Raw genomic sequence first — 72,089 nt, forward strand, 5'->3', positions numbered from 1 at the left:
ACCGAGCCATCAGAACTTGTTTGCGACAAAACAGCCCCTGCTCCAATCTCAGAAGCATCAACCTCAACCTGAAACGGGAGCGAAACATCTGGCTGGCACAACACAGGGGCAGAAGAAAAACGACGCTTCAACTCCTGAAAAGCCTCTACAGCTGCAGAAGACCAAATGACCACATCAGCACCCTTCTTGGTCAAAACGAAAAGACACAGGATTAAGAACCTCAGAAATCCTATACGGACCAATGAAACGAGGCTTAAACTTAGGAGAGGAAACTTTCATAGGAATATAACGAGACGACAACCAAACCAAATCCCCAACACGAAGTCGGAGACCCACACAGCGCCTGCGGTTAGCGAAACGTTGAGCCTTCTCCTGGGACAATGTCAAATTGTCCACTACATGAGTCCAAATACAGGAATCAAATCGATAGCACAATCGTAATCCCTATGCGGAGGTAGGGCACTGGACTTGGGCTCATCAAATACATCCCGTTAATCTGACAAGAACTCTGGGACCTCAGAAGGGGTGGATGATGAAATAGACAGAAATGGAACATCACCATGTACCCCCTGACAACCCCAGCTGGACACAGACATAGATTTCCAATTCAATACTGGGTTATGGACTTGTAGCCATGGCAACCCCAACACGACCACATCATGCAGATTCTGCAACACCAAAAAGCGAATATCCTCCTGATGCGCAGGAGCCATGCACATGGTCAGTTGGGTCCAATACTGAGGCTTATTCTTGGCCAAAGGCGTAGCATCAATTCCTCTCAATGGAATAGGATGCTGCAAGGGCTCCAAGAAAAACCCACAGCGCCTAGCATACTCCAAGTCCATCAAATTCAGGGCAGCGCCTGAATCCACAAATGCCATGACAGAATAGGATGACAACGAACAGATCAAAGTAACGGACAAAAGAAATTTCGACTGTACCGTACCAATGGTGGCAGACCTAGCGAAACGCTTAGTGCGCTTAGGACAATCGGAGATAGCATGAGTGGAATCACCACAGTAAAAACACAGCCCTTTCCGACGTCTGTGTTCTTGCCGTTCAACTCTGGGCAAAGTCCTATCACATTGCATAGGCTCAGGTTTATGCTCAGATAATACCGCCAAATGGTGCACAGTTTTACGCTCACGTAAGCGTCGATCGATCTGAATGGCCAAAGACATAGACTCATTCAGACCAGCAGGCATAGGAAATCCCACCATGACATCCTTAAGGGCTTCAGAGAGACCCTTTCTGAAAATTGCTGCCAGAGCACATTCATTCCATTGAGTGAGCACAGACCACTTCCTAAACTTCTGACAATATATCTCTACCTCATCCTGACCCTGACACAGAGCCAGCAAGATTTTCTCTGCCTGATCCACTGAATTAGGTTCATCATAAAGCAACCCGAGCGCCAGAAAAAACGCATCAATATCACATAATGCAGGATCTCCTGGCGCAAGGGAAAATGCCCAGTCTTGAGGGTCGCCACGTAATAAAGAAATAATGATCTTTACTTGTTGAACTGGGTCACCAGAGGAGCGGGGTTTCAAAGCCAGAAATAGTTTACAATTATTTTTAAAATTCAGAAACTTAGCTCTATCTCCAGAAAATAACTCAGGAATAGGAATTTTAGGTTCTAACATAGGATTCTGAACCACTAAATTTTGAATGTTCTGTACACTTATAGCAAGATTATCCATCAAAGAGGACAGACCTTGAATGTCCATGTCTACACCTGTGTTCTGAACCACCCTGATGTAAAGGGGAAAAGAAAGACAGAACATAGTGCAAAGAAAAAAAAAATGGTCTCAGAACTTCTCTTTTCCTTCTATTGAGAAGCATTAGTACTTTGGGCCTCCAGTACTGTTATGAACTGGTGATTCAGAACCACAATGAACCTAGTGGTTAAGAGCACGCAAAGTGACCTGATAGTTACTATTAACATAGGACGAGCTCTGAGACGTGGGAACTCTGCTGACCACAATCCCTAATCCTATCATACATAGTAACATAGTAACATAGTAACATAGTTAGTAAGGCCGAAAAAAGACATTTGTCCATCCAGTTCAGCCTATATTCCATCATAATAAATCCCCAGATCTACGTCCTTCTACAGAACCTAATAATTGTATGATACAATATTGTTCTGCTCCAGGAAGACATCCAGGCCTCTCTTGAACCCCTCGACTGAGTTCGCCATCACCACCTCCTCAGGCAAGCAATTCCAGATTCTCACTGCCCTAACAGTAAAGAATCCTCTTCTATGTTGGTGGAAAAACCTTCTCTCCTCCAGACGCAAAGAATGCCCCCTTGTGCCCGTCACCTTCCTTGGTATAAACAGATCCTCAGCGAGATATTTGTATTGTCCCCTTATATACTTATACATGGTTATTAGATCGCCCCTCAGTCGTCTTTTTTCTAGACTAAATAATCCTAATTTCGCTAATCTATCTGGGTATTGTAGTTCTCCCATCCCCTTTATTAATTTTGTTGCCCTCCTTTGTACTCTCTCTAGTTCCATTATATCCTTCCTGAGCACCGGTGCCCAAAACTGGACACAGTACTCCATGTGCGGTCTAACTAGGGATTTGTACAGAGGCAGTATAATGCTCTCATCATGTGTATCCAGACCTCTTTTAATGCACCCCATGATCCTGTTTGCCTTGGCAGCTGCTGCCTGGCACTGGCTGCTCCAGGTAAGTTTATCATTAACTAGGATCCCCAAGTCCTTCTCCCTGTCAGATTTACCCAGTGGTTTCCCGTTCAGTGTGTAATGGTGATATTGATTCCCTCTTCCCATGTGTATAACCTTACATTTATCATTGTTAAACCTCATCTGCCACCTTTCAGCCCAAGTTTCCAACTTATCCAGATCCATCTGTAGCAGAATACTATCTTCTCTTGTATTAACTGCTTTACATAGTTTTGTATCATCTGCAAATATCGATATTTTACTGTGTAAACCTTCTACCAGATCATTAATGAATATGTTGAAGAGAACAGGTCCCAATACTGACCCCTGCGGTACCCCACTGGTCACAGCGACCCAGTTAGAGACTATACCATTTATAAGCACCCTCTGCTTTCTATCACTAAGCCAGTTACTAACCCATTTACACACATTTTCCCCCAGACCAAGCATTCTCATTTTGTGTACCAACCTCTTGTGCGGCACGGTATCAAACGCTTTGGAAAAATCGAGATATACCACGTCCAATGACTCACCGTGGTCCAGTCTATAGCTTACCTCTTCATAAAAACTGATTAGATTGGTTTGACAGGAGCGATTTCTCATAAACCCATGCTGATATGGAGTTAAACAGTTATTCTCATTAAGATAATCCAGAATAACATCCCTCAGAAACCCTTCAAATATTTTACCAACAATAGAGGTTAGACTTACTGGCCTATAATTTCCAGGTTCACTTTTAGAGCCCTTTTTGAATATTGGCACCACATTTGCTATGCGCCAGTCCTGCGGAACAGACCCTGTCGCTATAGAGTCACTAAAAATAAGAAATAATGGTTTATCTATTACATTACTTAGTTCTCTTAGTACTCGTGGGTGTATGCCATCCGGACCCGGAGATTTATCTATTTTAATCTTATTTAGCCGGTTTCGCACCTCTTCTTGGGTTAGATTGGTGACCCTTAATATAGGGTTTTCATTGTTTCTTGGGATTTCACCTAGCATTTCATTTTCCACCGTGAATACCGTGGAGAAGAAGGTGTTTAATATGTTAGCTTTTTCCTCGTCATCTACAACCATTCTTTCCTCACTATTTTTTAAGGGGCCTACATTTTCAGTTTTTATTCTTTTACTATTGATATAGTTGAAGAACAGTTTGGGATTAGTTTTACTCTCCTTAGCAATGTGCTTCTCTGTTTCCTTTTTGGCAGCTTTAATTAGTTTTTTAGATAAAGTATTTTTCTCCCTATAGTTTTTTAGAGCTTCAATGGTGCCATCCTGCTTTAGTAGTGCAAATGCTTTCTTTTTACTGTTAATTGCCTGTCTTACTTCTTTGTTTAGCCACATTGGGTTTTTCCTATTTCTAGTCCTTTTATTCCCACAAGGTATAAACCGCTTACACTGCCTATTTAGGATGTTCTTAAACATTTCCCATTTATTATCTGTATTCTCATTTCTGAGGATATTGTCCCAGTCTACCAGATTAAGGGCATCTCTAAGCTGTTCAAACTTTGCCTTCCGAAAGTTCAATGTTTTTGTGACTCCCTGACAAGTCCCCCTAGTGAAAGACAGGTGAAACTGCACAATATTGTGGTCGCTATTTCCTAAATGCCCAACCACCTGCAGATTTGTTATTCTGTCAGGTCTATTAGATAGTATTAGGTCTAAAAGTGCTGCTCCTCTGGTTGGATTCTGCACCAATTGTGAAAGATAATTTTTCTTGGTTATTAGCAGAAACCTGTTGCCTTTATGGGTTTCACAGGTTTCTGTTTCCCAGTTAATATCCGGGTAGTTAAAGTCCCCCATAACCAGGACCTCATTATGGGTTGCAGCTTCATCTATCTGCTTTAGAAGTAGACTTTCCATGCTTTCTGTTATATTTGGGGGTTTGTAACAGACCCCAATGAGAATTTTGTTACCATTTTTCCCTCCATGAATTTCAACCCATATGGACTCGACATCCTCATTTCCTTCGCTAATATCCTCCCTTAAAGTGGACTTTAGACAAGACTTTACATAGAGACAAACCCCTCCTCCTCTCCGATTTTTACGATCCTTTCTAAACAGACTGTAACCCTGTAAGTTAACTGCCCAGTCATAGCTTTCATCTAACCATGTCTCGGTTATTCCCACTATGTCAAAGTTACCTGTAGATATTTCTGCTTCTAGTTCTTCCATCTTGTTTGTCAGGCTTCTGGCGTTTGCGAGCATGCAGTTTAGAGGATTTTGTTTTGTTCCAATCTCCTCACTGTGGATTGTTTTAGAAATGTTCTTACCTCCCTTCTGAGTATGTTTTCCTGGGTCGTCTTTGTTCGAGTCTAATGTTTTTCTTCCCGTCCCCTCTTCTTCTAGTTTAACGCCCTCCTGATGAGTGTAGCGAGTCTTCTGGCGAATGTGTGTTTCCCAGGTTTGTTGAGGTGTAGTCCGTCTCTGGCGAGGAGTCCATCATACCAGTAATTCACACCGTGGTCCAGGAATCCAAATCCTTGTTGTCTGCACCATCGTCTTAGCCAGTTGTTTGCATCAAGGATCCTGTTCCATCTCCTGGTGCCATGCCCGTCTACTGGAAGGATAGAAGAAAAAACTACCTGTGCATCCAGTTCCTTTACTTTCTTCCCCAACTCTTCAAAGTCCTTGCAGATTGTCGGTAGGTCCTTCCTTGCCGTGTCATTGGTGCCAACATGTATCAGAAGAAATGGGTGGACGTCCTTGGAGCTGAAGAGCTTTGGTATCCTATCGGTCACATCCTTGATCATTGCACCTGGAAGGCAGCATACTTCTCTTGCAGTTATGTCCGGTCTGCAGATGGCTGCTTCTGTGCCTCTCAGTAGTGAGTCTCCCACCACCACCACTCTTCGTTGCTTCTTGGCTGTACTTTTTGCTGTCACTTGTTGCTGTGTACCCTTTTCTTTTTTGCTTGCTGGTATTGCTTCCTTCTTAGGTGTGCCATCTTCATCCTCTACAAAGATTTGATATCGGTTCTTCAGTTGTGTGGTTGGTGATTTCTCCATGGTCTTCTTGCTTCTTTTGGTCACATGCTTCCACTCATCTGCTTTTGGAGGTTCTCTGACACTTTTTGCACCTTCTGTGACCAGTAGAGATGCTTCTGTTCTGTCTAGAAAGTCTTCATTCTCTTTGATGAGTTTCAAAGTTGCTATTCTTTCTTCCAGACCCCGCACCTTTTCTTCTAAAAGGGCCACTAGTCTACACTTCTGACAGGTGAAATTGGATTCTTCTTCTGGTCGATCTGTGAACATGTAGCACATGCTGCAGCTCACCATGTAGGTTGTCACATCTGCCATGTTGCTCCTAGATCCTGCTGACTTGCTGTGTGTTTTCCTTCTTGTGTAATCTACTCAGCCAAGCTCTCTTGCAATAATGTCCTACAGGCAAAAATTAGCCTCCTGAAGCTTGAATCCCTGGTTTGGTGATGCTTTCGAAGCAGCTGGTCCCGGCTGTACCCAATGATCTTCTAGCTTAGGGAGACTTCGCTTCTCCCAGAAGGCACCTGGAATATGCAAATTAGCCTCCTGAAGCTTGAATCCCTGGTTTGGTGATGCTTTCGAAGCAGCTGGTCCCGGCTGTACCCAACGATCTTCTAGCTTAGGGAGACTTCGCTTCTCCCAGAAGGCACCTGGAATATGCGAATTAGCCTCCTGAAGCTTGAATCCCTGGTTTGGTGATGCTTTCGAAGCAGCTGGTCCCGGCTGTACCCAACGATCTTCTAGCTTAGGGAGACTTCGCTTCTCCCAGAAGGCACCTGGAATATGCAAATTAGCCTCCTGAAGCTTGAATCCCTGGTTTGGTGATGCTTTCGAAGCAGCTGGTCCCGGCTGTACCCAACGATCTTCTAGCTTAGGGAGACTTCGCTTCTCCCAGAAGGCACCTGGAATATGCAAATTAGCCTCCTGAAGCTTGAATCCCTGGTTTCCACACTACCTGGTTTCCATACCACACTAGAGGCGTGGAAAGGTATGGAAACCAGGTTCCCTGGTTTCCATACCACACTAGAGGTAGCCGTGGAGCGCTCCTGACCAGACCTAGGCGCCTCGGTCACAGCCTGAGAAACTAGCTAGCCCTGAAGATAGAAAAATAAGCCTACCTTGCCTCAGAGAAATTCCCCAAAGGAAAAGGCAGCCCCCCATATATAATGACTGTGAGTAAAGATGAAAATACAAACACAGAGATGAAATAGATTTTAGCAAAGTGAGGCCCGACTTACTGAATAGACCGAGGATAGGAAAGATAGCTTTGCGGTCAGCACAAAAACCTACAAACAACCACGCAGAGGGCACAAAAAGACCCTCCGCACCGACTAACGGTACGGAGGTGCTCCCTCTGCGTCTCAGAGCTTCCAGCAAGCAAGAAAAACCAATATAGCAAGCTGGACAGGAAAAATAGCAAACAAAAGTAACACCAGCAAAACTTAGCTTATGCAGGGCAGACAGGCCACAAGAACGATCCAGGAGAGAGCAAGACCAATACTGGAACATTGACTGGAGGCCAGGAACAAAGAACTAGGTGGAGTTAAATAGAGCAGCACCTAACGACTTAACCTCGTCACCTGAGGAAGGAAACTCAGAAGCCGCAGCCCCACTCACATCCACCAAAGGAAGCTCAAGGACAGAACCAGCCGAAGTACCACTCATGACCACAGGAGGGAGCTTGACCACAGAATTCACAACATGTAGCCATGGCAACCTCAAAACGACCACATCATGCAGATTATGCAACACCAGAAAGCGGATATCCTCCTGATGTGCAGGAGCCATGCACATGGTCAATTGGGTCCAGTACTGAGGCTTATTCTTGGCCAAAGGCGTAGCATCAATTCCTCTCAATGGAATAGGATACTGCAAGGGCTCCAAGAAAAAACCACAGCGCCTAGCATACTCCAAGTCCATCAAATTCAGGGCAGCGCCTGAATCCACAAATGCCATAACAGAATAGGATGACAAAGAGCAAATCAGAGTAACAGACAATAGAAATTTAGACTGTACCGTACCAATGGTGGCAGACCTAGCGAACCGCTTAGTGCGCTTAGGACAGACGGAGATAGCATGAGTGGAATCACCACAGTAAAAACATAGCCCATTCCGACGTCTGTGTTCTTGCCGTTCAGCTCTGGTCAAAGTCCTATCACATTGCATAGGCTCAGGCCCATGCTCAGATAGTACCGCCAAATGGTGCACAGCTTTACGCTCACGCAAGCGTCGATCGATCTGAATGGCCAAGGACATAGACTCATTCAGACCAGCAGGCATGGGAAACCCCACCATGACATCCTTAAGGGCTTCAGAGAGACCCTTTCTGAAGATTGCTGCCAGGGCACATTCATTCCCCTGAGTGAGCACAGACCACTTTCTAAACTTCTGACAATATATCTCCGCTTCATCCTGACCCTGACACAGAGCCAGCAAGATTTTCTCTGCCTGATCCACTGAATTAGGTTCGTCATAAAGCAATCCAAGCGCCAGGAAAAACGCATCAACATCACGCAATGCCGGATCTCCTGGCGCAAGGGAAAATGCCCAGTCTTGAGGGTCACCACGTAACATAGAAATAATGATCTTTACTTGTTGAACAGGGTCACCTGAGGAGCGAGGTTTCAAGGCAAGAAACAATTTACAATTATTTTTGAAATTCAAGAACTTAGATCTATCACCAAAAAACAAATCAGGAATTGGAATCCTAGGCTCTGACATCGGATTCTGAACCACAAAATCTTGAATGTTTTGTATCCTTGTAGTGAGATTATCCATCCAAGAGGACAGACCTTGAATGTCCATGTTAACACCAGTGTCCTGAACCACCCAGAGGTAAAGGGGAAAAAAGAGACAAAACACACTGTAAAGAAAAAAAAAAAAGGTCTCAGAACTTCTCTTATCCCTCTATTGAGATGCATTAGTACTTTGGGCCACCTGTACTGTTATGACCTGGTGGTCAGGACAATAATGGACCTGGTGGTTAAGAGCACACGGAATGACCTGATTGTTACTGATAATAAGGACGAGCTCTGGGACGTGGGAACTCTGTTGACCGCAATCCCTAATCCTATCAAACACACTAGAAATAGCCGTGGATTGCGCCTAACGCTCCCTATGCAACTCAGCACAGCCTAAGAAACTAGCTAGCCCTGAAGATAGAAAAATAAAGCCTACCTTGCCTCAGAGAAATTCCCCAAAGGAAAAGGCAGCCCCCCACATATAATGACTGTGAGTAAGATGAAAATACAAACACAGAGATGAAATAGATTTAGCAAAGTGAGGCCCGACTTACTGAACAGACCGAGGATAGGAAAGTGTTGTGAATTCTGTGGCAGAGCTCCCTCCTGTGGTCACAAGTGGTACTTCGGCTGGTTCTCTCTGTGAGCTTCCATTGGTGGAGGAAAGTGGTACTGCGGCTTCTGAGTTTCCTTCCTCAGGTGATGTGGTGAAGTCGTTAGGTGCTGCTCTATTTAACTCCACCTAGTGCTTTGATCCTGGCCTCCAGTCAATGTTCTAGTATTGGACCTGTTTCCTCCTGGATCGTTCCTGTGGCCTGCTGCTCTGCATAGCTAAGTTCCTCTTTGCTATTTGTTTGCTGTTTTTTTCTGTCCAGCTTGTCAATTTGTTTTTTACTGCTTGCTGGAAGCTCTGGGACGCAGAGGGTGTACCTCCGTGCCGTTAGTTCGGTACGGAGGGTCTTTTTGCCCCCTTTGCGTGGTTTTTGTAGGGTTTTGTGTTGACCGCAAAGTTACCTTTCCTATCCTCGCTCTGTTCAGAAAGCTGGGCCTCACTTTGCTAAATCTATTTCATCTCTACGTTTGTCTTTTCATCTTAACTCACAGTCATTATATGTTGGGGCTGCCTTTTCCGTTGGGGTATTTCTCTGCGGCAAGGTAGGCTTATTTTCTATCTTCAGGCTAGCTAGTTTCTCAGGCCGTGCCGAGTTGCATAGGGAGCGTTAGGCGCAATCCACGGCTGCCTTTAGTGTGGTTGGAGAGGATTAGGGATTGCGGTCAACAGAGTTCCCACGTCTCAGAGCTCGTTCTTGTTTTTTGGGTTATCGCCAGGTCAGTGTATGTGCGCTGACCTCTATGTCCATTGTGGTACTGAATTACCTTTCACAACAGGAAAGGTTACTTTGTGGTCAGCACAAAAACCTACAAAAAGACCACGCAGAGGGCGCAAAAAGACCCTCCGCACCGACTCATGGTGCGGAGGCGCTCCCTCTGCGTCCCAGAGCTTCCAGCAAGCAAGACAACAATAAAAATTGCAAGCTGGACAGAAAAATAGCAAACCAAAGAAATACAAGCTGGAACTTAGCTTCTGTTGGGAAGACAGGACACAAGAACGATCCAGGAGTGAATTAAACCAATACTGGAACATTGACAGGTGGCATGGAGCAAAGATCTAAGTGGAGTTAAATAGAGCAGCCAGCTAACGAATTAACCTCGTCACCTGAGGAAGGAAACTCAGAAACACCCACCAGAGGAAGTCCATGGACAGAACCAGCCGAAGTACCATTCATGACCACAGGAGGGAGCCCGACAACAGAATTCACAACAGTTTACTAATGCTCCTGCCATCTTTCAGCACTTTCCTAATTACATTTTAAGTCACCTTTTAGGTAGGTTTGTTGTGATGTATCTTGATGACATATTGATTTATTCGAGTCTCATCAGGTGCATATCAGGCAGGTCCTTCAGATTGACTCAGAGAAAATAAATTATTTGTCAAACCAGAGAAATGTATGCTCTTGATTCAGGAGGTTCCTTTTCTGGGTTATTTCATATTGTCCACCAGTTTTCGCATGGATCCGATGAAAGTCCAGCCAGTGTTGGATTGGGATCGTCCTGATTACCTAAAGGCATTACAATGGTTTTTGGGTTTCTCCAACTACTACCGAAAATTCATCAAAAACCTTTAGGTAATGGCCAAACCCCTGACGGATATGACCAGGAAAGCAACATACTTTTCCAAATAGTCCAGTCTGACTCGGGAGGCATTTGACACCTTGAAAGATGTTTTGCAACTGAACCAATTCATATACAGCCTGACGTCACGCCATTTATAGTAGAAGTTGACGATTTTGAGGTGAGGGCTGTTGCAGGGTGAATCTCCTGGAAAGTGGTGTCCGTGTGCATATTTTTCTAAGAAACTATCGTCCAATGTGAAAAAGTACGACATTTGTAACAGGGAACTCTTGGCAATGAAGTGGGCTTTTGAAGAGAGGCGTCATTTTCTGTTGGGGGCAATTCATTCAGTCATGGTAATCACTGATAACAAAAAACTTTTATATTTAGAATCTATGAAGTGTCTGACAACTCGACAGGCAAGGTAGTTGTTGTTCTTCAACCAACAGATTCAACTTTTTGTGACATATACGCCGGGGAATAAGAACATTGAGGTGGATGCCTTATCTCTTTGTTTTCCCGGGGGTGGAGATTATTGTGAACCGATTCCTATACTACAAAAAGGGTGGTTATGGCGTCTATATGTTTGGACGTTGAGAAGGAGGTTGTTGAGGCTCAGGGGGATGCCCCAGCCACCTGTCAATTAGGTAACCTGTTTCTACATGTAAATCTCCATCTGAGAGTCCTTAGTGAAGATCACGATTCGGTCTTGGCCAGACATCCTAGGAATAAAGTCACCATAGATCTCCTCACCTGGCGTTATTGGTGGTCTGGATGTTCGGGAGTATGTAGCTGTCTACAGTGTCTGTGTGCGTTCTAAGAACCCTCACACTTCTGGGTCTCTCCAACCATTGTCAATTCCCAGTAGACCTTGAACTAATTTGTCTGTAGATTTCATTACTGATTTACACGTATTTGCAGGTAATACAGTAACATGGGGGGTGGTGGACAGATTCAGTAAAATGTCACATTTTATTGTGTTACCCGCTTTACCTAACGCCAAGACCTTGGCGCAATTTTTTATAAAAGAATTACATGGGATCCTGACCAATATTTTTTCTGACCTGGGGGTTCAGTTTATTTCCAATTTTTGGAGGGCATATTGCACCCGTTTGGGGGATCCAGCTATCGTTCTTTTCAGCAATTCACCCACAGTCAAATAGGCAGACTGAATGGGTTAACCAGAATCTTGAGACTTATCTTAGGTGTTTTGTGTCTGAGAATTGGGAGGATTGGGTTACCTACAGTGGGGCAAAAAAGCATTTAGTCAGTCAGCAATAGTGCAAGTTCCACCACTTAAAAAGATGAGAGGTGTTTTTTAATTTACATCATAGGTAGACCTCAACTATGGGAGACAAACTGAGAAAAAAAAAATCCAGAAAATCACAATGTCTGTTTTTTTTATCATTTTTTTTTGCATTTTATGGTGGAAAATAAGTATTTGGTCAGAAACAAACAATCAAGATTTCTGGCTCTCACAGATCTGTAACTTCTTCTTTAAGAGTCTCCTCTTTCCTCCACTCATTACCTGTAGTAATGGCACCTGTTTAAACTTGTTATCAGTATAAAAAGACACCTGTGCACACCCTCAAACAGTCTGACTCCAAACTCCACTATGGTGAAGACCAAAGAGCTGTCAAAGGACACCAGAAACAAAATTGTAGCCCTGCACCAGGGTGGGAAGACTGAATCTGCAATAGCCAACCAGCTTGGAGTGAAGAAATCAACAGTGGGAGCAATAATTAGAAAATGATAGACATACAAGACAACTGATAATCTCCCTCGATCTGGGGCTCCACGCAAAATCCCACCCCGTGGGGTCAGAATGATCACAAGAACGGTGAGCAAAAATCCCAGAACCACGCGGGGGGACCTAGTGAATGAACTGCAGAGAGCTGGGACCAATGTAACAAGGCCTACCATAAGTAACGCACTACGCCACCATGGACTCAGATCCTGCAGTGCCAGACGTGTCCCACTGCTTAAGCCAGTACATGTCCGGGCCCGTCTGAAGTTTGCTAGAGAGCATTTGGATGATCCAGAGGAGTTTTGGGAGAATGTCCTATGGTCTGATGAAACCAAACTGGAACTGTTTGGTAGAAACACAACTTGTCGTGTTTGGAGGAAAAAGAATACTGAGTTGCATCCATCAAACACCATACCTACTGTAAAGCATGGTGGTGGAAACATCATGCTTTGGGGCTGTTTCTCTGCAAAGGGGCCAGGACGACTGATCCGGGTACATGAAAGAATGAATGGGGCCATGTATCGTGAGATTTTGAGTGCAAACCTCCTTCCATCAGCAAGGGCATTGAAGATGAAACATGGCTGGGTCTTTCAACATGACAATGATCCAAAGCACACCGCCAGGGCAACGAAGGAGTGGCTTCGTAAGAAGCATTTCAAGGTCCTGGAGTGGCCTAGCCAGTCTCCAGATCTCAACCCTATAGAAAACCATTGGAGGGAGTTGAAAGTCCGTGTTGCCAAGCGAAAAGCCAAAAACATCACTGCTCTAGAGGAGATCTGCATGGAGGAATGGGCCAACATACCAACAACAGTGTGTGGCAACCTTGTGAAGACTTACAGAAAACGTTTGACCTCTGTCATTGCCAACAAAGGATATATTACAAAGTATTGAGATGAAATTTTGTTTCTGACCAAATACTTTTTTTCCACCCTAATATGCAAATAAAATGTTAAAAAAACAGACAATGTGATTTTCTGGATTTTGTTTTTCTCAGTTTGTCTCCCATAGTTGAGGTCTACCTATGATGTAAATTACAGACGCCTCTCATCTTTTTAAGTGGTGGAACTTGCACTATTGCTGACTGACTAAATACTTTTTTGCCCCACTGTACTTACCTCTAGCTGAATTTGCGGTACTGGTCATGAGTCTACTGGTAAGTCCCCGCTTTTCGGGGCTTATGGGTTTCATCCTCAGTTCAGCCCTTTTAATAAGAGATGGGGTCCAAATATAACAGTGTGGCTGATCGGAGACATTTGGTGGGTCCAGACCTGTGTGTTGGTGATTTGGTTTGGTTTTCATCAAGGCACATGAAGTTAAAGGTTCTCTCTTGGAACTGGGTCCCAGGTTCATTGGTCCTTATAAGATTGTGGCCATCGTCAATCCCGTAGCATTCCGCTTTGCCGTCTACTTTTAGGATTCATAATGTGTTTCACCAGTCTCTGCTCAAAAATACTTTGCGTCCTCTGAACCATCACCACCATCTCCTGTCCTGTTGATGGGAATTTGGAGTTTCAGATAGCCAAGATCGTAGCTTCTCGCTTGGTTTGTCAGTCACTTCAGTATCTGGTACACTCGAAGGATTACAGTCCTGAAGAGAGAATGTAGGTATCAGCATCTGACGTCCATGCTGTCAAGTTGATCCTCTCTTTTCACTCAGCACATCCTGATATGCCCAGCCTTGAGGTTCCAGAAGTCCCTCTTAGGCTGGTTTCACACTTGCGTTTCAAAACGCATGCGTTTTAAAAAAAAACGCATGGTGAAAAAACGCATGTAAACGCATGCAAACGCTGCGTTTTTTTGACGCATGCGTTTTTGCATGTGGTGAAAAAAACGCTGCGTTTTGACGTGTTTACATGCGTTTTTTCATGCGTTTGCGTTTTTTAAACGCATGCAGATAAATGTGTGACAGCTGCCAATCATCAAAATAAAGTAAAAAACCCACTATAAACAGAAAGAGCTAGGGTTAGGGGTAGGGTTAGGGGTAGGGTTAGGGGTAGGGATCCTAACCCTAACCCTAAAGGGATCCTAACCCTAACCCTAAAGGGATCCTAACCCTACCCCTAACCCAAACCCTAACCCTAACCCTACCCTTAAAGGGATTAGGGTTAGGGGTAGGGTTAGGGGTAGGGTTAGGGTTGGGGGTAGGGTTAGGGTTCGGGGCAGGATCCCTTTGTCAATTTTATGGTGTGGGGTGGTTTATCAGTGTATTTGTTTGTTTTTTTTTAAACGCATGTGTTTTTAACGCATGCAAACGCATGTGGTTAAAAACGCATGCGTTTACATAGACAGCAATGCATTTTTTGCTGCAAAAAAACGCATGCGTTTTTTGCGGCAAAAAAAACGCAGCTAAAAATGCTACATGTTGCATTTCTGCAACACAACGCATGCAGAAAAAAACGCATGCGTTGCAAAAACGCATCAAAACGCATACAAAAAATCGCATGCGTTTTTAATGTTAAATATAGGGGGAAAAAACGCATGCGTTTTTTTGCGTTTTTTACCGCAAAAACGCAAAAAACAAATGTGAATCCACCCTTAGAAGGGAGGGTACTGTCACCGGTTTACTGCAGGGGCCAGAAGACTGCAGTGTCTGATTTCACACAGTCTTGCACTGATTAGAAGCACTTCTCCTTCATATTAAATGGTGCAGGTTTTGTTAGCAGTGCAGGGTTAATCTGTTCAGTTTAGAGCCTCTGACACTTTCCTGCTTTGATCTCAGCTGTTCATTACTGGCCCCTCTCCTATAAATACTTGCCTCTGGAAATTTGGATTGCCAGTGTTAGTTTTATACTGCCTGGTGTGGAGTAGAGAAGTCAGTTGTTTGTAGAGGCGTTTGAAGTGTTTATCTCTGATTGTTGCTTGGTGTTTTGGCTGTGTGCAAATTCTAATCCTCTCCTATTTGGTTTTCCTTCCTTTTCTCCCTGGTGCACATCTCTGTTGTCTATCCCCCACCCCCTGAAGATGGCTGGATCATCATTGTAAATACATCATTCTAAATAAGCTCCTGTACTTTGTATCTCCCCCACCTCATTGTAGATTGTAAACTCTCACGAGCAGGGTCATCTTATTTTGCTTTCATTATTGTGTTGTTAATGTTGTTACTTATGACTTGCGTTTGAAACTGTTAAATTGTAAAGCGCTGCGGAATATGTTGGCACTATATAAATACAGATTATTATTTATTATTTACTAGCTGAAGAGCCCGGCGTTGCCTGGGCATAGTAAATATCTGTGATTAGTTATAGCACCTCACTTCTCTTATTTTCCCATCACGCCTCTCATTTTCCCAATCACATCTTTCATTTTCCCCCTCACATCTCTCATTTTCTCCCTCACACCTCTCATTTTCTCCCTCACTCCTCTCATTCCCCCCTAACACTTGTCATTTCAACCTCACATCTGTCATTTTCTGATCACTCCATTATTTTTCCTCACTCCTCTCATTTTGCACTCACACCTTTTCATTTTCACCTCACACCTCTCATTTGCACCTCATCACCTCAGTATATACATGTTTGTCATCTCCCTTATATATAGTATACATCTGTATGTCATCTCCTGTATATAGTATATACCTGCTGTGTGTCATCTCCCCTATATATAGTATATACCTGAATGTCATCTCCTTCTATATATAGTATATACCTGTATGTTATCTCCTCCTGTATATATTATATACCTGTGTGTCATCTCCCCTGTATATAGTATACATCTGTGTGTCATCTCCTCCTGTATATAGTATATACCTGCATGTCATCTTCTATATATAGCATATACCTGTATGTCATCTCCTCCTGTATATATTATATACCTGTGTCATCTCCCCTGTATATAGTATATATCTGTGTGTCATCTCCTCCTGTATATAGTATATACCTGCATGTCATCTTCTATATATAGCATATACCTGTATGTCATCTCCTCCTGTATATAGTATATACCTGTGTGTCATCTCCCCTGTATATAGTATATATCTGAGTGTCATCTCCTCCTGCATATAGTATATACCTGCATGTCATCTTCTATATATAGCATATACCTGTATGTCATCTCCTCCTGTATATTGTATATACCTGTATGTCATCTCCTCCTGTATATATATGTACCTATATGTCATCTCCTCCTCTATATAGTATATACCTGTGTGTCATCTCTCCTGTATATAGTATATATCTGTGTGTCATCTCCCCTGTATATAGTATATACCTGTGTGTCATCTCCTCCTGTATTAGACCTTGTTCACACGTTATTTGCTCAGTATTTTTACCTCAGTATTTGTAAGTTAAATTGGCAGCCTGATAAATCCCCAGCCAACAGGAAGCCCTCCCCCTGGCAGTATATATTAGCTCACACATATACATAATAGACAGGTCATGTGACTGACAGCTGCCGTATTTCCTATATGGTACATTTGTTGTAGTTTGTCTGCTTATTAATCAGATTTTTATTTTTGAAGGATAATACCAGATGTGTGTGTTTTAGGGCGAGTTTCGTTTGTCAAGTTGTGTGTGTTGAGTTGCGTGTGGCGACATGCATGTAGCGACTTTTGTGAGATGAGTTTTGTGTGGCAACATGCGTGTAGCAACTTTTTGTGTGTCGAGTTGCATGTGACAGGTTAGTGTAGCAAGTTGTGTGCAGCAAGTTTTGCGCATGGCGAGTTTTGCGCGTTGCGAGTATTATGTGTGGTGCCTTTTGAGTATGTGCAAGTTTTGTGTGAGGCAACTTTTGCATGTGTTGCAACTTTTGTGCATGTGGCAATTTTTCCGCGTGTGCAAGTTTTGCGTGTGGCGAGTTTTTCATGAGGAGAATTTTGCACTTGTGGCGAGTTTTGCAAGACCCTAGTTTTTGCATGTGGCGAGTTCTGCGCGTGGTGAGTTTTGAGTGGCGACTTTTGTGTTTCGACTTTTATGTGGCGAGGTTGGTGTATTTGTGGTGAAATGTGTGCTGAGGGTAATATGTGTTCAAGCACGTGGTAGTGTGTGGCGCATTTTGTGTGTGTTCATATCCCCGTGTGTGGTGAGTATCCCATGTCGGGGCCCCACCTTAGCAACTGTACGGTATATACTCTTTGGCGCCATCGCTCTCATTCTTTAAGTCCCCCTTGTTCACATCTGGCAGCTGTCAATTTGCCTCCTACACTTTTCCTTTCATTTTTTCCCATTATGTAGATAGGGGCAAAATTGTTTGGTGAATTGGAAAGCGCGGGGTTAAAATTTCACCTCACAACATAGCCTATGACGCTCTCGGGGTCCAGACGTGTGACTGTGCAAAATTTTGTTGCTGTAGCTGCGACGCCTCCAACACTTTTCCTTTCACTTTTTTCCCCATTATGTAGATAGGGGCAAAATTTTTTGGTGAATTGGAATGCGCGGGGTTAAAATTTCACCTCACAATGTAGCCTATGACGCTCTCAGGGTCCAGACGTGTGATTGTGCAAAATTTTGTGGCTGTAGCTGCGACGCTTCCAACACTTTTCCTTTCACTTTTTTCCCCATTATGTAGATAGGGGCAAAATTTTTTGGTGAATTGGAACGCGCGGGTTTAAATTTCACCTCACAATATAGCCTATGACGCTCTCAGGGTCCAGACGTGTGACTGTGCAAAATTTTGTGGCTGTAGCTGCGACGGTGCAGATGCCAATCCCGGACATACATACACACATACACACATTCAGCTTTATATAGTAGATTGTCTGTGAGTACATACAGTGGGGCAAAAAAGTATTTAGTCAGTCAGCAATAGTGCAAGTTCCACCACTTAAAAAGATGAGAGGCATCTGTAATTTACATCATAGGTAGACCTCAACTATGGGAGACAAACTGAGAAAAAAAAATCCAGAAAATCACATTGTCTGTTTTTTTTATCATTTTTTTTGCATTTTATGGTGGAAAATAAGTATTTGGTCAGAAACAAACAATCAAGATTTCTGGCTCTCACAGACCTGTAACTTCTTCTTTAAGAGTCTCCTCTTTCCTCCACTCATTACCTGTAGTAATGGCACCTGTTTAAACTTGTTATCAGTATAAAAAGACACCTGTGCACACCCTCAAACAGTCTGACTCCAAACTCCACTATGGTGAAGACCAAAGACCTGTCAAAGGACACCAGAAACAAAATTGCAGCCCTGCACCAGGCTGGGAAGACTGAATCTGCAATACCCAACCAGCTTGGAGTGAAGAAATCAACAGTGGGAGCAATAATTAGAAAATGGAAGACATACAAGACCACTGATAATCTCCCTCGATCTGGAGCTCCATGCAAAATCCCACCCTGTGGGGTCAGAATGATCACAAGAACGGTGAGCAAAAATCCCAGAACCGTGCGGGGGGACCTAGTGAATGAACTGCAGAGAGCTGGGACCAATGTAACAAGGCCTACCATAAGTAACACACTACGCCACCATGGACTCAGATCCTGCAGTGCCAGACGTGTCCCACTGCTTAAGCCAGTACATGTCCGGGCCCGTCTGAAGTTTGCTAGAGAGCATTTGGATGATCCAGAGGAGTTTTGGGAGAATGTCCTATGGTCTGATGAAACCAAACTGGAACTGTTTGGTAGAAACACAACTTGTCGTGTTTGGAGGAAAAAGAATACTGAGTTGCATCCATCAAACACCATACCTACTGTAAAGCATGGTGGTGGAAACATCATGCTTTGGGGCTGTTTCTCTGCAAAGGGGCCAGGACGACTGATCCGGGTACATGAAAGAATGAATGGGGCCATGTATCGTGAGATTTTGAGTGCAAACCTCCTTCCATCAGCAAGGGCATTGAAGATGAAATGTGGCTGGGTCTTTCAACATGACAATGATCCAAAGCACACCGCCAGGGCAACGAAGGAGTGGCTTCGTAAGAAGCATTTCAAGGTCCTGGAGTGGCCTAGCCAGTCTCCAGATCTCAACCCTATAGAAAACCTTTGGAGGGAGTTGAAAGTCCGTGTTGCCAAGCGAAAAGCCAAAAACATCACTGCTCTAGAGGAGATCTGCAGGGAGGAATGGGCCAACATACCAACAACAGTGTGTGGCAACCTTGTGAAGACATACAGAAAACGTTTGACCTCTGTCATTGCCAACAAAGGATATATTACAAAGTATTGAGATGAAATTTTGTTTCTGACCAAATACTTATTTTCCACCATAATATGCAAATAAAATGTTAAAAAAACAGACAATGTGATTTTCTGGATTTTTTTTTCTCAGTTTGTCTCCCATAGTTGAGGTCTACCTATGATGTAAATTACAGACGCCTCTCATCTTTTTAAGTGGTGGAACTTGCACTATTGCTGACTGACTAAATACTTTTTTGCCCCACTGTATTTGTATGTTTGGCATTTCATATATCCCTGTACATCCTCCCTTGTTAGTCTGATTTGTGTATTTACATACACTATTATTCCCCACTTCCCTGGGTGGGAGAGGGGGACAGATATAGGGCTTATTCAGGAATTCAGCAAGGTAGGGGGCCCCAGAAATGTCACCGTCAGAAGTAATCCGGGAAGCAGAGACAGCTAGGGCGCCCCTAGCATTAGTGACAAAAAAGGCCCGGGTATTTCGACTACAGAGTTGTGACAATATAATTCTAAGTGACAGATTTAAACCAGATGTGACAAGGGGTAAGTAAATATTCAGACAGTAATTTGTTTGAAATTTACACATCAGCTTTTTATTACAGGAAGTTGGGGTTATTGAGTTGCTTAAAGGGATCCTCTGGGAATAGAAAAAAGCAATAAATGTTATTCTGAATAACTTCTTAAGCAAATTTAATTAGAAAATAACACTTTGTCTAAAAAGTTAACTATTTGAATATTTAATTGGTTACTGTCTTGTAATTCTGAAAGAAATCTTTTCTGCAATATTGGTAAGACAAGATCCTGTGGACATGTGCAGAAAAAGCTCCACCAACTCCATGAATGATCAGGAATTTATGATCATAATGGATATTATGACTTAGTAATGTAGATGCTAGGGGTGTCTGTTATTTCCAGTAATAGGTCAGATAGGGTGAACTGCAGTGTGGAGCAGCCTCTTCTTAGCTCAGCACTTCTGGTATCTCCAGTATTAGAAAACACAAAAGAGCACAGTGAGGCCAAAAATACTCTGTTGTAAAAAAAAATCACAATAAAAAGCAAGTGCTAGTCAAAAGATGGAAAAAAAAGGGTATTTAGTTGATACTTTTTTTTGCAAAAAAAGTGTACTAAGCTGCTCCACCAATCATCAAGGTATTCCCATATAGAGCAGTCCTAACTAATGTATATACCGGTAATCCCTAACTGATGTATTTAAAAACCTGATCATCTGTATAGTACCTGTATAAGCAGAGTTCACAGCGGGAATATCCATGTGGACATGCTGGATGGAACAGCTTTAGTGCAATTGACACACAAGGAGTGGTGGACCCCCAGTCTTGTAGAAACAAGAGAACAATTATAGAACCGGAAACACATGGGCTACTTGCACATTGAACAAGTTTGAAGGAACATGTTCACACAACACCAAGAAACTTGAAGACACAAAAGAGCACAGTGAGGCCAAAAATACTCTGTTGTAAAAAAATCACAATAAAAAGCAAGTGCTAGTCAAAAGATGGAAAAAAACAGGGTATTTAGTTGATACTTTTTTTGCCAAAAAATTTATACTAAGCTGCTCCATCAATCGTCAAGGTATACCCATATAGAGCAGTCCTAACTAATGTATATAATCCCTATCTGATGTATTTAAAAACTTGATCATCTGTTTAGTACCTGTATAAGCGCTTTTGACTAGCACTTGCTTTTTATTGTGATTTTTTTTACAACAGAGTATTTTTGGCCTCACTGTGCTCTTTTGTGTCTTCAAGTTTCTTGGTGGTGTGTGAACAGGTTCCTACAAACTTGTTCAATGTGCAAGTAGCCCATGTGTTTCTGGTTCTATCTCCAGTATTAAATCAGATAGACAGGATGAGCAGCAGAGTGAACAGCCTCTTCTTATCTTAGCACCCCAGTTTCTCCAGTATTAGACCAGATAGACAGGACTCTACAGCAGTGTGAGCAGCTTCTTCTTATGTCAGCACTCCTGGTCTCTCCATTATCAGACCAGATAGACAGGATTGACAGCAGTGGGAGCAGCCTTTTATCTCAGCACCACTGGTCTCTCCAAAATTAGACCAGATAGACAGGATGAAGAGCATCCTCTTCTTATGTCAGCACTCCTGGTCTTTCCAGTATTAGACCAGATAGACAGGATTGACAGCAGTGTGTGCAGCCTCTTCTTATCTCAGCACCCTTGGTCTCTCCAGTATTAGACAGAATTGACAGCAGTGTGAGCATCCTCTTCTTATCTCAGCACCTCCAATCTCCGTTATTAGACCAGATAGACAGGATTGACAGCAGAGTGAGCAGCCTCTTGATATCTCAGCACCCCTGGTCTCTCCATTATGAGACCAGATAGAAAGGATTGACAGCAGTGGGAGCAGCCTCTTCTTATCTCAGCATCCCTGGTATCTCCATTATTAGACCAGGTAGACAGGATTGGCTGGACTGTGAGCAGTCTCTTCTTATGTCAGCTCTCCTGGTCTCTCTATTATTAGACAGGATTGACAGCAGAGTGAGCAGCCTCTTCTTATCTCAGTGCTCCTTATTTCTCCATTATTAGACCAGATAGAAAGGATTGACCGCAGTGGGAGCAGTCTTCTCTTATGTCAGCACTCCTGGTCTCTCCATTATTAGGCCAGATAAAAAGGATTGACAGCAGTAGGAACAGCCTCTTCATATCTCAGCACCCCTGGTCAGCACGGTGGTGCAGTAGTTAGCACAGCAGCCTTGCAGCGCTGGAGTCCTGGGTTCAAACCCCACCAATGCCAATATCTGCAAAGAGTTTGTATGTTCTCTCCATGTTTGTGTGGGTTTCCTCCGGGTACTCCGGTTTCCTCCCACATTCCAAAGACATACAGATAGGGAATTTAGATTGTGAGCTCCAACTGGGACACCGATGATAATGTGTGCAATCTGTAAAGCGCTGTGGAATATGTTAGCGCTATATAAAAATAAAGATTATTATTAATTATTATAACAGCCCATATATTATATAACATAGCCACATAGTATATAACACAGCCCATGTAGTATATAGAACAGCCATGTAGTATATAGTAAAGCCCACGTAGTATATAACACAGCCATGTAGTATATAGCACAGCCCACGTAGTATATAACACAGCCATGTAGTATATAGCACAGACATGTAGCATACAGCAGAGCCCCCCTTCCCCCAAGAATGGCCCCATAGTCCAGTACTCTCTGTTATAGTTACAAAAAAAAAACACTCCTCACCTTTCAACGTGCCCGCCCTGCTTCCTGCTCTGGTCTCGGCGGCTGCCGCTGCACTGCCTGACACACAGCGAGTGCGCGATGATGTCATCGCGCACCCGCAGTGGCAGTGTCAGAGGCAGAGTGGGGAATGATGGGAAAGGGAGCATCAGGTGATGCTCTCTCCTCCATCATTTGCTTTGAACTTTACCGGCAGACACAGCCGGTATAGTTCAATGAGGCGGCGGGGGAGTTGGTGCTAGCGACAGGCGGGCCCCCCTGCCTCACAGAGGCCCCATAGCGGCTGCTGATGTGCCGCTAGCTGAGGGCCCCTGGGGGAGCAGGGGCCCTAAGCAGCTGCCTGCCCCTAACGCCGGCCCTGAATGGGCCCCCCTGTCTCGCCAGGGCCCCAGCACTTGCCTGGGTACGCCGGGTGCTGACGCCGGCCCTGACAGTGGGATCACATCTTCCTACACATGAAAGGAAGGTGCAGAGCTTCCTGTTGCACATGTTCTCAGGCACCTGTCCTGTTAACTTTCTAGGACTGGTTTCTGTATTCATAAGAAGATGTCAGAAATAATAATGTATTGCAGTGTTAATCTCCCTAGAAAAAATAAGTGTGATTTACTGTATTAAGTTTATTATGAATTTAATTTCCTTTTTTTTTTTACATTTTCTTCTGTGAGTGATAAATGTGTTTTTTTTTTTTTTTTTTAAATGAGATATGTCTTATAAATGCTGAAATTCTAACTGCAACCTCTATAGGAAGCTCACTGTAATCTGAGTACTACAGGCCCTGCATAACTTCTTATGCAGTTAGCTCCCTCTAGTGGAAGCTGCAGGCAGTGAGATTTTTATTATTGGTTAAAAGAAGCAAAGGATGTCTAGCATAGCAGCAAAACCACTTCATCTTTACAGTCCACCAGAGATGCTACTTATTAACCTACTCTTGGCCAACAGGAATATTATGAAGCTATGTTGCCCCTAATTCTCCCTCTGTAAATTGTCGTAAAGTACACTTGGAAAGATCTTCAAAAGCTGTAATTAACGCCGCTATTGGGTAAGATGGAAACATTCACACGCTCCTGTTTGGGAATGTTTCCAATTTTGCACTGGCATTCATTCTTGCTTTCTGGGAATAATAACAAGGAAATAACCTTGAGTAAAAATCCCCTGCCGTATTTTGTACTCCGCTCCTGAAAATTCTTAGAGAATAGAGAATGAATCCTCTGTAGTCTGGCCGACCGTGATCCCTCTGAATCCTTTTCTGTATTAAGGAAGGAGAAAAGCCTGAAAAAAGTGGCATGTTAATGTAGGATCAGACTACATATTGGGTTCGTTCGTAGTCTGTAACCGTGGAAACACAGAAGTCTACATCAGAGTTATAGCCAAAAAATGCAAAGAGATTTGCAATTAAAACTATGTGCAAATTTGCTGTTTTATTCTGGAAGCAATTAAGCATTAAGAAAATATTGCAAAAGTATACACAAAAGTTATAAAATTAGTTTTCCATTCAAATGTGTGTTTTTTTTTGTTTTTTGTTTTAGAATTTGGCTCCTTTCTTGCTCTCATTGTTGTCTGTGTGCTTGTGCTGGATGTTCACTGCTTGCCTTGGTGGTGATATATAATGCTCCTTCCACTGATACCTGTTGACGCAAAACAGGGACACAGAAACTACTTTACGGACCAGGTTTAGGAAGAGTAATGCTTACTTTTCAATGTACTATGTGGGGTCTCAGGCAGCTACTGAAAAGAAACCAGTAATGGATTGGAAACATGTGGACCACCCGTACATCACAGGACACAAACCATTGTGGCTTACAAATATTCAGTTTTCAGAAGCCTTAATAGGATGATGCAGATTTTCCAAATTGATTTGTATCGCTTTAAGTTTCTCCTTTTTACATTACTCCTTGAAGCTTCCATATGGTTACATCATGGACAAACTACTTGGAATCTCCAGCTTTCTTTGTGGACTTCATTGGCTGCGGGTGGTAATGTGTTTTCAGGACAGGTGTTGCGTGCCCTCAGGGTCGTGGCATATATTGCATAAATGCCAACTGTCCCAAAGTTGTCATGATTACCATGATTTTTCAGATACACGTAAATGGTGTTCAAAGTCTGTCAGCTAACAGCCTATCCTTTCACAGCACTTTTAGTTTTTGAGAGGCTACAATTTACCACAGACACCTCTGCCCAAGCTGTGTGCCTACATGAGTCATGGCGGTCACTATATCACTACCTCTCGGCTCCTGGCTTCATTGACTGCAAATATACAGACACATGTCACAATTGACTTTTCCAGTATAATGGGCAAAGTTTCTTCCTGGGAAAAATGCAAATGGCAGGTGGCGTAGGGAAACTTATAGGCTTTGCATTGCTCCATGGGGAAAAATATATGAAATGGTCTATTCACGGGGAAGGAAGTTGGGTCTCTAGTGCCAAATACTGGAGGTAATATCCTTGAAATCAATATTAACGCTCTAATGAGTCCTTCCTCATGTTTGCACACCTTTTTCATAGGGAGCAGGGCATAAGCCAGAAGTCTATCTATGCCAAGGTCTACATATGTCCTGGGACAGATGGTTGCAGGCACCTTTGACAGCTACATTGCTCAGTACTGTAATCCATGCTGCCGCCACTTCACTACATGTTTTACATAGAGACAGAAGACCAAGAATTCCTCATGTCTGTGTGCTACTTAGAAAGGAGAAGATAAATCCTTCATGTCTGTGTGTTACATAGAAAGGAGACAAGGAATCCCTCATGTCTGTGTGCTACATAGAAAGGCGACAATGAATCCTTCATGTCTGTGTGCTACATAGAGAAGACAAGGGATCCATCATGTCTGTGTGCAGCGTCGGACTGGAGCACCTTGGGCCCACCAGAGAAAATCATTCTTGGGGCCCACTATGTAGCTACATAGAAATAGATACAAGACCACCAATTGTGCGGTAAAAAGCGCTAATATCAGGGTATAATATAAGGTAGTTCACGTCTTAATAATGTAGCAAGGGTTGGGGTAGCCCCCTCACAGAATATAATGTAGCCCCCTCATAAAATATAATGCAGTCCCCTCTCATAGAATATAATGCAGCACCCCACAAAATATAATGCAACCCTCTCAGGTATGACGCAGTCCCCACCATAGAATATAATGTAGCACCCCATAGGGTATAATGCAGCCCCCCCCCCCATATAGTGTAATGCCACCCACCACAGAATATAATGTAGTCCCCTGAGAATGCAGTTCCACCACAGAATATAATGCAGCCCCCCATAGAGTATACTGTAGCACCCTCATATAGTATGATGTAGCCCCCATAATATTATGTAGTCCCCTGAGAGAATAATGCAGCCCCACCACAGAATATAATGCAGCCCCCCATAGAGTATACTGTAACCCCTCATATAGTATGAAGTAGCCCCCCATAATATAATGTAGTACCTTGAGTATAATGCAGTCCCCCCACAGAATATAATGTAGCCCCCCAGGGCCGTATTTAGAGTTTCTGCTGCCCTAGGCACTTTTAGCGCTGCCTCCCCTTTTGGTGAGTATGACACTATCGGCATAGACTTCGGCAAGAATCGCTGATGTGAAAGTCGCCTTTTGCAGCAGATCCGGCAGTTTTTCCACATCTGCCGCGTAACGGATCACTTACGGCAACACTGCGTTCGGCCTCAATTATTCCCTATGGGATTTGCGGCACTTGCCATGATCTGGCAAATGTGGTACTATACCTCCCAACTTTTGAAGAAGGGAAGGAGGTATAAAGTTTGCGGCGCGCGTAGTGCGCCGCGGCAAATTTTAGGCCACGCCTCTGACCAGACCCATTTCACAACTAGTCACACCCATATCCACGTCCCAACCGCAGCCATTTAGTACTGCTGATCACACTGTTTTATATACAATAATTATAAGCAAACAAAAATATGGCCACACATGATGCTCAATACTGTATAATGGCCACACATGATGCTCAATACTGTATAATGGCCACACATGATGCACAATACTGTATAATGGCCACACATGATGCTCCATACTGTATAACGGCCACACATGATGCTCCATACTGTATAATGGCCACACATGATGCTCCATACTGTATAATGGCCACACATGATGCTCCATACTGTATAATGTCACACATGATGCTGCATACTGTATAATGGCCAAACACAGTTCTTCATACTGTATAATGGCCACACATGATGCCCCATAGTGTATAATGGCCACACATGATGCTCCATAGTGTATAATGGCCACACATGATGCTCCATAGTGTATAATGGCCACACAGTGCTCCATACTGTATAATGACCACCCACACATAGTGCTCCATAGTGTATAACGGCCACACAGTTCTCCATACTGTAATGACCACAAATGATGCTCCATACTGTATAACGGCCACACATGATGCTCCATACTGTATAATGTCCATTGGCCACACATGATGCTCCATACTGTATAACGGCCACACATGATGCTTAATACTGTATAATGACCCCCCCTCATGTATGCATGGCTTATATTCCCCCCTGTATGCATGGCTTATATTCCACCCCTGTATGCATGGCTCATATTCCCCCCGGTATGCATGGCTCATATTCCCCCCGGTATGCATGGCTCATATTCCCCCCGGTATGCATGGCTCATATTCCCCCCGGTATGCATGGCTCATATTCCCCCCCTGTATGCATGGCTCATATTCCCCCCTGCATGACTCATATTCCCCCCTGTATGCATGGCTTATATTCCCCCCTGCATGGCTCATATTCCCCCCTGTATGCATGGCTTATATTCCCCCCTGTATGCACCCGCTCCTGCTCCTCCTTCATCCCCCCCCGTCCCCCCGTCCCTCATACTCACCTGTCCCACTGCACGGCCGTGCCGACATCCCTCGCGCTCATGGCTCATATTCCCCCCTGCATAGCTCATATTCCCCCCTGCATGGCTCATATTCCCCCCTGCATGGCTCATATTCCCCCCTGCATGGCTCATATTCCCCCCTGCATGGCTTATATTCCCCCCTGTATGCATGGCTCATATTCCCCCCTGCATAGCTCCTATTCCCCCCTGCATGGCTCATATTCCCCCCTGCATGGCTCATATTCCCCCCTGCATGGCTCATATTCCCCCCGGTATGCATGGCTTATATTCCCCCCTGTATGCACCCGCTCCTGCTCCTCCTTCATCCCCCCGTCCCCCCGTCCCTCATACTCACCTGTCCCACTGCACGGCCGTGCCGACATCCCTCGCGCTCTGTCCCGACTCCAGGCGGCGGCGCCGGCGCAGCACCTTCTTCCTGCTTGAGCGGTCATGTGACACCGTTCATTAAGATCATGAATATGCGCATATTCATGATCTTAATGAGCGGTGTCACGTGACAGCTCGTTCAGGACGAGCTGCAGTGCAGACACCGAGACCATCGCTGGAGCAGGCAGGGTGAGTATTCAGGGCGGGCGAGGGGGGGGAGGGGGCCCTGGAGCGGGGGGAGGCCCTGCCAGCAGGTGTCAGTGCCAGGGCCCACCGGAGGATCCTCTGGTTCCCCGGTGGGCTAGTCCGAGCCTGTCTGTGTGTTACATTGAGAGGAGAAAAGTGATCCCAGGGTCGTCTCTCCTCCTGTACCAGTTGTGACTTGTATTATTCAAGATTATTGTACCTGTTTTTATTATGTATACTCCTCCTCACATGTAAAGCACCATAGAATAAATGGCGCTATAATAATAAATAATAATAATGTCTATGTGCTACATAGAGGAGACAAGGAGTCCTTCATGTCTGTGTGTTATATACATAGGAGACCAGGAAACCCCCATGTCTGTGTGTGCTACATAGAAAGGAGACAAGGAATCTCTCATGTCAGTGTGTTCCATAGACAGGAGACAAAGGATCCGCCATGTCTGTGTGCTACTTAGAGAGAGGAGACAAGGAATCCCTCATGTCTGTGTTCGACATAGAGAGAGGATACAGGGAATCCCTCATGTTTATGTGTGACATTGATAGAGGAGACAAGGGATCCTCATGTCTGTGAGTTATATAGAGAGAGGAGACAAGGATTCCTCATGTGTGTTACATAAAGAGGAGACAAGGAATCCCTCATGTCTATGTTCTACATAGAGAGAGAAGACAAGGAATCTCTCATGCCTGTGTTCTACATAGAGAGGGGATAAGGGAACCCTTATGCTGCTGTGTTACATAGAGAGGAGACAAGGAATCTCTCATATTTTTGGCTACATGGAGAGAGAAGACAAGGAATCCCTCATGTCTGTGTGTTACATAGAGAGAGGAGACAAGGGATCCCTCATGTCTGTGTGCTACATAGAGAGATGAGACAAGGAATCCCTCATGTCTGTGTTACATAGAGAGAGGAGACAAGGAATCCCTCATGTCTGTGTGTTACACAGAGAGAGAAGACAAGGAATCTCTCATGTCTGTGTGTTACATAGAGAGGAGACAAGGGATACCTCATGTATAAGTGCTATATAGAGAGACAAGGGATCCCTCATGTCTGTGTGCTACATAATGACAGAAGACCAAGAATTCCTCATGTCTATGTGCTACTTAGAAAGGAGAAGATAAATCCTTCATGTCTGTGTGTTACATAGAAAGGAGACAAGGAATCCCTCATGTCTGTGTGCTACATAAAGACAGAAGACCAAGAATTCCTCATGTCTGTGTGCTACATAGAAAGGAGACAATGAATCCTTCATGTCTGTGTGCTACATAAAGGAGACAAGGGATCCAACATGTCTGTGTGCTACATAGAGAGGATACAAGGGATCCATCATGTCTGTGTGTTACATTGAGAGGAGAAAAGTGATCCCTCATGACTGTGTGATACATAGAGAGAGAGGAATCCCTCATGTCTGTGTGCTACATAGAGAGAGAGAGAGGAGACAAGGGATCCCTCATGTTTGTGTGCTACATAGAGAGAGGAGACAAGGAATCCCTCGTGTCTGTGAGTTACATAGAGGAGACAAGGAATCTTTCATGTCTGTGTGTCACATACAGAGGAGACAAGTTATCCCTCATGTCTGTGTGCTACATAGAGAGGGGACAAGGACAAGGAATCCCTCATGTCTGTGAGTAACAGAGGAGACAAAAGATCCCTCATGTCTGTGTTACATTTAGAGAGGTGACAAAGGATCCTGTTATGATGCGGTGGTCTAGGAGCAACATGGAACGAGCTCTGAGGGAAGTGGTAACTGTACTGACCGCAGACCCTAAGCTCAACACAACACTAGAAGCAGCCGTGGAATGCTCCTAACTCTCCCTAGGCATCTCGTCACAGCCTAAGAGCTAACTACCCCTGAAGACAGAAGCAGGAAAACTATCTTGCCTCAGGGAAAATCCCCAAAGGATAGATTAGCCCCCCACAAATAGTGACTGTGAGTGGAGAGGAAAAAGACATACACAGAATGAAACCAGGATGAGCACAGGAGGCCAGTCTAGCTTGATAGATAGGACAGGATGGAACACTGTGCGGTCAGTATAAAACACTGCAAAAATCCACGCAGAGTAAACAAAAAATCTCCACACCTGACTAAAGATGTGGAGGGTCACTCTGCTTCCCAGAGCTTCCAGCAAGACAGAAAATAATTCAAACTGATAATGCTGGACAAACAAAGAAAGCACAGAATGGATTAGTCCACAAACTATGGACAGAAAAAGTAAGCAAAAACTTAGCTTTGCTGAACTGGTCAGGATAACAGGGAACTCCAAAGAGATGTGAATCCAACCAGGAACCATTTACAAGTGGCACTAGCTGAAGGAACAGCCAGGCTTAAATAGGCGAGAGAGGAGATGATAAGTGGAGGCAGCTGACAACAGCTAACTCCAAGGAGCAGCCATACCACTTGAAACCACAAGAGGGAGCCCAAGAGCAGAACTCACAAAAGTGCCACTTATAACCTCCGGAGAGAGCCCAAGAGCAGAATTCACAACAGTACCTCCCCCTTGAGGAGGGGTCACCGAACCCTCACCAGAGCCCCCAGGCCGATCAGGACGAGCCAAATGAAAAGCACGAACCAAATCGGCGGCATGGACATCGGAGGCAACAACCCAAGAATTATCCTACTGGCCATACCCCTTCCACTTGACAAGATACTGAAGCCTCCGCCTCGAAAAACGAGAATCCAAAATCTTCTCAACCTCATATTCCAACTCCCCCTCAACCAACACCGGGGCAGGAGGGTCAACCGTGGGAACAACGGGCACCACATATCTCCGTAACAAAGATCTATGGAAAACATTATGAATGGCAAAAGAGGCTGGAAGAGCCAAACAAAAAGACACCGGATTAATAATTTCAGAAATTTTATAAGGACGAATAAACCGAGGCTTAAACTTAGGGGAGGAAACCTTCATAGGAACATGACGAGAAGACAACCAAACCAAATCCCCCATACGAAGCTGGGGACCAACACACCGACGGCGGTTAGCAAAACGTTGAGCCCTTTCCTGAGACAACGTCAAATTGTCCACCACATGAGTCCAAATCTGCTGCAGCCTGTCCACCACAGAATCAACACCAGGACAATCAGAAGGCTCAACCTGCCCAGAAGAAAAACGAGGATGAAAACCAAAATTACAAAAGAAAGGTGAAACCAAAGTAGCGAACTAGCCCGATTATTAAGGGCAACCTCGGCCAACGGCAAGAAAGCCACCCAATCATCCTGATCAGCAGACACAAAGCATCTCAAATAGGTCTACAAGGTCTGATTAGTTCGCTCAGTTTGGCCATTAGTCTGAGGATGAAACGCCGAAGAAAAAGACAAATCAATGCCCATCCTAGCACAAAAGGCCCGCCAAAATCTAGAGACAAACTGAGAACCTCTGTCAGAGACAATATTCTCCGGAATGCCATGCAAACGAACCACATGCTGAAAAAATAATGGAACCAGATCCGAGGAGGAAGGCAACTTAGGCAAAGGTACCAGATGGACCATTTTAGAGAACCGGTCACAAACAACCCAGATAACAGACATCTTCTGGGAAACAGGAAGATCCGAAATAAAATCCATGGAAATATGCGTCCAGGGCCTCTCAGGGACCGGCAAAGGCAAAAGCAACCCACTAGCGCGGGAACAGCAAGGCTTGGCCCGGGCGCAAGTCCCACAGGACTGCACAAAAGCACGCACATCGCGCGACAAGGAAGGCCACCAAAAGGACCTAGCAACCAAATCTCTGGTACCAAAAATCCCAGGATGACCAGCCAACACTGAACAATGAACCTCAGAAATAACCTTACTTGTCCATCTATCAGGAACGAACAGCTTCCCCACTGGACAGCGGTCAGCCTATCAGCCTGAAATTCCTGAAGCACCCGCCGCAAATCAGGGGAGATGGCACAAAGAATCACCCCCTCCTTAAGAATGCCAACCGGCTCAAGGACTCCAGGAGAATCAGGCGAAAAACTCCTAGAGAGGGCATCAGCCTTAACATTCTTAGATCCCGGAGGATACGAGACCACAAAATCAAAACGGGAGAAAAACAGGGACCATCGAGCCTGTCTAGGATTCAGCCGCTTTGCCAACTCGAGGTAAATCAGATTCTTATGATCGGTCAGGACCACAACGCGGTGTTTAGCACCCTCAAGCCAATGTCGCCACTCCTCAAACGCCCACTTCATAGCCAACAACTCCCGATTGCCGACATCATAATTGCGTTCTGCAGGCGAAAACTTTCTGGAAAAAAAAGCACACGGTTTCATCAAAGAACCATCAGATTCCCTCTGAGACAAAACAGCCCCTGCCCCAATCTCAGAAGCGTCGACCTCAACCTGAAAAGGAAGAGAAACATCCGGCTGATGCAACACAGGGGCAGAAGTAAATCGGCGTTTAAGCTCCTGAAAGGCCTCAACAGCCTCTGAGGACCAATTCGTTACATCAGCGCCTTTCTTCGTCAAATCAGTAAGGGGCTTAACCACACTGGAAAAGTTGGCAATGAAACGGCGATAGAAATTAGCAAAGCCCAAAATTTTTTGAAGGCCCTTCACAGATGTGGGTTTGATCCAGTCATGAATAGCTTGGACCTTAACAGGATCCATTTCTATAGACGAGAGAGAAAAAATAAAACCCAAAAAAGAGACCTTCTGAACTCCGAATAGGCACTTAGACCCCTTCACAAATAAAGCATTATCACGAAGGATCTGGAACACCATCCTGACCTGCTTCACATGAGACTCCCAATCATCGGAAAAAATCAAAATATCATCCAAATATACGACCATGAATTTATCAAGATAATTGCGGAAAATATCATGCATGAAAGACTGGAACACAGATGGAGCATTAGAGAGCCCGAATGGCATCACAAGGTATTCAAAATGGCCTTGCAGTTTTCCATTCGTCACCCTGTTTAATACGAACAAGATTATATGCCCCTCGGAGGTCAATCTTAGTAAACCAACTAGCCCCCTTAATCTGAGCAAACAAATCCGTAAGCAAGGGCAAGGGGTATTGGAATTTGACCGTGATTTTATTAAGAAGACGATAATCAATACAGGGTCTCAAGGAGCCATCCTTCTTAGCAACAAAAAAGAAACCCGCTCCCAAAGGTGACGAAGAGGGCCGAATATGCCCCTTCTCCAAAGACTCCTTAACATAACTCCGCATGGCGGCATGCTCCGGCACAGACAGATTGAAAAGTCGGCCCTTAGGGAACTTGGAACCAGGAATCAAGTTAATAGCACAATCACAGTCCCTGTGCGGAGGAAGGGAACTGGACTTGGGCTCATCAAATACATCCAGGAAATCTGACAAAAATTCAGGAACCTCAGGAGAGGGGGAAGAGGAAATTGACATCAAAGGAACGTCACTATGTACCCCTTGACAACCCCAACTAGTCACCGACATAGTTTTCCAATCCAGCACCGGATTATGTTCCTGTAACCATGGGAAACCTAGTACAACAACATCATGCAGGTATTTTTAAAGTTCAAAAACTTGGATCTGTCCCCAAAAAACAAATCAGGAGTAGGAATTCTAGGCTCTAAAGCCGGAGTCTGGACAACATAGTCCTGGATGCTCTGTACTCTTGCAGCAAGTTGATCCACACGAGAAAACAAACCTTGAACATCCATGCCAAAGCATATATCCTGAACCACCCAGATATCAAGAGGAAAAAAAAAAGACAAACTAGAGCACAGAAAAAAAAATGGTTCAGAACTTTCTTTTCCTTCTTTTGAGATGCAATTAATTCATTTTTGGTCACTTGTACTGTTATGATGCGGTGGTCTAGGAGCAACATGGAACGAGCTCTGAGGGAAGTGGTAACTGTACTGACCGCAGACCCTAAGCTCAACACAACACTAGAAGCAGCCGTGGAATGCTCCTAACTCTCCCTAGGCATCTCGTCACAGCCTAAGAGCTAACTACCCCTGAAGACAGAAGCAGGAAAACTATCTTGCCTCAGAGAAAATCCCCAAAGGATAGATTAGCCCCCCAGAAATAATGACTGTGAGTGAAGAGGAAAAAGACATACACAGAATGAAACCAGGATGAGCACAGGAGGCCAGTCTAGCTTGATAGATAGGACAGGATGGAACACTGTGTGGTCAGTATAAAACACTGCAAAAATCCACGCAGAGTAAACAAAAAATCTCCACACCTGACTAAAGGTGTGGAGGGTCACTCTGCTTCCCAGAACTTCCAGCAAGACAGAAAATAATTCAAACTGATAATGCTGGACAAACAAAGAAAGCACAGAATGGATTAGTCCACAAACTATGGACAGAAAAAGTAAGCAAAAACTTAGCTTTGCTGAACTGGTCAGGATAACAGGGAACTCCAAAGAGATGTGAATCCAACCAGGAACCATTTACAGGTGGCACTAGCTGAAGGAACAGCCAGGCTTAAATAGGCGAGAGAGGAGATGATAAGTGGAGGCAGCTGACAACAGCTAACTCCAAGGAGCAGCCATACCACTTGAAAACACAAGAGGGAGCCCAAGAGCAGAACTCACAAAAGTGCCACTTACAACCACCGGAGGGAGCCCAAGAGCAGAATTCACAACAGGATCCCTGATGTCTGTGTGCTACACAGAGAGGAGACAAGGAATCCCTCATGTCTGTTTGCGACATAGAGGAGACAAGGAATCCCTCATGTCTGTGTTACATAGAGAGGAGACAAAGAATCCCTCATGTCTATGTGCTGCATAGAAAGAGGAGACAAAGGATCCCTCATGTCTGTATGCTACATAGAGAGTAGACGAGGAATCCCTCCTGTATGTGTGCAATATAGAGAGAAGACAAGGAATCCCTCATGTCTGTGTGTGACAGAGAGAGAGGAGACAAGGGATCCTTCATGTCTGTGTATTATATAGAGAGAGGAGACAAGGAATCCTTCATGTCTGTGTGCTATATAGAGAGGTAACAAGGAATTCCTCATGTCTGTGTGCTATATAGAGAGGTTACAAGGAATTCCTCATGTCTGTGTGCTTCATAGAGAGAGGAGACAAAGAATCCCTCATGTCTGTGTGCTACATAGAGAGGAGACAAGGAAACCTTCATGTCTGTGTGCTACATAGAGGAGAAAAGGAATCCCTCATGTCTGTGTGCTACCTAGAGAAAGGAGACAAGGAATCCCTCTCATCTGTGTGCTACATAGAGAGGAGACAAGGAAACCTTCATGTCTGTGTGCTACATAGAGAGGAGACAAGGGATCCCTCATGTCTGTGTGCTACATAGAGAGGAGACAAGGAAACCCTCATGTTTGTGTGCTACACAGTGAGGAGACCCTCATGTCTGTGTTGTCATGAGCCTATGGTAGGATTTGAGCAGGAACCTCGGGGGTTAATGCTGCTGGTCTCCCTTTGGATTGGGAAGGGCTTTTTATAGCCGGGGAGGCTTGCTTCCTTGTCAGTTATACTTCTGCCCTTGGCTGAGTTAAGTGACCCCTGTACGCTTGTGTGTTTGTGCCTGCCTTGTGATTCTTCTTCCCGTTTTGTCCCGGCCTGTCACCCACATTGCACTTGCCTGTCTATTAGGTTCTGTCTGTGGATTATCTGGTTCTCTGACCCCGGCTTGGTTTCTGACTTTCGGTTGTACCTTTGGAGCTCCACTGATTGCTCTGGGAGATCTGGCGGCTGGCCCTGCCCTTCCTCCTGCGATCACGTGCCGCAGGTCCTGCATGCCGGCAACCGTGTCATTCTGTGTCTGTGGGTGCTTTCTACCCATCCCCGTTCTACTGTCTGGGACTTGTGTCCGGACCTGGACAGCTAGGTCACGGGGTCTCTGATATGTGTGCTACATAGAGAGAAGACAAGGGATCCCTCATGTCTGTGTGCTACATAGTGAGGAGACAAGGGATCCCTCATGTCTGTGTGCTACATAGATAGGAGAGAAGGATACCCTCATGTCTGTGTGCTACATAGAGAGGAGACAAGGAATCCCTCATGTCTGCGTGCTACATAGAGGGGACAAGGAATCCCTCATGTTGTGAGGGTCGTCTCTCCTCCTGTACCAGTTGTGACTTGTATTGTTCAAGATTATTGTACCTGTTTTTATTATGTATACCCCTCCTCACATGTAAAGCACCATAGAATAAATGGCGCTATAATAATAAATAATAATAATAATGTCTATGTGCTACATAGAGGAGACAAGGAATCCGTCATGTCTGTGTGTTATATACATAGGAGACCAGGAAACCCCCATGTCTGTGTGTGCTACATAGAAAGGAGACAAGGAATCTCTCATGTCAGAGTGTTCCATAGAGAGGAGACAAAGGATCCGCTGTGTCTGTGTGCTACTTAGAGAGAGGAGACAAGGAATCCCTCATGTCTGTGTTCGACATAGAGAGAGGATACAAGGAATCCCTCATGTTTATGTGTGACATTGATAGAGGAGACAAGGGATCCTCATGTCTGTGAGTTATATAGAGAGAGGAGACAAGGATTCCTCATGTGTGTTACATAAAGAGGAGACAAGGAATCCCTCATGTCTATGTTCTACATAGAGAGAGAAGACAAGGAATCTCCCATGCCTGTGTTCTACATAGAGAGGGGATAAGGGATCCCTTATGCTGCTGTGTTACATAGAGAGGAGACAAGGAATCTCTCATATCTTTGGCTACATGGAGAGAGAAGACAAGGAATCCCTCATGTCTGTGTGTTACATAGAGAGAGGAGACAAAGGATCCCTCATGTCTGTGTGCTACATAGAGAGAGAAGACAAGGAATCCCTCATGTCTGTGTGTTACATAGAGAGAGGAGACAAGGGATCCCTCATGTCTGTGTGCTACATAGAGAGATGAGACAAGGAATCCCTCATGTCTGTGTGTTACATAGAGAGAGGAGACAAGGGATCCCTCATGTCTGTGTGCTACATAGAGAGAGAAGACAAGGAATCCCTCATGTCTGTGTGTTACATAGAGAGAGGAGACAAGGGATCCCTCATGTCTGTGTGCTACAGAGAGAGAAGACAAGGAATCCCTCATGTCTGTGTGTTACATAGAGAGAGGAGACAAGGGATCCCTCATGTCTGTGTGCTACATAGAGAGATGAGACAAGGAATCCCTCATGTCTGTGTGTTACACAGAGAGAGAAGACAATGAATCTCTCATGTCTGTGTGTTACATAGAGAGGAGACAAGGGATCCAATTCAATTCAAATGAGCTTTATTGGCAGGACTAAGTACACGTTAGCATTGCCAAAGCATATGGTAAAAATACGGGGGTGGGGAGGGAGGCATATAGAGGTCCAGGGTATATCAGACTCCTTTTAGAGGGTAGGGGATGTTTCCAGGGTGGGGTATAGGAGTCCATGACATATCAGGCTCTTTAGTCGGGGGATAGGGATATGTCCAGTGTTGGGGTACGGGAGTCCATGACATATCAGGCTCCTCTTAGTCTGTGGCAGGCACTGACATATTCCGCTGCTACGGCCACTGCACTTTCCTCTTCCCCCATTATTATCGGCAGTTTCTCTTCCTCCTCCTTAGAGGTGAAGTCTGGGAGGAGATCAGACAGTCTCTTGAAGTGAGTGTCCCTCACTGCGGTGTATTTGGGGCACCTCAGCAGGAAGTGGGCCTCATCCTCCACGGCCTCCTGGGAGCACTGCTGGCAGAGTCTGCTCTCTCGGGACTTGTAGTTCTGTCGGTGCCGCCCGGATTCGATGAGTAGGCTGTGGGCGCTCAGGCTGTACCGGCTCAGGATCTGTCGATCTTTGGGGTTTTCTAGTTTCTCTAGATATGGGGCCAGTTTGTACTCCCTCTGTAGATTCCGGTATATTGTCAGTTTCCTGGATTTGTTTATGTCGTTCCTCCAGATGCTCAGATATTCCTCTTTGACTGGCTTTTGGTACTTTTTCTTGGGAGGCTTCCTGAGGCTTCCTGGTGTAGGAGGGCTTTGTGATGGTAGGAGCTGGGACTGCTACTTTGTAGATGAGCCTTGAATGACAGTGCCTTCTTCTTTATTGCGATGTGTAGTGGGAATCTGCCCAGCTCTGCTCGGCAGGCGCTATTTGATGTGCTCCGATGGACTTGGAGAAGATGCTTGCAGAACTCTAGGTGGAATATTTCTGTCGGCCCAGCGTCCCAATTTGACCAGTTTGGGTATGAGACTGGGCCCCAGACCTCACTGCCGTATAGAAGGATTGGGGCAATGATGGAGTCAAAATTTTTTAACCATACGGTTACTGGTGCCTTGAGGTGGTACAGACGCCTTCTGATGGCATAGAAGGCTTTGCATGCCTTGTCTTTTAGTAACTCTATGGCTTGCTTGAAGCTCCCTGACTGGCTGAGTTCTAGGCCCAGGTAGGTGTACCTGTTGGTTTCTGTAAGTGGACGGTTGTCTATCATAAAGGTAGGATGGCCGGTGGGTTTCTGCTTTCTTTTCTGGAACACCATGATATTAGTTTTTTTTCTCATTGATTGGCAGTGCCCATGTGCTACTGAAGGTCTCTAGGATTTTCAGATGGTCTTGGAGGCCTTTCTCAGTTGGTGATAACAGCACAAGGTCATCTGCATACAGCATAAATTTCACCTGGGTGTCATGGAGGGTGAGTCCTGGTGCTGAGGAGGACTCTAGGGCCACTGCCAGCTCATTGATGTAGATGTTAAAGAGCGTTGGACTGAGGCTGCAGCCCTGTCTCACTCCTCAACTCTGTTGGAAATAGGCCGTCCTCCTTCCATTGACCTTCACACTGCAACTGTTCTCAGTGTAGGAGCTTCGGATGACATCATATGTTTTGCCTCCTTTTCCGCTCCCCAGCAATTTTAGGAATAGTCCTGGGTGCCACACTGAGTCGAAAGCCTTCATGAAGTCCACAAAACAAGCGTATATCTTCCCGTTCTTTGTATTGTGGATGTGGCTCTTGAGTGTGTGGAGTGTAGATGTGGTCAGTGGTGCGGTGGTTTGGCATGAACCCTGCTTGGCTCTTGCTGAGGACGTTGTGCTCGGTGAGGAAGGTGAGGATCCTCTTGTTCAGGATGCAGTTGAAGAGTTTACCCAGGTTGCTGCTGACACATATCCCTCGGTAGTTTGCTGGGTCGTACTTGTCCAAATTTTTGTGTATAGGGGTTATGGGGCCTTGGTTCCAGTTTTTGGGGAAGCAGCCGGCCTACAATATTAAATAGTTTTGTTATCACAGCCTGGATGTCTGGAGGGCTGTATTTCAGCATTTCTGGGAGGATCCCATCTGGACCACTGGCTTTTTTACCTTTTATCTGTGTGATCCTTTCTGTTATTTCTGTCAGTGTGATTGGTGTATCCAGAGGATTTTGGAAATCTTTGAACTTTTCCTCCATATCTTTCAGTTTTTTCACAAGCTCTTTTTGTGCCAGGTCCAGGTCTTTACTTGGCATGTCATTGTAGAGGTCCTTGAAGTACTGGAGCCAGATGTTGCCACTCTGGATGTGGAGGCTGTTGCTTTTCTGGTTGGATCCAAGGTGATTCCACAGTTCCCAAAATTTGTTGTCTTCAAGGGCATCTTGGAGTTGGAGGAGCTTGGTAGAGATGTCGTTTTGCTTTTTCTTTCTGAGGATGGCTTTGTAATTTCGTTGTACGGTGTGGTAGGCTTCTCTCAGAGTGGGGTTGTTGGGGTCTGTTTTTTATTTGAGGCCATTCTTAGGGCCTTCCGTATGGTCTTGCATTCTTTGTCAAACCAGTTGTTGGGATTTTGTTTACTCGGTCTCTTGTTGATACTTCTTTTCAGGTCAGACATTTCTGCCATGGCATATAGAATGTTGTTAAGGTCTCTTACCGCTAGGTGTACTCCTTCTGGATTGAGTTCATACATGTTATTATGGAAACATTGGAGCTTCCCCTTGATCCCTCATGTCTGTGTTCTACATAGAGAGAGGATACAAGGAATCCCTTATGTTTACATGTGACATTGATAGAGGAGACAAGGGATCCTCATGCCTGTGAGTTATATAGAGAGAGGAGACAAGGATTCCTCATGTGTGTTACATAAAGAGGAGACAAGGAATCCCTCATGTCTATGTGCTACATAGAGAGAGAAGACAAGGAATCTCTCATGCCTGTGTTCTACATAGAGAGGGGATAAGGGAACCCTTATGCTGCTGTGTTACATAGAGAGGAGACAAGGAATCTCTCATATCTTTGGCTACATGGAGAGAGAAGACAAGTAAGCCCTCATGTCTGTGTGTTACATAGAGAGAGGAGACAAGGGATCCCTCATGTCTGTGTGCTACATAGAGAGAGAAGACAAGGAATCCCTCATTTATGTGTGTTACATAGAGAGGAGAAAAGGGATCCCTCATGTCTGTGTGCTACATAGAGAGATGAGACAAGGAATCCCTCATGTCTGTGTGTTACATAGAGAGAGGAGACAAGGAATCCCTCATGTCTGTGTGTTACACAGAGAGAGAAGACAAGGAATCTCTCATGTCTGTGTGTTACATAGAAAGGAGACAAGGGATACCTCATGTCTATGTGCTATATAGAGAGGAGACAAGGGATCCCTCATGTCTGTGTTCTACATAGAGAGAAGACAAGGAATCTCTCATTTTGTGTGCTATATAGAGAGAAGTCAAGGGATCCCTCATCTCTGTGTGTTACATTGAGAGAGAAGACAAAGAATCTCATGTCTGTGCTCTATATAGAGAGGATACATGGGATTCCTCATGTCTGTGTGCTACATAGAGAGGAGACAAGGGATCCCTTATGTAGCTGTGTTACATAGAGAGGAGACAAGGAATCTCTCATATCTTTGGCTACATAGAGAGGAAACGGGGAATCCCTCATGTCTGTGTGCTACATAGAGAGGAGTAAAGGGATCCCTCATATCTGTGTTCTACATAGAGAGGAGACAAGGGATCCCTCATGTTTGTGTGTTACATAGAGAGGAGACAAGGAATCCCTCATGTCTGTGTGCTACATAGAGAAAGAAGACAAGGAATCCTTCATGTCTGTGTGCTGCATAGAGAGCAAACAAGGAATCACTCATCTTCTGTGTGCTACATAGACAGAGGAGCAATAATCTTGCATGTCTGTGTTGTGCTGTGTCTGGGAGACATCATAGCATTTCATCTCCTTTCACTAGCTTAGAGACAACTGACCATTTTGGATACATTTTACATATTATAAAACTGATGAAAAATGTAGGATACAAGTGTCATGCCATTCTGTCTGTTTCTGGTTTTTGGCATGACAATGCATATGTTTTCTTTAACCCTTTACTCTTTTCCCCTTAATTTGAGCTAGGATACTGTTGGCTTTTACCTGAATGGAGCCTTCTCAGTTCCCTGCTCTGCTGCGCAGTCGTACATGGGCATTTAGGTATTTGCCCTGCTGCATACCTTCTTCATGTGCGGTCCCTGGTTGCTGCTGTGAAGCTGTCCGCGGGTTGTGAGGTCATTTGCGGCTAGTGCATGACTTTCCACGTGACTCAGTGCATGCAGTTTCAGTCAGGTGCCCTGAGCCTCAGAACCTGCACTGTTGGTGCTGTAATGGTTTCTGTGTGTGCTTAGGGCATGCACGGTCACACCTCCCCTGCTTTTATCAGGGTTAGGGTTTGTACTTTAAATGCTGTCCCCAGCCAATTGCTGAGGGGCAGCTCATATATAAAGCTCCCCTGCCCTATGGGCGGGACCCGAGCTACACTCACAAAGCTCTTGAACTTTGCTATGTGTGTTTGTGTTCCTGCACCTCTCCTGTTTATGTTTTGGTACCAAACTCCTTGCCTTGATTCCTGTTTTGTCCTGTTTTGGCGCCTGTCCTGGAGGTGGTATATCCAGGCCCGAATCCTTGATCCTGTACCTGTCCTGTACCTTAACCTGTCTGAACTGTGTCTGCTGTGATTATGTTCCTGGAATCCCTCTGCATCTGGAGCCTCACTCTCAGTGACTTTGAGTCTCTTGAAACTGGTGTTTCTGCTGAGCATCTACTACTCTGTGCTCTGACTACCATGGTGTGTTAACCCCATCTGGCTCATGCCCAGTACGGCAGTGTTTGCACCATCACGCTTCAGTTCCTTCTTAGGTCCGATGCCCGGAGCCTGACGACTGCAGTCTAGAACCTGATGACCGCTGTCTGGAGCTTGGAGCCTGATGACTCTGGTGGTGCCTGTAGGTCGTGTCGGATGTCCGGAACCTAACGACTCCTGTCTGATGTCTGCCGGTGATCCTGGGTCCAGATGTCCTGATTTCCTGTCTGTGCCCTGATGTCTTGCCTATGTCTTGATGACCTCTTGGACCCTGATGTCCTGATATCCTGTCTGTTCCCTGATGTCCTGTTGCCCTGCCTGTGTCCTAATGTCCTGAGGTCTTTCCTGAGTCCAGATGTCCTGATGTCCTGTTTGTATCCTGATGTCTTGCCTGTACCCTGCTGTCCTCAAGTACCCTGATGTCCTGCCTGGGTCCTGATGTCCCGCCTATCTGTGCCTCGGTGATCCGTTGGTGCCTTGGGGTCCACTGGGTGGTACCCTTCTGAGGTGTGGAATCGGGAGCCAGACATCGTCATGTTTTGTTTATGTACTGTGACTTTGCTTTAGTAAACTTTACTTTCTCTATACCTGAAGTTGTGCGGTGTAATCAAGTCTTACGTGTCTCTTTCCTTGTCCGCATTCTGAGCTGCCACGGAACCCTGGTCGCTGCCCTCCCCTAGTTCGGGTAGGCCGGGTCCCCCTCTGCGGTTTAAAGGGTGCGTATTTCATCCCCGGGGGATACATGCCCCACGCCTTCTGAGGTTGGTCGGCTTGGGGGTGTCTATGGGCTGGGCCGCATCTGCGGCCGCAGTTAATCGTGACAACAAGTCATATAAATACTTCCCTGTAGGTCAAATATCTAGAGAGTTCAAATTACAGAATAGTTTTCTTTCGCTTTCTATGATATATCATAGAATCTGTATTTTCCAAAAGGGAGACACAGAGTTCACACTTTGTGAAGCGATCTGTCACTGGTGGTCTAATACTCTAGGCAAATATAAAGATATCCTAATTAAAATGTTAGCAATTCACAAAAACCCTATTTGATGTTATCAGCAGCTTATGAGGAGTTCTGCTGAGTTAATACTGTGTAGGGAGGCTTTATCGATGCTTTCATCAGTCATTGCTTGGTTTGGCCTGGTACCAGCCGCCTCTGAAATGTCACATTGGTGTACTATCATTTCCTCCGTGATGATGACATTGCCACTGGTGCCAGGGTTTATTTGCAAAAGTCATTTTTCACCTACTGCAGATATTACAGCTTGGCTCATCTAAAGCCATGGATGAGATGCAGATCTGGCTTCATAAGACATACAACGTCTCCTACAAAAGTATACAACCCAAGGAAATGGATTACTTAGTTTTTCCTATAACTGAAGAAGGGAGTCGTGCTGCGTTCCACGCGAGGCTGCATCCAAACATGGTGAATCATTGCACAACTAATTTCAGATCCTGACTGCAACGGGCAACTGTCAGGAGGTGCAAAAATACAGCTAATAAAAACCAGTCCTACAATACTAAAGCTGCAGAAGTACTTTTCACTCTATGCACAGCTAACCAGAAAAGCTGAAGATGACACTTAGGCTTTGTTCACAATGAGTTTTCAATGATTACTTTTTCTGAGAAGATCCTCTCTCAAAAACTGTTTTGAAAACGTTTGGAAAACTCTTCCTCTGCATTTCTAAGGGGAATCCACTTTGCTGTTCGTATGAGGAATTTTTCAAACCGTTTTTTTTCTTGAAGTGGTTTTGAAAAACACCTGGGGAAAAAATAAAAGTTCAAGACACTTCTAGGAAAATGATGGAGGAGGAAGCAGATGGCTCTCTCCTCCATCATTGCTTTCAACTGTAACTACATCCAGGATGCTGATACACTTGGAAGTGCTGTGCAGGGAAGGACGGATCCGGTGTCAGTGCTGGCACTGGGCCTCCCAGACATGCATACCCCATAGCGGCCATGTGGTCTCCTGCCATTGGCTGTACACCACTGTAATTAATGCTCTTTTTGGAAGAAAATAGCCAGGCTTTTGATATTCTGCACATCCCCATGAAGAGCAGGCTGGTAATGGATTAGACAATGGGAGTTTTTTTTTTCTTATAATAATCAGTGCTCATTTTTCAGGGCTGATATCAGCACCCAGCGAGCCCGGACAAGTGCTGGTAACATCAGCTGCCCAAGTAGTGCAGATGTCTGCTCTGTATGAAGAGCGTGGGCTCAGGAGTTGAGCTCTCTCCATACAGCGTAAGTGCTGGCTGTGTTATACAGCCAGGATCCGAGCCCAACTTCAGCGACTGTGATAGCGGTATTATGGAGTTTGGAAATGGGGCTGTACCATCCGACTGCCATGGCTCGTCCTTACCCCATGATTGTGGTCTGCTAATTGTCTTGACAACTGGTGGCGTACTGAAGGGCTTTATAAGAGATTGGTAATTTTCTAAGACACCACATTACTACAGTAGTGCTGAGTATTATACAAGTGATCAAGTGAACACTAAGGCTAGGTTCACACTTGCGTTGTGCAATCCGTTAAACGGACTGCATAACGCAAGTGCCGACTTTGGCACTGCGCTAGCGCAGATGGAGCATCTGCCAGCTCCATCTGCGCTAGCAGTGCGCTCGCAGTGACGGACCCGGAAATGCTGCAGCCCGCGTCTCAGGTCCATCACTCAATGATGGTACATCGCTAGCACACACCCATTGTGGGCGTGCACTAGCGATGCATTCACCATTGCTAGTAATGGCGTTAACGGACTACGCTACACCGCATTATGCCGCGGTGTAACGTAGTCCGTTAAACGGGTTCACACAACGCAGTGTGAACCCAGCCTAAGGAGACTAATACAATTTCTCTATCGCTTCATTGGGGGACACAGGAACCATGGGTGTATGCTGCTGCCACTAGGAGGCTAACACTATGCAAATAAAAAAGTTAGCTCCTCCTCTGCAGTATACACCATACTGACAGGAAGTAGGATATTCAGTTTAGCTTAGCATCAGTAGGAGGTGGACACGGGTCTTTCATTAGACCCTTATCTACCTTAATGTGCATCGTTTTCTTTCAGGTTTTCCGGAGGGATACAGGGTGAACAGTCACATTTGTAATCCCACAATACGGACTATGAGTACAGCGTGTACTGCCATCCCGTATCATCATAGATCCGACAGCAGGACCAAGATCCTAGCACAAAAGCGTGCTTAGAAGTCCGGTCCTAGCTCCGTCCCCCACCCACTCGCCCACCAGAGCCTGTCGGCTGGAGGAGACGAGGATGTCCATCACCAGCTCCCTGGACATCTGATACCTTCCCCATTAGGTTTGAGGTTAGGAACAGACGACGTTTTCTTTTTTTTTCGGTGAGTATTCCTACTTCTAGAATCCCTCCTCAAATCCGGAGTAGTCATGGGGGGTCCCTTGGGATTCCCTTTTTTGTCCACAGAGTTCCAGGCTTCCTTAAGCCTGGTCGGCGTTTCCCCTCATTTCTTGCCCACAGGCAGCAAGGGAGACCCAGCCTTTGTAGGCGGCCGCGCAACTTCTTGGCTGTCTGCACTGTTCTCTGCGCCCTGCACGGTAGCCTTATAGGCAGCTGCGCTGTTTTTCCCTGCGGCCGCACCTTTCCCTCAGCCTGGCGGCTTTACAGGCAGCTGCGCTGGTTTTCCTGTGGCCGCACTCTTTTTCTGACCAGCGCGGCGGCCTTGCAGGCTGCCGCACTGCTTTTCCGGTGCCCGTTCTCCGGCGTGTCCCAGGTCCCCTTGACTGGATCGCTGCAGGAGTCGCCTACCTACCCTTCCTACCTGAAAGGCTATCTTCCCTGGGGGACCATCTACAAGCTGGGCAGCTTCTTCCATCTGGAACCACTTCGTCTGCCGTGAGTAGCTCTGCACTGCAGACTGACACTCTCCTCTGTCATCCTGTCCCCTAACCTTCTGGCATTCGTCAGGGACTAGTTCATCATGTCTAATTCTAAGGGAGGTCGCTCTCGCCCTATTACTTTTTCCTCTACTTCCTCTGCCTTAGTCAAACACTTTGTGTGTTCGTCTTGTAACTGCAATCTTCCCTCATGTCAGTCCTCTCCCCTCTGTCAGACCTGCAGCAATCCCATTATGCCCAGGATTACCCTTCTGCTTTGCTTGAGAATGAGGCCTCCAACCCAGGTTGGGCTTCTGCTCTGTCACAATCGGTAGCGGATCTAACACGGGTGTCCCAGACCCTTGTGTCCGTGCTTGATAGGTTGCCCCTGCAGACTCCCACAGTAGCCAGTGGGTCGCAGGAACCTCCGTCCGAGCCTCCCATTATAGGCCACAAAAGATCGAGACAGGAACGCCAGTCTGAGTCCCGATCCTCCTCACCTGAGTCAGGCGAAGCTTTCTCTGATGTGCCTTCAGAGGATAATTTGGAGTTGGATTCGAACCAAATCGCTAGCATGAGGGTTATGGTTCAGAGTCTCATTGGAGCAATCAACCAGACCTGTGGCATCAAAGATTCCTCTATGGAACCCACAGATCAGGCGGTTTTGTTTAGACGGTCTAAAACACCTTCCAGGTTTTTCGCTCCTCATCCTGAGTTCGATCAGCTTCTGACCAGTGAAAGGGACAATCGACTAGACGTTTTCAAAGAGGAAAGCGTCTTGGCATCTTATATCCTTTTTACTCGGATCTCATCGCCAACTGGACTTCTTCTCCCTCTGTGGATCCGCCAGTTTCTAGACTTTCCACCAACACAGTCCTCCCGCTGTCTGACGGAGCGCCTCTGAAAGATTCCAAAGATAGAATCAGAGTCCTTTGCTAAGTCGGCCTTCGAAGCGGCCGCGTCTGCTCTGTGCCTCGCCTTTGCTTCCACCTGGGTTTTGAAGTTTATATCCGAATGGGCCAAACAACTCCGTCGGGGCATTCTGGCCGGAGCTCCACCAGAACAGCTGGCGGAACTTGCCAAACAGATTTCTCACGCTGGGGAATACTTGGTCTCTGCTTCCCTGAACGCCGCGTCTTGTGCAGCTCAGGCCTCTAGTAATAGTAACATACATAGTAACATAGTTAGTAAGGCCGAAAAAAGACATTTGTCCATCCAGTTCAGCCTATATTCCATCATAATAAATCCCCAGATCTACGTCCTTCTACAGAACCTAATAATTGTATGATACAATATTGTTCTGCTCCAGGAAGACATCCAGGCCTCTCTTGAACCCCTCGACTGAGTTCGCCATCACCACCTCCTCAGGCAAGCAATTCCAGATTCTCACTGCCCTAACAGTAAAGAATCCTCTTCTATGTTGGTGGAAAAACCTTCTCTCCTCCAGACGCAAAGAATGCCCCCTTGTGCCCGTCACCTTCCTTGGTATAAACAGATCCTCAGCGAGATATTTGTATTGTCCCCTTATATACTTATACATGGTTATTAGATCGCCCCTCAGTCGTCTTTTTTCTAGACTAAATAATCCTAATTTCGCTAATCTATCTGGGTATTGTAGTTCTCCCATCCCATTTATTAATTTTGTTGCCCTCCTTTGTACTCTCTCTAGTTCCATTATATCCTTCCTGAGCACCGGTGCCCAAAACTGGACACAGTACTCCATGTGCGGTCTAACTAGGGATTTGTACAGAGGCAGTATAATGCTCTCATCATGTGTATCCAGACCTCTTTTAATGCACCCCATGATCCTGTTTGCCTTGGCAGCTGCTGCCTGGCACTGGCTGCTCCAGGTAAGTTTATCATTAACTAGGATCCCCAAGTCCTTCTCCCTGTCAGATTTACCCAGTGGTTTCCCATTCAGTGTGTAATGGTGATATTGATTCCTTCTTCCCATGTGTATAACCTTACATTTATCATTGTTAAACCTCATCTGCCACCTTTCAGCCCAAGTTTCCAACTTATCCAGATCCATCTGTAGCAGAATACTATCTTCTCTTGTATTAACTGCTTTACATAGTTTTGTATCATCTGCAAATATCGATATTTTACTGTGTAAACCTTCTACCAGATCATTAATGAATATGTTGAAGAGAACAGGTCCCAATACTGACCCCTGCGGTACCCCACTGGTCACAGCGACCCAGTTAGAGACTATACCATTTATAACCACCCTCTGCTTTCTATCACTAAGCCAGTTACTAACCCATTTACACACATTTTCCCCCAGACCAAGCATTCTCATTTTGTGTACCAACCTCTTGTTTGTTGTTGCCATCCATCGTACCGTTTGGCTCCAGGCCTGGCAGGTGGATTTGTCATAAAAAAAGTCCCTTACCAGTCTGCCTTTTCAGGGATCTCGTCTCTTCGGTTCCAAGCTGGACCAAATTATTAAGGATGCTACTGGGGGCACAAGCTCCATTCTTCCCCAGTCCAAACCTCCCCGGCCTTCTCATAGGCAGCAATTTCTGCCCTTTCGGCCTTTTCGTCGCTTTGCGGCTTCAAACTCCTTTTCCCAACAGCAGCAGAGGCCACAGACTCGTCAAGAGAAGAAGACGGTATCCTTTATACCCACTCCTTCCTGGTGTTCCAGCTACTCTCAAGGTAGATCTTCCAGGTCTAGGAATGGAAGATCAACCTCGGCATGACTCACGGCAAGACCCCAGCGCACGTCCCAAGCTGGACGGCCGTCTCCTCTTCTTCAGGGACGTCTGGATCACCTCAGCGGAGGACTCATTGGTCAGGAAAGTGGTATTCTCAGGGTACGTGTCCACGTTCAGGATGGCCGGCACTTTGGATGGAGCGGAAAACTCACTCTGCCCAAAGCTCCGCCCCCTTCGTAGACGCAATGATGCCGGATGTGTTCATTGCACACATCCAGAATCATCGCACTCCACATATAGGGCCCTGTGTTGTACCTTGCGGGGGCGCAGCGGCACCGCAAGGTAAACGGACATGCTGCGATCTAAAAAGATGCGCCGCATGTCCGGAATCGCAGGGCCGCCGGATGCGTGTTTCATAAAATCCCCTCCACTATGCTGTAACATCTGGACGCTGCATGTTTGACGCTGCGACTCAACGCAGCGTCAAACACGCAGCGTTTTCTGAACATAGAAACATACCCTCAGGATACAAATGGTTAATTTCTTGGCCCCAGAATCGTTTCTTCAAATCCCGCCCTCCAAGAGACCCCGCTCTAGTTTCGGGTTTCTTTGCAGCCATCGCTTCCCTCCTCAAATCCGGGGTAATCGTTCCTGTTCCAGAAAAAGAGCGGTTCACAGGGTTATATTCGAATCTTTTTGTGGTACCGAAAAAAAAACGGCACGGTTCGTCCCATTTTGGATCTCAAATTGCTGAACAAGAGGGTTCGTCTGAGACACTTCAGGATGGAATCCCTTCGCTCAGCAATTGCTTCCATGGAGGCTCAGGAATTCTTGTGCTCCGTAGACATCCAGGACGCCTACCTCCATGTCCTGATCTTCCCGGGACATTACAGATTCCTGCGTTTTGCAGTACATCAGGAGCATTTTCAGTTTGTTACCCTGCCGTTCGTTCTCACAACCGCCCCCAGGGTTTTCACGAAGATCATGGCAGCGCTGATAGCAATCTTGAGAGTCAGAGGCCTAGTTCTGTTTCCGTACCTCGACGACATCCTCATCAAGGCTCCGTCCTTTTCTCAGGCTCATAAAAGTTTGTCCATCGTCCTCGACACCCTAGCCCGTTTCGGGTGGCTTGTCAACCGGAAGAAGTCCTGCCTTATTCCTGCTCAGCACCTCGTTTTTCTGGGCATGCTCTTCGACACTCGTCAGACCAGAGTCTTCCTTCCCGAAGACAAGAGATTCATCCTTTGTCGGGAAGTTTGCTTGCTCCAGGGCCCTCGACTTCCCTCCTTCCGATCGGCCATGAAGGTTCTGGGAAGGATGGTTGCCACATTGGAAGCGATTCCCTTCGCCCAATTTCACTCAAGACCCCTTCAGCAGGCTATTCTCTCTCAGTGGGACAGGTCTGTCCTTTCTCTGGATCGCCCGATTCTGCTTTCGCCCAGAGTCAAACGGTCCCTCAACTGGTGACTGACGTTACCTCTCATCTCCCAGGGCAGGTCCTTCCTTCCAGTTCACTGGCAGGTGGTGACCACGGACGCCAGCTTGCTCGGCTGGGGTGCTGTGTTTCACCACCTGACTGTTCAGGGTCATTGGTCGGCGCAAGAGTCAACTCTGCCGGTCAATGCCCTCGAGATTTGGGCCATCTTTCTGTCCCTTCATCACTGGGAAAGGATTCTCAGGGGTCTGCCAATTCGAATCCAGACAGACAATGCCACAGCAGTGGCATATGTCAACCACCAGGGGGGGACTCGGAGTACTCTGGCCTTGGCCGAAGTATCCAAGATCCTCCTTTGGGCAGAGGCAATGGCTCTGGTGATATCCGCGGTGCATATCCCCGGCGTAGACAATTGGGCCGCCGTGAGGGCCTTGCGGCAGGAGAATGGTCCTTGCATCAGGAGGTCTTCCATCAGATTTGTCTTCGATGGGGGACTCCGGATGTGGACCTCATGGTGTCCCGAATGAACAGGAAGGTCCCTTGAGTCATCTCCAGATCCTGCAATCCACTCGCAGTGGGTGTGGACGCTCTGGCCATTCCTTGGTCGCAGTTCGTGCTCCCCTATCTGTTTCCACCCCTGTTCTTGCTTCCCAAGCTGTTGAAAAAGATCAAGGCGGAAGGAGTGCCGGTCATTCTGATTGGCCCAGGAGATCTTGGTTTGCGGAGATAGTCAACCTTCTCGCGGACGTCCCCTGGCGGCTTCCAGACAGACCCGATCTGCTGTCCCAGGGTTCGATCTGCCACCCGAATTCTCAGTCGTTCAGTTTGACAGCGTGGCTGTTGAGACCGCAGTTCTAAGAGCATCCGGCATTTCGGATCGAGTGATTCATACTATGATCCAGGCTAGGAAGCCTTAGTCTTCCAGGATCTACTATCGTACCTGGAAGGATTACTTCAAACCTCGTTTCACCTATGGTCTTTTCCCTTCCTTCCATTTTGGCCTTCCTTCTGGCAGGACTGGATTCGGGCCTCGCTCTTAGTTCCCTAAAGGGCCTGGTTTCTGCACTCTCCATCCTTTTTCAGAAGAAGCTATCTTCTCGGCCACAGGTCAAGACCTTCCTTCAGGGAGTAGCCAATGCTGTCCCTCCGTACAGGGCTCCTGTGGATTCATGGGATTTGAATCTTGTGCTGGAGGTTCTGAAGGGTTCTCCCTTTGAACCTCTCAGGGAGGTTTCCCTGTCATTTCTATCCTGGAAGGTGGTCTTTCTTGTGGCCATCACTTCTATCCGAGTTGGTGGCCCTTTCTTGCCGACTTCCTTTCCTGGTTATCCACCAGGACAAGGTGGTCTTGAGGACTCCGCCTTCTTTCCTTCCTAAGGTGGTTTCCACCTTCCACCTCAATGAGGACATCGTCCTACCCTCCTTTAGTCCAGCTCCAACTCATCCTCTGGAGCCTGCCGGCTTCCAAGGCGACTATTGCTTGCTGGATCAGAACGGCAATTTTGGAGGCTTACCGGGTCAGGAACAGAGAGCCCCTCCTGGGATTAAGGCTCACTCTACCTGGGCAGTCGGCATTTCCTGGGCGGTGCGCCATAGGGCTTCCACCCTACAGCTTTGCAAGGCGCAACCTGGTCTTCCATCCACACGTTCTCCAAATTTTACAAGGTCCATACCTACGCTTCGGCGGACGCCAGCCTAGGCAGAAGGATCTTGCAGGCGGCAGTGGTGAGTAGGGTTGAGCGAAACGGATCGGACAAATTCAAAAATTGACGACTTTCGGCAAAGTCGGGTTTCATGAAACCCGACCCGATCCTAGTGTGGGATCGGCCATGAGGTCGGCAATCTTTGCGCCAAAGTCGAGTTTCGTATGATGTTTTCAGTGCCATTTTTCAGCCAATGAAGGAGGACGCAGAGTGTGGGCAGCGTGATGACATAGGTCTCGGTCCCCACCATCTGAGAGAAGGGCATGACAGTGATTGGCTTGCATTCTGCGGCGTCACAGGGGCCATAAAAGGGCATGCACGCCGACCGCCATCTTACTTCTGTCGATCGTAGCATAGGGAGAGGTTGCCACAGCTTAATCAGAAGAAGGGATATAGTTAGGGAGGGAAGATTAAGCCCCGAAACTACTTGTGCTGTAGCGATTTCCACTGTCCAACACCACCATTTGTTTGCAGGGACAGTTTAGGCCAGGGGTGTCAAACTGCATTCCTCGAGGGCCGCAAACCATGCGTGTTTTCAAGATTTCCTTAGCATTGCACAAGGTGCTGTAATCATGATGTGTGTAGGTGAATAAATTATCACCTGTGCAGTACAAGGAAATCCTGAAAACATGACCTGTTTGCAGCCCTTGAGGAATGCAGTTTGACACCCCTGGTTTAGGCTATATTTTTGTGCATCAGCACTGTAGCTTATTAGGCTGCCTTATAAGGCTCCCTGATAGCTGCATTGCTGTTTGCACGCCGCTGTGCGAACCAACTGCTTTTTTAAAAGCAAAAATCCTGTTGCTCCTTTCTGCACAGTTATCTTGTTTATTTGTCTACACTTTTGTGTGCAGCAGTCCTTTACTTGTCCTGATATCATTGTAGGGAGATTGAAATTGTACTACAGTCCTTGTATTTTTTCATATATCTTCCAGCCACTTTCTGCCACTTACATTGTGTTGCTTTATACACTGGGCCTGAGTTTTGGTTCAGTCTCCCCCCAAAAAAGTTAGATTCAAATTCTCACAAAGTGGATATACTTCTGTCCTGTTAGTTTGTCGTACATCAGCCAGCCACTTTCTGCCACTTAGATTGCGTTGTTATATACACTGGGCCTAAGTTGTGGTTCAGTCTCCCAAAAAAAAGAGGGAGATTCAAATTCTCAAAAAGTGGATATACTTCTGTCCTGTTAGTTTGTCGTATATCAGCCAGCCACTTTCAGCCACTTACATTGTGTTGCTTTTTGCACAGGGCAGGGCCGTATTTGCCACTAGGCACTTGAGGGCACGTGCCTAGGGCGGCAGGATGCGAGGGGGCGCACTTGAGCAAGGTTTTTGTTTTTTTTTATAAAAGTCTGGGGTCAAGTGCCCGCCCCCCTCCTGACTCCCTCCCGCTCTCCCTCCTTCCCCCGCCCTCCCTGAAGACGTCATACTCACCTTCCTCCAGCGGTGGCTGCAACTCCATCTCAGCGCCGGCAGCTCGTCCTGTCTTCAGCGTTCACGTGGTACCGCTCATTAAGGTGATGAATATGCGCATATTCATCACCTTTAATGAGCGGTACCACGTGACCGCTCATACAGGAAGGAAGACGCTGCAGACTAGAGATGCCGGGAAGTTCTGCGCCGTGCAGTGAGCGAAAGGTGAGTATGACAGCCAGGGTTATATAGTGGGGGGTAGGGTATATAGTAGAGGGTTATATTATGGGGGTGGGGTATATATTGGTTACACCTTGGGGTGAGCTGAGCCTGTGATCTCGGGCACCTGTAGGCTCTGTACGCAGTGTGCGGGGGGCTGTCGCGATCTCCGGTCACTCACATACACCCGCAGCTGCAGGTATCGGGTGTGCAGGGCGCTCAGCAGCTTCTCCTCATCCAGATCCGGCAGTGACGCTGCGTCCTCCCCCGGGAGCCCGACCGGCAGCTCTATGTGTCTCCGCTCCTCAGTGGCCCACATCATTACCGGCAGGAGGCGCCACCCTGCGGGTGTGAGAGGAGGAGGCGGCGGGTCACCGGGTCACAGAGATAAGGAACGTGGGATCCAGGCACCTGCCTGTATATATATGTGTGTCCTGTATATATGTCACTGAGTATATAGATATATGTGTCATGTATGTATGTGTGTCCTGTGTATATATGTCCTGAGTATATAGATATGTCCTGTATATATGTGTGTGTCCTGTGTATATATGTCCTGAGTATATAGATATGTCCTGTATATATGTGTGTGTCCTGTGTATATATGTCCTGAGTATATAGATATGTGTCCTGTATAAATGTGTGTCCTGTGTGTATATATGTCCTGAGTATGTAGATATATGTGTCCTGTATATATGTGTGTCCTGTGTGTGTATATATGTCCTGAGTATATAGATAGATATGTGTCATGTATATATATATATATATATATATATGTGTCCTGTGTGTGTGTATATATGTCTTGAGTATATAGATATGTGTCCTGTATATATGTGTGTCCTGTGTGTGTATATGTCCTGAGTATATAGATATGTGTCCTGTGTGTATATATGTCCTGAGTATGTAGATATATGTGTCCTGTATATATGTGTGTCCTCTGTGTGTATATATGTCCTGAGTATATAGATAGATATGTGTCATGTATATATATATATATGTGTCCTGTGTGTGTGTATATATGTCTTGAGTATATAGATATGTGCCATGTATGTATGTGTGTCCTGTGTATATATGTCCTGAGTATATAGATGTCTTGTATGTATGTGTGTGTGTGTCCTGTGTATATATGTCCTGAGTATATACATATATGTGTCCTGTGTGTATATATGTCCTGAGTATATAGATGTGTGTCCTGTGTGTGTATATATGTCCTGAGTATATAGATATGTGTCCTGTATATATGTGTGTCCTGTGTATATATGTCCTGAGTATATAGATATGTGTCCTGTATATATGCGTGTCCTGTGTATATATGTCCTGAGTATATAGATATGTGTGTCCTGTATATATGTGTGTGTCCTGTGTATATATGTCCTGAGTATATAGATATATGTGTCTTGAATATATGTCAGGGAGGAGGATGGGGGAGCCATGGACGCAGGGTGAGAGGATGGGGGAGCCATGGACGCAGGGTGAGAGGATGGGGGAGCCATGGACGCAGGGTGAGAGGATGGGGGAGCCATGGACGCAGGGTGAGAGGATGGGGGAGCCATGGACGCAGGATGGGGGAGCCATGCACGCAGGGTGAGAGGATGGGGGAGCCATGCACGCAGGGTGAGAGGATGGGGGAGCCATGGACGCAGGATGGGGGAGCCATGCACGCAGGGTGAGAGGATGGGGGAGCCATGCACGCAGGGTGAGAGGATGGGGGAGCCATGGACGGAGGATGGGGGAGCCATGCACGCAGGGTGAGAGGATGGGGGAGCCATGGACGGAGGATGGGGGAGCCATGCACGCAGGGTGGGAGGATGGAGTATAAATATGGAGTATAAATACTGGGCCCTAAAGGGGGGACACATTGCAAGAGGACAGTGTAAAGAGGGGTCTGGTATGGAAAGGAGAGGTCAATGTGAAGAGCATGAATCATAAGAGGTACAATGTGGGGGGCATATTTTATGCAGACAATATAGTGAGTGGCAATTTTTTATTCAGGAGCATTATAATGACACTTGTATCTTTAAGGGCGTCATGTGGAGATTTTCTGCAAAAGAGCGGAGAAGATGGAAGTCTGCAGAGACGGCTGTGGATGAGAAAATGCATCATAGGATCTGGACAAGATGAAGAAAAGGAGAAAGGCTCCAGAGACGACATCATCTATAAGGTACCTGGATGTAAATGTTATTTGTGATACTAACTAACTCATATTTTTATTTGTTAGGAGCATTAAAGGGGATGTCCAGGTTTGTGATGAGTCTGCAGTCATTCTATGTGACTGCAGACTTCTGAGTTCTCACAGTGCGCACTGCACGCTGTCAGGATTCTCTCGTGCCAGCGATTTACATACATGCGGTCACATGCTGACTAGACATGTGTGGCCTCACTCAATGAAAATGAACTGAGCGAGGTCAGGCACGTCTAGTCGGAATGTAGTCAGAAGTATACAAATCACATGCTTGTGCTGACATGACTATCCACTGGCAAGAGAGAATCCTAAAAGTGTGCAGTGCATTAGTTGTGAGAATTCAGAAGCTGCGATGTCAAGATTCAGCTCTGCAGGTTCCAGTAGTCGTCCCATGGACACTTCACTCATATGTGATTTTCATACTTATGGTCCTGTGACAACAAGCTTCTCTTCTGCTTCTCTGTCACTGAACACTGAGAGCATTAGGGAGAGGAGCTCGTTGGTACATGATTGAGTGTGCAAATCGCATATGTCCTTGGCGGAGGGGGGGGGGGTGCGCAAAAATGGATTCTTGCCCCTGGTGCCAGAAAACCTAAATACACCTCTGCTGGTATGCCACTGCGAGCGGCGATTACCGGGTCCAGTGGAGGGAGGTCTGTGCACAGGGAGTGAGGCAGGGACTAAGGGTGTGCACAGCGAGAATGGAGATCCGGAGTCTGCCCGTCCTAGTCTACGCCGTAGCCTGGATTTCTCATTATCATAGGAATATGTCAGTTATTTGTTTTTCTAAAGCTTTATAGTGTAGTTTTAGGTCAGAGAGGGATGAGCTAGCAAGGTGCAGGGACAGGTAGTGATGGCTACTTGCAGACATGTGTGGAAATTGCGGTTTTGCACTTGCGGTGAGACAAAAAACACTGCTAGCAGCATTTTTTTTTCTATTGCTGCAAGTACCGCATTTGCCGGATCGTGGCAAAACCGCAAGTGCCGCACATGTCCGCAAGTCCCATAGGGAATGTATGAGGCCGAACGCAGTGTTACCGTAAGTGATCCGTTACATGGCAGATGCGGAAAAACGTCCAGATCTGCTGCAAAAGGCGACTTTCACATCAGCGATTATTGCCAAAGTCACTGCCGATAGTGTCATACTCACCAAAGGGGGAGGCACTAAAAGTGCCTAGGGCAGCAGAAACTCTACATACGGCCCTGGCACAGGGCCTGATTTTTTGTTCAGTCTCCCCCAAAAAAAAGTGAGATTTAAAATCTCAACACGTTTATATACACCTTCTACCTTGTTTTACAGTACCATATAATGGTTGTTATTTTGGTTAGATTTTCCAAAACATGAGGAAGTCAGGTGGAAGAGGCGGTGGTTGTAAGCTGGTACTGATGGTGGTGGTGGTGGTGCATCTGGTGGTAGTGGCAAAAGCACAATAGCACCTAAGGCTAGGAGGTGTTGAGCCAGCGTCATCGTCTGGCTACACAACGCCTCGAAGGCTCCCTTATCTGGGAGTAGGAAAACGGCTTTTAAAGCCGGAGCAGCAGGAAAAAGTTTTGGCTTTCCTTGCTGACTCAGCCTCTAGCTCTTTCGCCTCCTCTTCAGAAAGTTCCAAATATAAAAGCAGCGAGTCGTCAGTGGATGCTCCCGGTCGGGATCAAGACGTTTCCTTGTGTCCTTCACCCAAACCAAAAGTGAAGAATGGTCAGGCGACACTACAGGTTACTCCATGGAGCTCTTTACACATACCGTGCCTGGGTTAGAATGGGAAATTGTTAACTGCCCATTACAAGATGAATCGGACATGGAGTGCACTGATGCACAGCCACAGCTAGATTATAATGCTGTTCCATTGACTCAGATCACTACATTGCCCTCGCAGTGTACTGAGCCAGAATCTGACCCTGATGAGACTATGGTGCCCCGTCCCAAACGCTATAGCACTTTACACGGAGACACAGAGGAAGGTGCACATGACATTGAAGAGGAGGTGATAGATGACCCAGTTGTTGAACCAGATTGGCAGCCATTGGGGGAAGAGGGTGCCGCTGCCAGTAGCTCTGAAGCGGAGGAGGATGATCCGCAGCAGCCATCTACATTGCAACAGCTGTCATCTGGCAGGCCTGTGTCAGGCCAAAAATGTTTGTCAAAAACAGTTTTAGGACAGCGTGGCCATCCGGTGAAAGTAGCACAGCGTGCAATGCCTGAAAAGGTATTCCATAGTAGGAAGAGTGCAGTGTGGAAATTTTTTAACCAAGATCCGAATGATCAGTCAAAAGTGATCTGTAAGAAATGCTCAAAGACCTTTAGCAGAGGGAAGAATCTGCAAAATTTAAAAACAACGTGCATGCTTACACATTTAACCAGCATGCACTTGCAAGCCTGGACTAACTATCAAACATCCCGTACCGTTGGTGCACCTGCTCAGAATGAAGGTAGTCAGCAACGCTACATTGCTTCCCTCACTGTAAGCCCACCGGTTAGCACACCACCAGCAGCAAATGTGGAGGTATCGTCGCAAGGCCAAAGCAGTCAGGGAATCACAAGGTTATTGGTAGGAAACACTGTATGTAGGCCAACATCGAGAATACCATCATCAACCCTCTCTCAATCCGCCATGTCCACCACCACCACCACCACCACCGCTAGTTCCACCATATGCACCTCTCCAGTCCAGCTCACCCTAAAAGAGACTCTCGTTAGGAAAAGAAAGTACTCATCCTCTCATCCGTGTACACAGGGTTTGAACGCCCACATTGCTAGACTAATCTCGTTAGAGATGATGCCCTACCGGTTGGTTGAAAGCGAAGCTTTCAAAGCCCTGATGGCCTAAGCAGTACCACGCTATTACCTACCCAGTCGACACTTCTTTGCGAGAAAAGCCATCCCACCCCTCCACCAGCATGTCAAAGGCCGCATTGTCCATGCACTGAGGCAATCAGTCAGTAGAAAGGTGCACTTCACAACAGATGCATGGACCAGTAGGCATGGCCAGGGACGTTACGTGTCCATCACGGCACACTGCGTTAATGTGGTGGATGCAGGGTCCACAGGGGACAGCCATAGTGGTACAGTTCTGCTTAGCCCACGTTCTAGGAAACAGTTGGCTGTAGGCGTTCGCCACCCCTCCTCCTCCTCCAGAAGCGAAAGCTCGTCCACAGAGCGCCGTCGCACGACCACTCCATCCGCAGCTGCCAGTGTTGCACACGAGGTGTCCCATTATCGAACAGCTAGTGGTAAGCGTCAGCAGGCTGTGTTAGAAATGAAGTGTTTGGGCGACAACAGACACACCGTGGAAGTACTGGCCGAGTACTTGCAGCAACAAACTGTCATGGCTGGGCAGTGTACATCTTGAGGCTGTTGTGAATTCTGCTTTGGGTTCCCTCCAGTGGTTGTAGGTGGTAATGCAGTTGTCCCTGAGTTGCAGTCATGGTCAGGTGTATCTGCTGATTGCAGTTCTGACTGGGGTATTTAGGTGTGCAGGATTCATTAGTCCTTGCCAGTTGTCCATGGTTCAGGGAGGTTTTGGATCTTTGTCTGGTTCCTCCTGCCTTGCTGCCAATTCAGCAAAGATAAGTGTTTGGTTTTTTTTCTGTGGCACACATGCTGTGTGCTTAATAATTTTGTGCTATTCATTTGTTTTCTCTTGTCCAGCTTAGATTGTGTCAGTGTTTTCTCAGTCTTGTTGGATTCTCAGGAGTTGCAGATATACGCTCCAAATCTTTAGTTAGATGGTGGAATTTTTTGTATCCTCTGCTGTGGATATTTTTTGGAAGGGTTTTAATGCTGACCGCTTAGTATTCTGTCCTATCCTTTCCTATTTAGCTAGAAGTGGCCTCTTTTGCTAAATCCTGTTTCCTGCCTGCGTGTGTCTTTCCTCTACTACTCACAGTCAATATTTGTGGGGGGCTGCCTATCCTTTGGGGTTCTGCTCTGAGGCAAGGTAGAATTCCTACTTCCATCTATAGGGGTATTTAGTCCTCCGGCTGTGTCGAGGTGTCTAGGATTTGTTAGGCACACCCCACGGCTACTTCTATGTTGTGAATTCCGTTCTTGGGCTCTCTCCTGTGGTTTTGAGTGGTATGGCTGCTTCTTGGATTTAGCTTCAGCAGCTGTTTTCACTGATCGTCTTTCTGGCTCGGCTATATTAGTCTGGCCTTTTCCCTCATTCAATGCCAGTTGTCATTGTTCCTGCCTGGAGTCTTTGCTCTTATGATTTTCCTGACACTCTGACCAATTCAGCAAAAGCTATGTCCTTGCTTGTTATTTTGCAGTTCTCTTGTTGTTGACTTGTGGTTCTCCACTTTCTATGTTTTGTTCATTTGTCCAGCTTTTCAGTATGGATCTATTCAGCTAGGCTGGAAGCTCTGGGCAGCAGAGTTTGCCCTCCACACCTTTAGTCAGGTGTGGAGATTTTTGCATTTCTCTGCGGTGGACTTTTTCTAGTTTTTATTACTGACCGCACAGCTCTCTGTCCTGTACTTTTTCCTATCTAGCTAGAAGTGGCCTCCTGTGCTAAATCTTGTTTCATACTACGTATGTCATTTCCTTCTCCTCTCACAGTAATTATTTGTGGGGGGCTAATCTATCCTTTGGGAATTTTCTCTGAGGCAAGATAGTTTTCCTGCTTCTATCTTTAGGGTTAGTGTTATGAAAGGTAATTCAGTACCACAATGGACATAGAGGTCAGCGCACATACAGTGACCTGGCAATAACCCAAAAAACAAGAACGAGCTCTGAGACGTGGGAACTCTGTTGACCGCAATCCCTAGTCCTCTCCAACAACACTAAAGGCAGCCGTGGATTGCGCCTAACGCTCCCTATGCAACTCGGCACGGCCTGAGAAACTAGCTAGCCTGAAGATGGAAAATAAGCCTACATTGCCTCAGAGAAATATCCCCAAAGGAAAAGGCAGCCCCCCACATATAATGACTGTGAGTTAAGATGAAAAGACAAACGTAGAGATGAAATAGATTTAGCAAAGCGAGGCCCAACTTTCTGAACAGAGCGAGGATAGGAAAGGTAACTTTGCAGTCAACACAAAACCCTACAAAAACCACGCAAAGGGGGCAAAAAGACCCTCCGTACCGAACTAACGGCACGGAGGTACACCCTCTGCATCCCAGAGCTTCCAGCAAGCAGGAAAAAACAAATAGACAAGCTGGACAGAAAAAAACAGCAAACAAATAGCAAAGAATAACTTAGCTATGCAGAGCAGCAGGCCACAGGAACGATCCAGGAGGAGACAGGTCCAATACTAGAACATAGACTGGAGGCCAGGATCAAAGCACTAGGTGGAGTTAAATAGAGCAGCACCTAACGACTTCACCATATCACCTGAGGAAGGAAACTCAGAAGCCGCAGTACCACTTTCCTCCACCAATGGAAGCTCACAGAGAGAATCAGCAGAAGTACCACTTGTGACCACAAGAGGGAGCTCTGCCACAGAATTCACAACAGTACCCCCCCCCCTTGAGGAGGGGTCACCGAACCCTCACCAGAGCTCCCAGGACGACCAGGATGAGCCATATGAAAGGCACGAACAAGATCGGGAGCATGGACATCAGAGGCAAAGACCCAGGAATTATCTTCCTGAGCATAACCCTTCCACTTAACCAGATACTGGAGTTTCCGTCTAGAAACACGAGAATCCAAAATCTTCTCCACAATATACTCCAACTCCCCCTCCACCAAAACCGGGGCAGGAGGATCAACAGATGGAACCACGGGTGCCACGTATCTCCGCAACAATGACCTATGGAATACGTTATGTATGGAAAAAGAATCTGGAAGGGTCAGACGAAAAGACACAGGATTAAGAACCTCAGAAATCCTATACGGACCAATAAAACAAGGTTTAAACTTAGGAGAGGAAACCTTCATAGGAATATGACGAGAAGATAACCAAACCAAGTCCCCAACCCGAAGTCGGGGACCCACACAGCGTCTGCGATTAGCGAAACGTTGAGCCTTCTCCTGGGACAAGGTCAAATTGTCCACTACATGAGTCCAAATCTGCTGCAACCTGTCCACCACAGTATCCACACCAGGACAGTCCGAAGACTCAACCTGCCCTGAAGAGAAACGAGGACGGAACCCAGAGTTGCAGAAAAACGGTGAAACCAAGGTAGCCGAGCTGGCCCGATTATTAAGGGCGAACTCAGCCAAAGGCAAAAAGGACACCCAGTCATCCTGATCAGCAGAAACAAAGCATCTCAGATATGTTTCCAAGGTCTGATTGGTTCGTTCGGTCTGGCCATTAGTCTGAGGATGGAAAGCCGAGGAAAAAGACAAGTCAATGCCCATCCTACCACAAAAGGCTCGCCAAAACCTCGAAACAAACTGGGAACCTCTGTCAGAAACGATATTCTCTGGAATGCCATGTAAACGAACCACATGCTGGAAAAACAATGGCACCATATCAGAGGAGGAAGGCAATTTAGACAAGGGTACCAAATGGACCATCTTAGAGAAGCGATCACAGACCACCCAAATGACTGACATCTTTTGAGAGACGGGAAGATCTGAAATAAAATCCGTAGAGATATGTGTCCAAGGTCTCATCGGGACCGGCAAGGGCAAAAGCAACCCACTGGCACGAGAACAGCAGGGCTTAACCCGAGCACAAATCCCACAGGACTGCACAAAAGTACGCACATCCCGCGACAGAGATGGCCACCAAAAGGATCTAGCCACTAACTCTCTGGTACCAAAGATTCCAGGATGACCAGCCAACACCGAACAATGAACCTCAGAGATAACTTTATTCGTCCACCTATCAGGGACAAACAGTTTCTCAGCTGGGCAACGATCAGGTTTATCAGCCTGAAATTTTTGCAGCACCCGCCGCAAATCAGGGGAGATGGCAGACACAATTACTCCCTCTTTGAGGATACCCGCCGGCTCAGATACACCCGGAGAGTCTGGCACAAAACTCCTAGACAGAGCATCCACCTTCACATTTTTAGAGCCCGGAAGATATGAAATCACAAAGTCAAAACGGGCAAAAAACAACGACCAACGAGCTTGTCTAGGATTCAACCGCTTGGCGGACTCGAGATAAGTCAAGTTCTTATGATCAGTCAAGACCACCACGCGATGCTTAGCTCCTTCAAGCCAATGACGCCACTCCTCGAATGCCCACTTCATGGCCAGCAACTCTCGATTGCCCACATCATAATTTCGCTCAGCAGGCGAAAACTTCCTGGAAAAGAAGGCGCATGGTTTCATCACCGAGCAATCAGAACTTCTCTGCGACAAAACAGCCCCTGCTCCAATCTCAGAAGCATCAACCTCGACCTGGAACGGAAGCGAAACATCTGGTTGACACAACACAGGGGCAGAAGAAAAACGACGCTTCAACTCTTGAAAAGCTTCCACAGCAGCAGAAGACCAATTGACCACATCAGCACCTTTCTTGGTCAAATCGGTCAATGGTTTAGCAATACTAGAAAAATTGCGGATGAAGCGACGATAAAAATTAGCAAAGCCCAGGAACTTTTGCAGACTTTTCAGAGATGTCGGCTGAGTCCAATTATGGATGGCTTGGACCTTAACAGGGTCCATCTCAATAGTAGAAGGGGAAAAGATGAACCCCAAAAATGAAACCTTCTGGACACCAAAGAGACACTTTGATCCCTTCACAAACAAAGAATTAGCACGCAGGACCTGAAACACCGTTCTGACCTGCTTCACATGAGACTCCCAATCATCCGAGAAGATCAAAATGTCATCTAAGTACACAATCAGGAATTTATCCAGGTACTCTCGGAAGATGTCATGCATAAAGGACTGAAATACTGATGGAGCATTGGCAAGTCCGAATGGCAGTACTAGATACTCAAAATGGCCCTCGGGCGTATTAAATGCAGTTTTCCACTCATCGCCTCGCTTAATACGCACAAGATTATCCGCACCGCGAAGATCTATCTTGGTGAACCAACTAGCCCCCTTAATGCGAGCAAACAAATCAGATAATAATGGCAAAGGGTACTGAAATTTAACCGTGATCTTATTTAGAAGGCGGTAATCTATACAAGGTCTCAGTGAACCATCCTTCTTGGCTACAAAAAAGAACCCTGCTCCTAATGGCGACGATGACGGGCGAATATGCCCCTTCTCCAAAGACTCCTTCACATAACTCCACATAGCGGCGTGCTCAGGCACAGATAAATTAAACAGTCGACCTTTTGGGAATTTACTACCAGGAATCAAATCGATAGCACAATCACAATCCCTATGCGGAGGTAGGGTATCGGACTTGGGCTCATCAAATAAATCCCGGTAATCAGACAAGAACTCAGGAACCTCAGAAGGGGTGGATGACGAAATAGTCAGAAATGGGACATCACCATGTACCCCCTGACAACCCCAGCTGGACACAGACATGGATTTCCAATCTAATACTGGATTATGGACTTGTAGCCATGGCAACCCCAACATGACCACATCATGCAGATTATGCAACACCAGAAAGCGAATAACCTCCTGATGTGCAGGAGCCATGCACATGGTCAGCTGGGTCCAGTACTGAGGCTTATTCTTGGCCAAAGGCGTAGCATCAATTCCTCTCAATGGAATAGGACACTGCAAGGGCTCCAAGAAAAACCCACAACGCCTAGCATACTCCAAGTCCATCAAATTCAGAGCAGCGCCTGAGTCCACAAATGCCATGACAGAATACGATGACAAAGAGCAGATCAAGGTAACGGACAGAAGAAATTTTGACAGTACCGTACCAATGGTGGCAGACCTAGCGAACCGCTTAGTGCGCTTAGGACAAACAGAGATAGCATGAGTGGAATCACCACAGTACAAACACAGCCCATTCAGACGTCTGTGTTCTTGCCGTTCAACTCTGGTCAAAGTCCTATCGCACTGCATAGGCTCAGGTTTAAGCTCAGGTAATACCGCCAAATGGTGCACAGGAAAACCAACAAAAGATGGACACAGGAGCTAAAATAAGCAATTTTATTGAAGACAAAATTCTAAAAAAGTATATAAATACATAAATACAAATGACAATAAGAACGATGCAAAGATAAAAGAAAGGCAACACTAGTGCCACGCACAAGTAAACTAAGCAGGTGAGCCGTACAACAGATATCTGTATATATATATATATATATAAATATATTGATAAATGCTTTATAGGGAATCCAAGTAAGTGACCTGGTTACTCCATATACAATCATATTATACTAGATAATAATATCAATAGTTACTAGAGCATAGAGACAGCCACACCACCAATGTGAGGCTCCAAAGCATCATATATCCATAAGGAGGTTCAAAGCCTGAGCGTACATACAAAAAGTATACCATACTGTAAATACCATGAGGAACCCTATACAACTTATACACAACCGTATATATACCGCTATTTTCGGGAAGTCCCATATATAGTGTATAAAAAGTAAGGCCAGAATGATTTCTTACATGGTAGTAGAGAATAAGGATGAGAAGAAGGAGTAACACTAAAGGCGGTGAACCAACCTGCTGCTCGTGCGTGGAGAAGGAAGGCCCCGACGCGCGTTTCGCACACGTTGACATCCTTAAGGGCTTCAGAGAGACCTCTTCTGAAAATAGCCGTGAGCGCACCTTCATTCCACTGAGTACAGACCACTTTCTACATTTCTGACAATATACCTCTATCTCATCCTGACCCTGACACAGAGCCAGCAAATTCTTCTCTGCCTGATCTACTGAATTAGGCTCATCGTACAGCAATCCGAGCGCCAGGAAAAATGCATCAATATTACTTAATGCAGGATCCCCTGGCGCAAGGGAAAATGCCCAGTCCTGAGGATTGCCACGCAAAAAAGAAATAACAATTCTCACTTGTTGAACTGGATCACCAGAGGAGCGAGGTTTCAAGGCCAGAAACAGTTTGCAATTATTTTTGAAATTCACAAACTTGGCTCTATCACCATAAAACAAATCAGGAATAGGAATTCTTGGTTCTAACATAGGCTTCTGAACCACCAAATCTTGAATCTTTTGTACATTTATAACGAGATTATCCAATGAAGAGCACAGACCCTGAATATCCATGTCCACACCTGTGTCCTGAACTACCCAAATGTCTAGGGGAAAAAAAAAAGGCAAAACACAGTGCAAAGAAAAAAAAATGGTCTCAGAACTTCTTTTTTCCCTCTATTGAGAATCATTAGTACTTAGGGCCTCAAGTACTGTTATGAAAGGTAATTCAGTACCACAATGGACATAGAGGTCAGCGCACATACAGTGACCTGGCAATAACCCAAAAAACAAGAACGAGCTCTGAGACGTGGGAACTCTGTTGACCGCAATCCCTAATCCTCTCCAACCACACTAAAGGCAGCCGTGGATTGCGCCTAACGCTCCCTATGCAACTCGGCACGGCCTGAGAAACTAGCTAGCCTGAAGATAGAAAATAAGCCTACCTTGCCTCAGAGAAATATCCCCAAAGGAAAAGGCAGCCCCCCACATATAATGACTGTGAGTTAAGATGAAAAGACAAACGTAGAGATGAAATAGATTTAGCAAAGCGAGGCCCAACTTTCTGAACAGAGCGAGGATAGGAAAGGTAACTTTGCGGTCAACACAAAACCCTACAAAAACCACGCAAAGGGGGCAAAAAGACCCTCCGTACCGAACTAACGGCACGGAGGTACACCCTCTGCTTCCCAGAGCTTCCAGCAAGCAGGAAAAAACAAATAGACAAGCTGGACAGAAAAAAACAGCAAACAAATAGCAAAGAATAACTTAGCTATGCAGAGCAGCAGGCCACAGGAACGATCCAGGAGGAGACAGGTCCAATACTAGAACATAGACTGGAGGCCAGGATCAAAGCACTAGGTGGAGTTAAATAGAGCAGCACCTAACGACTTCACCATATCACCTGAGGAAGGAAACTCAGAAGCCGCAGTACCACTTTCCTCCACCAACGGAAGCTCACAGAGAGAATCAGCCGAAGTACCACTTGTGACCACAAGAGGGAGCTCTGCCACAGAATTCACAACAGGTTAGTTAGTTCTCCGGCTGTGACGATATGCATAGGCAGTGTTAGGAGCATTCCACGGCTGCTTCTAGTGTTGTGTTGAGCTTAGGGACTGCGGTCAGTATAGTTGCCACCTGCTCAGAGCTACACGCATGACGCTCCTTAATCACCAGACCATAACAGTACAACTGGCCAAAAATGAGCTGATTGCCTCTCAAAAGAAGGAAGAGAAAAAGAGTTATGAGCCATTTTTTTTCTCTTTAGTTTGTTTGGTCATTTTTCTTCCTCTTGATCTCTGGGTGATTCGGGATTTGGATGCAGGCATGGATGTTCAGAGTTTATGTTCTCGTGTGGAGCACCTTGCTGCACGAGTACAGAGTATTCAAGATTATGTGGTTCAGACTCCGGCCTTAGAGCCTAGAACTCCTACTCCAGATTTTTTTTACGGGGATAGATCTAAGTTTTTGAACTTTAAAAATAACTGCAAATTGTTTTTTGCTCTTAAACCCCGTTCCTCTGGTGACCCCATTCAGCAAGTAAAGATAGTTATTTCTCTACTGCGTGGCGACCCTCAAGACTGGGCATTCTCACTTGAGTCAGGGAATCCGGCATTGCTTAATGTAGATGCATTTTTTCAATCGCTCGGATTATTGTATGACGAACCTAACTCTGTAGAGCATGCTGAGAAAACACTGTTGGCCTTGTGTCAGGGTCAGGAAGTGGCAGAATTATACTGCCAGAAATTTAGAAAATGGTCTGTGCTCACTAAATGGAATGAGGACGCTCTGGCAGCAATTTTCAGAAAGGGTCTTTCTGAAGCCCTAAAAGATGTTATGGTGGGGTTTCCAATGCCTGTTGGTTTGAGCGAATCTATGTCTCTGGCCATTCAGATTGATCGGCGCCTGCGCGAACGCAAAGTGGTGCACCATATGGCAGTATCCTCTGAGCAGAGTCCTGAGTCCATGCAATGTGATAGGATTTTGACTAGAGCGGAACAGAGGGGATACAGACGTCAGAATGGGCTGTGTTTTTACTGTGGTGATTCTACTCATGCTATTTCTGATTGCCCTAAGTGTATTAAGAGGGTCGCTAGATCTGTTACCATTAGTACTGTGCAGCCTAAGTTTCTCCTGTCTGTGACCCTGTTTTTCCGTCATGGCATTTGTGGATTCGGGCGCTGCTCTGAACTTAATGGACTTAGAGTTCGCTAGGCGCTGTGGTTTTTCTTTGCAGCCTTTGCAGAGTCCCATACCCTTGAGGGGTATTGATGCTACACCATTGGCCAAGAATAAACCTCAGTATTGGACTCAGCTGACTATGTGCATGACTCCTGCACATCAGGAAGATTGCCATTTTCTGGTGTTGCATAATTTACATGATGTTGTTGTGCTGAGTTTCCCATGGTTACAGGTACACAATCCAGTGCTGGATTGGAAATCGATGTCTGTGACTAGTTGGGGTTGTCAAGGGGTACATAGTGACGTTCCTTTAATGTCGATTGCCTCTTCCCCCTCTTCTGATGTTCCTGAGTTTTTGTCAGATTTCCAGGATGTATTCGATGAGCCCAAGTCCAGTTCCCTTCCTCCACATAGGGACTGTGATTGTGCTATTGACTTGATTCCTGGCTGTAAGTTCCCTAAGGGCCAACTTTTCAATCTGTCTGTGCCAGAGCATGCCGCCATGCGGAGCTATGTTAAGGAGTCTTTGGAGAAGGGGCATATTCGGCCGTCTTCGTCTCCATTGGGAGCGGGATTCTTTTTTGTTGCCAAGAAGGATGGCTCCTTAAGACCCTGTATTGATTATCGCCTTCTTAATAAGATCACGGTCAAGTTCCAATACCCTTTACCTCTGCTCTCTGATTTGTTTGCTAGGATTAAGGCGGCTTGTTGGTTTACCAAGATTGACCTTCGAGGGGCATATAATCTTATTTGTATCAAGCAGGGTGACGAATGGAAAACTGCATTTAATACGCCCGAAGGCCACTTTGAATACCTGGTGATGCCTTTTGGGCTTTCTAATGCTCCTTCTGTATTTCAGTCCTTTATGCATGATATTTTCCGCAATTATCTTGACAAATTCTTGATTGTGTATTTGGATGATATTTAGATTTTTTCCAATGATTGGGAGTCTCATGTGAAGCAGGTCAGGATGGTATTCCAGATCCTTCGTGATAATGCTCTATTTGTGAAGGGGTCTAAGTGCCTATTTGGAGTTCAGAAGGTCTCTTTTTTGGGGTTTATTTTTTCCCCTTCGTCTATAGAAATGGATCCTGTTAAGGTCCAAGCCATTCATGACTGGATTCAACCCACATCTGTGAAGTGCCTACAGAAGTTTTTGGGCTTTGCTAATTTTTATCGCCGTTTCATTGCCAACTTCTCTAGTGTGGTTAAACCCCTGACTGATTTGACGAAGAAAGGCGCTGATGTCACTAATTGGTCCTCGGAGGCTGTTGAGGCCTTTCAGGAGCTTAAACGCCGATTTACTTCTGCCCCTGTCTTGCGTCAGCCGGATGTTTCTCTTCCCTTTCAGGTTGAGGTTGACGCTTCTGAGATTGGGGCAGGGGCCGCTTTGTCGCAGAGGAATTCTGATGGTTCCTTGATGAAGCCATGTGCCTTCTTTTCCCGAAAGTTTTCGCCTGCGGAACGCAATTATGATGTTGGCAATCGGGAGTTGTTGGCTATGAAGTGGGCATTTGAGGAGTGGCGACATTGGCTTGAGGGAGCCAAGCACCGCATTGTGGTCTGGACCGATCATAAGAATCTGATTTACCTTGAGTCGGCCAAGCGGCTGAACCCTAGACAGGCTCGGTGGTCCCTGTTTTTCTCCCGTTTTGATTTTGTGGTCTCATATCTTCCAGGATCTAAGAATGTTAAAGCGGATGCCCTCTCTAGGATTTTTTTGCCGGATTCTCCTGGAGTCCTTGAGCCGGTTGGCATTCTTAGGGAAGGGGTGATTCTGTCTGCCATCTCCCCTGATTTGCGGCGGGCGCTTCGGGAGTTTCAGGCTGATAAACCTGACCGCTGTCCTGTGGGGAAGTTGTTTGTTCCTGATAGATGGACAAGTAAGGTAATTTCTGAGGTCCATTGTTCTGTGTTGGCCGGTCATCCTGGGATTTTTGGTACCAGAGATTTGGTTGCTAGGTCCTTTTGGTGGCCTTCCTTGTCGCGGGATGTACATTCTTTTGTGCAGTCCTGTGAGACTTGTGCCCGGGCTAAGCCTTGCTGTTCCCGCGCTAGTGGGTTGCTTTTGTCTTTGCCCGTCCCGGAGAGGCCTTGGACGCGTATTTCCATGGATTTTATTTCGGAGCTTCCTGTGTCCCAGAGGATGTCTGTTATCTGGGTGGTTTGTGACCGGTTCTTTAAAATGGTCCATTTGGTACCTTTGCCTAAATTGCCTTCCTCCTCTGATTTGGTTCCATTGTTTTTTCAACATGTGGTTCGTTTGCATGGCATTCCGGAGAATATTGTGTCTGACAGAGGTTCCCAGTTTGTTTCCAGGTTTTGGCGGGCCTTTTGTGCTAGGATGGGTATTGATTTGTCTTTTTCTTCGGCGTTCCATCCTCAGACAAATGGTCAAACTGAGCGAACTAATCAAACCTTGGAGACCTATTTGAGATGCTTTGTGTCTGCTGATCAGGATGATTGGGTGGCTTTCTTGCCGTTGGCCGAGTTTGCCCTTAATAATCGGGCCAGTTCGGCTACTTTGGTTTCACCTTTCTTTTGTAATTTTGGTTTCCATCCTCGTTTTTCTTCAGGGCAGGTTGAGCCTTCTGATTGTCCTGGTGTAGATTCTGTGATGGACAGGTTACAGCAGATTTGGACTCATGTGGTGGACAATTTGACGTTGTCCCAGGAAAAGGCTCAGCATTTTGCTAACCGCCGTCGGTGTGTTGGTCCTCGGCTTCGTGTGGGGGATTTGGTCTGGTTGTCCTCTCGTCATGTTCCTATGAAGGTTTCTTCCCCTAAGTTCAAGCCTCGATTTATTGGTCCTTATAAGATTTCTGAGATTATCAATCCTGTGTCTTTTCGTTTGGCCCTTCCAGCCTCTTTTGCCATCCACAATGTTTTCCATAGATCTTTGTTGCGGAGATATGTGGTGCCCGCTGTTCCATCTGTTGATCCTCCTGCTCCGGTGTTGGTTGAGGGGGAGTTGGAATATGTGGTTGAGAAAATTTTGGATTCTCGTTTTTCGAGGCGGAAGCTTCAGTATCTTGTCAAGTGGAAGGGTTATGGCCAGGAAGATAATTCTTGGGTTGTTGCCTCCGATGTTCATGCCGCCGATTTGGTTCGTGCTTTTCATTTGGCTAGTCCTGATCGGCCTGGGGGCTCTGGTGAGGGTTCGGTGACCCCTCCTCAAGGGGGGGGGTACTGTTGTGAATTCCGTTCTTGGGCTCCCTCCTGTGGTTTTGAGTGGTATGGCTGCTTCTTGGATTTAGCTTCAGCAGCTGTTTTCACTGATCGTCTTTCTGGCTCGGCTATATTAGTCTGGCCTTTTCCCTCATTCAATGCCAGTTGTCATTGTTCCTGCCTGGAGTCTTTGCTCTTAGGATTTTCCTGACACTCTGACCAATTCAGCAAAAGCTAAGTCCTTGCTTGTTATTTTGCAGTTCTCTTGTTGTTGACTTGTGGTTCTCCACTTTCTACGTTTTGTTCATTTGTCCATCTTTTCAGTATGGATCTATTCAGCTAGGCTGGAAGCTCTGGGCAGCAGAGTTTGCCCTCCACACCTTTAGTCAGGTGTGGAGATTTTTGCATTTCTCTGCGGTGGACTTTTTCTAGTTTTTATTACTGACCGCACAGCTCTCTGTCCTGTACTTTTTCCTATCTAGCTAGAAGTGGCCTCCTGTGCTAAATCTTGTTTCATACTACGTATGTCATTTCCTTCTCCTCTCACAGTCATTATTTGTGGGGGGCTAATCTATCCTTTTGGAATTTTCTCTGAGGCAAGATAGTTTTCCTGCTTCTATCTTTAGGGTTAGTTAGTTCTCTGGCTGTGACGAGATGCATAGGCAGTGTTAGGAGAATTCCACTGCTGCTTCTAGTGTTGTGTTGAGCTTAGGGACTGCGGTCAGTATAGTTGCCACCTGCTCAGAGCTACACGCATGTCGCTCCTTAATCACCAGACCATAACACTTCTAGTTGCGGTGTTAAGTTCAGGATTTGCAGTCAGTACAGTTTCCACCAACTCCAGAGAAAGTTCCATGCGGCTCCAAGGCCACCAGATCATAACAGTACAACTGGCCAATAATGAGTTAAATGCATCTCAGAAGAAGGGAAGAAAGGTGTTGAGCCATTTTTTTTTCTGCACTCTGCTTTGTCTTCTCTTCCCCCTTTTTCTTTGGGTGGCTGAAGAGTCTTGTGCTAGCATGGATGTTCAGGAATTAGCTTCTCGTGTGGACCAGCTTGCTGCTAGGGTACAGGGTATTTCTGATTATATTGTTCAGACTCCTGTTTTAGAGCCGAAGATTCCTACTCCTGATTTGTTTTTTGGTGACAGGTCCAAATTTTTGAGTTTTAAAAACAACTGTAAACTGTTTTTGCTCTGAGACCTCGATCCTCCGGTGATTCCATTCAGCAGGTTAAAATCGTCATCTCCCTGCTGCGTGGCGATCCACAGGATTGGGCATTTTCCCTGGAATC

Source organism: Ranitomeya imitator, chromosome 1, assembly GCF_032444005.1.
Source record: "Ranitomeya imitator isolate aRanImi1 chromosome 1, aRanImi1.pri, whole genome shotgun sequence".
Classification (NCBI taxonomy): Eukaryota; Metazoa; Chordata; class Amphibia; order Anura; family Dendrobatidae; genus Ranitomeya; species Ranitomeya imitator.